Source organism: Hermetia illucens, chromosome 4 (genome assembly GCF_905115235.1).
Source record: "Hermetia illucens chromosome 4, iHerIll2.2.curated.20191125, whole genome shotgun sequence".
Taxonomy (NCBI): domain Eukaryota; kingdom Metazoa; phylum Arthropoda; class Insecta; order Diptera; family Stratiomyidae; genus Hermetia; species Hermetia illucens.
In genome coordinates this window covers 29,483,453-29,555,541 of record NC_051852.1, presented here as the reverse complement: position 1 = coordinate 29,555,541, position 72,089 = coordinate 29,483,453, and the positions used below count along the sequence as shown (strand labels likewise).

At 42.4% G+C, this 72,089-nt stretch overlaps 3 protein-coding genes across 3 annotated transcripts in view; 2 read left to right on the top strand and 1 right to left on the bottom strand.

Annotated features, from left to right (window-relative positions):
* Positions 1-154, top strand: part of LOC119655236 (general odorant-binding protein 28a-like) — a 922-nt gene extending 768 nt beyond the window's left edge. Inside the window, exon 5 of the mRNA XM_038061022.1 lies at positions 1-154. This exon is cut by the window's left edge and continues 28 nt beyond it. Coding sequence (XP_037916950.1) covers positions 1-36 — 36 coding nt within the window. The 3' untranslated portion in view covers positions 37-154.
* A 20,227-nt stretch (positions 155-20,381) lies between these two features.
* LOC119655030 lies at positions 20,382-22,218 on the top strand. Its single transcript, XM_038060707.1, has 2 exons — positions 20,382-21,610; positions 21,752-22,218. The coding sequence occupies exons 1-2, from the start codon at positions 20,503-20,505 to the stop codon at positions 22,063-22,065; spliced, it is 1,422 nt and encodes a 473-aa protein (XP_037916635.1). The 5' UTR covers positions 20,382-20,502; the 3' UTR covers positions 22,066-22,218.
* A 6,693-nt stretch (positions 22,219-28,911) lies between these two features.
* LOC119655233 (myosin-G heavy chain-like) lies at positions 28,912-65,796 on the bottom strand. Its single transcript, XM_038061014.1, has 3 exons — positions 65,424-65,796; positions 42,432-42,616; positions 28,912-31,570 (listed from the first exon to the last, which is right to left on the bottom strand). The coding sequence occupies exons 2-3, from the start codon at positions 42,599-42,601 to the stop codon at positions 29,392-29,394; spliced, it is 2,349 nt and encodes a 782-aa protein (XP_037916942.1). The 5' UTR covers positions 42,602-42,616; positions 65,424-65,796; the 3' UTR covers positions 28,912-29,391.
* Between the last annotated feature and the right edge of the window lie 6,293 nt (positions 65,797-72,089).

Genomic DNA, 72,089 nt, shown 5'->3' with positions numbered 1-72,089 from the left:
TGTGTAAGGGGAGAAATCAAAGCGATTTATGGTTAATTGGAAACTGGCAACGGACATCTGGAATTTTGGAAACGGACTGAAGTGAACCGGCGTACTCTTGAAAATTTTCTCATAGATTTGTTGTCGTATAAATAAACGTCATTGCAAACCGTTCCGAGTTTCTTTTCATTATTTGGCCTTCTAATCTGATATTCTCTACACTAATATATAGTTACTATTTACCCCTTGGTGGGGTATAGCACGTCAACCATACCCAGCTCCCCACGATTTTCTGAGATCCTTGCACTCCTTCTCTACTGTTCTCCGCCAAGTGTCCTTGGGGCAGCACATTCGTCGGCCATCATGAAGAGTTGAACTCCTATGAGGCAGATATAAGCGGTAGCAAGTAAGAAATCACTATAGTTTGGGGGAATATAGAAAGAGTCGATTTTCGAGGTTTTGGAGGAGCTCAATCTCATCGGTCTTCAAAAATCAGCGACAAATACGCCATGCAAAGCTTACGATGAAACAGAGACTACCATCATTAACTTTACTAATTGAGGTACTAAAGCTATTGGTGGGGAGGGGGGTCGAATAAAAAAATGTTGGTTTAGGGAGCAGATGGTACTGAAACAGTGCTATGTATATTCCTAAAGAGTACGACCGTAGAGAAAATATAGGAGGAGAATGCAGGGAAATGAATTCTGAAAAGCAGATGTACCCTGCCCTGCTCATTCTCACCTAAAGGTGCGGCGTTTAATTGCCTCCAGGTACGGTCATCTACCCCGGTCCTGAGTAGTTTGCCTTCCCCCTCCTACTTGCTTCTATGTTTTCAGTGATGAGAAGCCACAGAAACTTCTCTGTTTCAGTTGATGCGAGTTGGAAAGCTAGCGTCTTACCATGTGTGTTCCTGGTATATCACCCCCAACACATGCCGACAGTTTATTTCTTTTCCAACTTGTCAATTTAGGAACTATGGTCTTAAGCTCGTCCATCATGTTTTCCGTCGTGCAGTCTACCAGTGTAAGATCTGATCGAAAACGCATGCCGGTGAACAGGGGCTCATTTTTCCATTCCTCGCATGTCGCCATGACAATGAGGTTTTCGACGATTTTCTGCTCCTCACGAGTAATTATGAACAGTCGACTACTCTTCATCTCATTAGCATTTGGGATTAGTGGGAGGATTCTCCTCTTTTTGGGGTAATCTCCGTTGCTGTCCTTTTCTTTGGAATGGGTAGATGATGGCTTAGTTCTGTTCTGAGCTTTCTTCTGGTTTCAGGCCTTTCTCCAGATATCATGGGTATCATTTAGCATCTGCACCGTGAAGGTCTATTTCCTTCCTTACGTACTTTTTAAGCAGGAACTTTTGTTGGAGAAAACCACTCTCTGTGGGTAAATTTTGATATTTCTTCCACTGCTTGTCTTCACAACGGCACCCTTATTGCGTGTAGTTAACTGGTTCTCTTTATTTAGGAGTTATTGGCCGCCTGGCGTGAGCAGTTGGTTTTCGCCCTACGCGGAAAAACACCGTGAGGAGCATCGCCCTTTTTATATTACATTTCTGGATCTAGAGAAAGTGTTTGACCGTGTGCCACACAAACTCTTCTGGTATGGTCTACGCCAACATGTAGTGCCAGTAGAACTCGTGCGCTGGTTTCAGTTGCGAAAAGTAAAGTACAAAGTGTGGCGTGTGTATCAAAACCGTTTCGTATCTCTGTCGGCGCTCTCTCACCACTCCTCTCTGCTTTTGCTATGGACACCGTCACAGTCCAGCGTCCTCTACACTGCTTTATGCAAATGGTCTTTTCCTAGCGTTTAATAGTAAAAATGATCTTGAGGAACATTTCCAAAAATGGAATGATCGCCTCATTTAGCACGGTCTCACTGCAACATGGGTGAAGTGGCTATCCACAACTTGTGTTCTTTGTGATCGATGTACCAACGAACACCTGAAATTCAAAATTTACTGCAATATCATCCGCCCTGTCGCCCTCTGTCGTTCTGAGGGTTGGCGGACTAGAAGAGACAATAAACGTCGTCTTGGGATAATAGAGGCGAAGATGTTGCATTAGACTAGTGGGTTCATATGCCTTTATGGCAAGCGATCAAAAGGCTAGCCGAAACAACAGTGGACAGATACACTGAATGGGGATTTGAAAGTCTCGCGGTTGCATCCAGATCAGGCTTCTGATAGGACAAAATGGGGCAATTACGACAAAACCGAATCCGCTTGTAAACGGAATTAAAGAAAAGGGCTAAAGAAAAAGAAAATGGAGACCCCATTTCCCTACAAAGGTCTTCTCCTAGGGAAAGGAGGCTGTGCAGCGCCTCTAAACATATTTAACTTAGGATCCAGAATAGCAAGCGAATACTTTACACTGGAGAGGTAGGTGCCTTGCGGGTGAATAATATCAGCTCTGATTTGATTCGCATATTGCAGCCCACAGGTACCTTCTTTCCACATAATTTCACTCATAATGGAGAGAAACATCCCACACAACAACATTACAAAGTCGTCGGCATATTCGTAAATTTCATTCATCAATATCAAGCAGAGCCCCGGAGAGACAGCGCTACCCTGGGGCGCACTTCTACTCACAACTCTGGTAAATTGGCTGTCTTCCAGATTAGAATGGATTATCGTAGTTCTTATCATGGTCTGCTGGGGATCACGTTGTATGGGATTGCTTTTAGGCTTACGCCCTCGTAGGCCTTGCTAATCCTAACGTCTCAAGAAGCGAGAAAGTCGATGGAGAATTGGTCCTTGCATGCTATACTGTCTATTACTATCTTGGACAGCCTAGTCTCAACACTACCCCAGAACTCCGGTGCTTGTTTGCCGTAAGTAAGTAACTCGTGGCGTCCGAGCCCTTGTACACTCTGTTCCGCTTGTGTTGTTATTCGATTTAATCTTGAAGTCGGCGGGCTTCGGCTTCTGCATGTTTTCCAAGCGTTCGCTGTTCTTCAGCAATTGCTCGATCTTTTTCATCCCGTTCGTCAACAGTACCGGCGTTTTATTTTTTGCATTCTTGCTGAGAATATGTATGACCTTCTGATAGTGATTGTTGAGCAAGACTCCAGTGGACTATTGCTTTTTAGTCGGTTTCCGATGATCGACATTCTTGGCAGCCTTTGCTTTTTAATGGGGCCCCCACCGTTGCCGGTTTCGGTTTAGTAGTTCTATGATTGGCACTCGCTACACCCAATTCGACGGTAGTGGATTCCAAGTTGGAAGCCATTAGTCCACCCGCCCCTGGCTCCCGGAGGTCGCTGGGGTTGGTTTCAGCACAGCAATGCATTGTCTGGTACCGATTGTGTTGCCCTCGTCAGCTACTGTCATCTCACTGGATGCCAGCAACTCGTCCTTCGATGGTGCGCCTGGCATCACCTCCTCCTCCTCCTCTTCTTTTTCTATCAACGGATTTTAAGGTTTGTGTAAACACTAAAACTTATTAAAATCGGTTTACTGTCTGTCTGTCTGTCTGTTTGCCTGTCTGCCTGTCCGTCTGTCCGTCACACGCATTTTTCTCGGAGACGGTTATAGCGATTGATACCAAATTTGGTAAAAAGGTAGGAACGTTCAGACATACAGTGAGTTACATCCTTTAACGTTGAATTTAAGGGACGGGGAGGGGGGGTTTCTCATACATGAAAAAGCGGGGTGTAAAATTTTTTTTCATCATATCAAATTAATGGTCTTGGTTAGTACTTTTTGAAGCTGATCTTAGTTTTCACATTTGTTGGAAAGGTGGGGAGTGCGGGGGGTTGAAAGTGATCATTTCTTTAAGGGGGCCATTCTCAGAACCCAACCGAAAAATCTGAAAAAAATCAGGAGGCTGCAACTATATGGTGCCTGGGCTCCGATATACCTTCCATACTGATATCTGTTCAAATAAAGTTAATAATAGTATATTACTATATTTTTTTGATAATTGGCTGGAAACCCCCATTAAGTTCATCCTAGCACCACGGCTATAATGTATAGCATGATCTTACCTAATTTGGTGAAAATCCCACTATTACTAACAAAGTTATAATACGTCAAAGTTATTGCTTCTTTGAAAATTCAGGACTATGAATGTCAATATCACCCGAAAGTGGATACTCTCACATAATATTGTATATGGATATATTATGTGCTATGTACTAAGAAATACACAAAACCTTTCGTACCTGAAGCGTCCAGATTCCGGTTTCCCGACTTGTTTTATTTTTTTGTTAAATTGGAATCCATGTGTTTGTCCTACGAGTAGTCCGGGGAAAATGTCCACCCTGGCCAGCGTAGCCATCAGAGTAAATTTGAAACTTTATTCAGAGTTTGCATATTAAAGACCAAGTTTTGCGTCGGCCACGAAGGCTAATGCTTGCCCCGCCAGATTAGCTTGCTCCTAAAGCATGACCAGCAGGCAAACAGATCCTTGCCAGTTGGATGAACCCCCTCCCCCCGGCACGGCCCTATATACCAAGAATAGCCAAGAGCCCGTCCGAAGACGGTTTTTAGCGGCTACTGCTAGGAGGTCGTGTGAGGATTTGCCGAATTATGCTACCTTAATCTGCAGCATAGTCAGGCCAGGTCGCCCTTTGGAGGTAGGTTTCTTTGCTCTCTCGGCACATATCTAAAGTTGGAAATGCCATCTGTTCCAAAACACCAAGAACCTATTCAAAGCCCTTATAATTTTTTGTGATTGCTGCTTATGAGTTTCTTGGTGTCTCTGGACTAGGGACGAGGGTAAAATCCTGTGTTGCTTCTAGGACCCATTTTACTTCGAAATTCATTGCTTAAATAATATGAATTTAAGATATACGCACATTGTCTTCTTAGTGGAATTCCTGAATGATGTAGTGAATACTTCAGAGTAGTTGTCTGAATAAGAGCCTATTACCTTCTGATGATCTAGTCTTCTCGTCAAGTATCTCACAGATATTTTGTCTTGAGTGCTCTCTAGCGATATCGAGGCACAACTAAGAATTGCACAATACCAAAAATTTAAATCTACTCTTTCATTACAAAGCAACAGATTTCTCGTTTGTAGTCCAACAAATGATCTAAACCAAATTTCAAGTACTTTTTCTTGCGTTTCATCCATTTCTTCAATCTTGAGTTTTCGCACTAACGAATTCTTCTTCCAGACACCTTCATCACTATCGCAGGCCTCCCACATATTTGTATACAAACATATGAGCGTTCTTAATAACAACTGGCGACAAGTGCAATTAACTACAAACCTGACCTTCGTGACTCCATCTTCATGAAATTGCAAATGCTGTTTTGATTGCTATATCGGCGCTGACAAAAAGTACTTGAATGTTTAATAACAATGGAGTCAGGCTCTTTTGACGCCGAAAGGTATCTTAGAAGCGAAAACATCTTAATAGTATTTGGACTTTCACCTGCGTCAAGTAAAAATCTTCAAGCGAACGTCTTCTTTCTTAACATTAAAGAGCGTACAACTGTTTTCGAGACACAAAGAAAATTATGATAAAGATGGGAAATGAGAGGAAAAAATAAGAAAAAAAAAACCGAAATCAAAATAAAAATAAGAATCACATCAATTCATGTGAATGAAATTGCAATAAAAAGTGAAAGTTCACTTGGAAAAGTCAACAACAAATCGCATTTGAATGTACGATCTTTTCCATTGCGCCAAAGATGAGTCTGGTATTGTCTTCGCGGGACTAATTTTTCTTCCTGAGGGGGTATCGGAGAAATGCCATCTTTCCACATCGATTCTTTTAACTTCTGGATAAAAGCGATACAATGACGGGTATCTAATTGAAAGATTATCTCAAAAGAGGCTCCACGACCCATCCCATCCGATGGAAACTCACCTCCATCCACCCAGCATTTTTCTTCATTAGCAAACGTGCCCAACCGCATTCTCCGTACAAATTGAAAACTGATAATAACGGTCTTAATCTATGAACAGAAAAGAAGTTAAAAATCGACAATAGATTAATTTTCATCTATATTATGCACCTCGGCTCATATATATCTAATTTCGTACTGAAGACGTGATTATTGGGTTTTATTGTTACTCCTTTGTGGAGTTGCAGGTTCTCCGATCCACCATCGAATTGTGTTTGTTGAATTTTCTCCAAGTGATTTCCACGAAGATGATCCTCAGCATTAATATAGAAACTCATTGTGATTGTTACGATTTGTACTATTTCATTTTCAGTATCATCGAAAGATACATCGGGCGGTGTAATAAATGCCGAATTGAAAAATATTATAGTAAGATTTTTGTCGAGATAAAAATATCTTAATTCGTATCTTTACGTGGTGTTACCGATAATGCCTAAGATACTAGGAAGCGAAAGTTGGGTTGGGCCGTTCTTCTCAACAAGCAAGCATAATTTCCCTTTTTGATGGACAAATTATGATGCGAAAAGGCATCTCTCTCGACTGTTTCGTCCTCGCATCCTCTTGGCATACTATCACAAAAGTCATGGTAATCTACTTCCCCGTACATTGTGATATGCCCTCAACGGCACCGTGCTCCTCAAAGTTGACTCCAAAGGTCCAAACGGTTTGACACGGTTCTTCAATGCGTCGGGACCAACTCCAAATACTAACTTAGGTAATTTCCTACCTTCGGCTCAATGGCGAGTATATAATGCTAGATCTCAGATAAGAAACCAAGGCCATATATTCCGGCCGATTTTCGCAATGAAGTACTTCACATCGTTCACGATCTAGCAAACCCAGGTATCCGGACAGCGTTTTCAGACAATCGAGACTCGCACGGGTTTAGGTATAGGTTCACGCAGCGGCTTAAGGCGATACTCTAGAAAACATTTCTGCACAAACTTGTGCCGCGGTTCCCTCTCGAGAGTGAATTCCACAGAGAATGTAAATCGAGTCCTCACTTTTCTCAGAGTAAGGCAAACCCCTAGGTTCCATACGACACTGGACAACCGTGTAATACCCGCAGTCCAATGGGATGTTCGAAAGACAGCACAGGGCGCCGAAAGCCGTTATAATGGTTGGTTCAAAGTTCTGCTACTCATTCTATAATACTTGCCCTCTGATCAGGTAATCGCGAGGAATCAAGTTCCGCGGGGCCTTTATATGAGAAGAACCTGAGGCTGTACAACGACCCTACACTCGACACTACAGGTAGGTCTTAGAGCTCAACACTCTCGATGTTGCGCCAGCCCCGCCATCCACGCGAAGGACTCGGTTGGATAATGAAGAACAAGTCGGAAACCGGAGGATCCGCGCTTCAGATATGAAAGGTTTTGCGATTTTTTATGTAAGAATATTTTTCTGCACCGTGGTACCACTTATATATAGCTTGTGTGTACCATACATCTTCAACATACCCGATATTTACTTCGATGTGGTACATTTTATCTCGTAGCGAGTAGTTAGTTGACTCGAAAGGAACAATTTTGACCCACTGTAAATTTATTAATAATGGTAGCATTTCTACCACCAGTTTTCAAATCATGAGTCGAAGTTTCCATCCACAAATTTTTATATGCGTCTTAGGAATAGCACTATCTACAGAAAAAACAAAAATAATGCAAGAACTATAAGCTTATAATGACGATATTATTGCAGAATACCGAAGTAGAACTGACTAAATATTCTTAGTCAAGCAGATACTAGATCACTATCTCGTTGCATGATGGTCCGAGCTTGGATACAACACCATCTGGAACTCCCTCTGATAATCAAAGCAAAGTGAACACCGAAGACATCCCTAACAAAGTCTTCCATAACACCAATAAGGGGGATATGGACGCCGCAATGACCGAAGTTAACAGAGGTCCTGGAGATGAAGTATCGACAAATGATGATCATAACCACCTGAAAAATGTAATTATTGATCATTATTCTGTTAAGGGAAAGTCGCACCGCATCCTAAACGAATTATTGTGCCCCTTTTACTGGTTATAGTGTACCTATTAATCATAGTATCTCAAGCAAGCCTATAACCGTCAGAAACTAGTATGTTCCCTACTTCCAGATCTTTCAACTTTGCATTTGGTATTGAGTGTTCGCCCAGATGCCTCGACCTACTTTGCACAAGTGCCGGACACTGTCCCAGGACTTGTATAGAAGTTTCATCACACTCCGCAGAAAACCTACAAGAAGGTGTCCGTAGATATCCCTAGCTCCCTAGGCGATAGTTTAGTCGACAGTGACCAGTGAGAATTCCCACTATTATCCGGAGGTTCTGTGGGTGAGTTTAAATAATCCTTTGTGCGCATGGATTCGTATCCCGCAATACGCACCCTGGACTGCTCCATCGCTGGTAGGCTCGGCCAGTATAATTCCTTCAGCCGTTCCTCTTCATTTCTTAGTGTCATAGCCATGAAACCGTTTCCGATTCCACAGAAGGGCTCTGGCTCGTGTAAAGGCGTCCCTGCTCCCTTCTTGGCGAGTTCGTCCGCTGCCTCGGTGCCTCCTAATTATTGATACGGCCACAAAAATACTTGCCTCCAGTCACAAAAAACTCGGAACTGATTCGACGATGAATGTAAGCTAGCAATGGAGAACAAGAATGCAGCATACCGAGCAATGGTGCCTACCCAGCAATGCTGCACACGAACTCCGTTGAGTGGTGAAGCGACTTCACAGACAGAAAAAGGAAGTCTGGGAGTATCAAAAGGTCTGTGAACTCGGAAAGTAAATGGAGCACTCGCACCAGGCGCAAAAGTTTTCTCAACGAAAGATGAAGCCTTATAGTCGTACATCTCGATGATAAGGGGGATTTTTTTTGCGGAAGAGGCGGTAGCGTAGGTGAATGCATTTACGCACTGAGTGTTGGACTCCCGCAACTGTACGTCGTCGGACTACCAACGAAACACCTTCCCATCGTCAGAGAGCTAGCCTTGAACCGTTTGTCATATTACTTCGGGGTACTCCCCGAACTCTCCCGGCTTTGGGAGCCTTAAAATCAGGGAATTCCTTTCACCAACAGAAGATAAGAGGCGGAAGGGAACTATTATTTCAAAGAACGCTTTGCTATCCGGCCCGTCCACCGCGCGAGCTCTATTTTCTTTGCAACGAGAAGAAACCGAGCATAATGCTCAACATGGCTCCACCTATCAGCATCTTCTCAAGAGAAAGATTCTCTGCCCCACCACCAAACATGGAAAAAACATGTAATTCACCGGCTTAAAAACCATAAGCCGTTACGACCCGATGAAATTACAACCAACTGGTTAAATATGGAGGTGACCAATTACATTAAGCTGTTCATTAACTTATGCTCAAGGTGTGGGATAGCGAATCACTGCCTGATGGCTGGCAACAAGGCCTTATCTGTCTCATATATGAAAAGGAGGACATCATGTAGTTGAGCAATTATGAAGGTATTACGTTGCTGAGCACCATCTATAAAATTTTCCGTTCTCTTCCATATGCCCAGAACATAATCGGTCCATACCAAAGAAACTTCACTCCAGGCGAATCATTAACATATCAAATTTCCTCTCTGCGACAATCGATGGAAAAACTGTTGGAATATGACCTTAAATTGCACCATCTTTTCATTGACTTAAAGGCCACCGATGATAGCATATCCTGGGTAAAGCTGTTCACGACTATGAGAGAATTCGGTACCCCGACCGAATTGATATGACTGACTAGGCTGAAGCTGACAAATGAGCGAGGTCAGACAGAAGTAACGGAATTACCCTCCAGACCATTCACCGTCAACAGCGGTCTAGGATAGGCATCCTTTTTAACCTGGCCGTAGAACATCTCAAGAACACGTATACCATTAAAGGCAACATGAATGTGGGTCCGAGCTGGTATTTTCAATAGTAGTTGGGAAGAAGGTATTTTCCGAAACACTTCTGGTGTAGCCACTGCATCTCGAGCAGAAACTATTTTCATCAGGTGCTCAAACTGTTTACGAGATGGTACTCAATTTTGAAATCTCTGGTGTCAAAAGTGGTAAAAGAAGAGAAATATGAAAGTTCTCTGAGTACCATACGAGGTAAGTCAGCGAAGAGTGGTCCAGAAGACGCTTAGAGAAAAAAATTCTGATCTGGAGAAAACGTTTCTTCATAACATTTGGAATCTTTGGAGTGGTTTGGTGGCTAGAATTTCAAACGATGAAATTATAGAAGGTTGCTGGCTTTTTCGCTACGAAGGTATATTATTAGTAATATCTCGGAAATCAGTTGTTCCTTTACTCAGTGGCAACAATGAAGAAGGGAGCAACTGATTCTCGAAATTGTAGCGATATGAATTTGCAGGAGTCTTCGATGATATGAACGTATAATTCGCGGGAACTCACTTGCTAAGATTGGTTTGCGCATCGAAGTCGATGGGAAATGACGCGATTAAGACGAGCCAAACTCGCTTCTGCACAGGACAAAGGCTAAAGAAGAAGAAGAAGGCGATCCGAGGAAAACCTAAACACTTCCTCCTCATTAACTCTTAACATATCAAGGGAGTCATTGAGGGACCCGGGAGAGTGGTTTTATGTGATTCTGCGGTAACCACCTCAAATAATTAAACATTAATTTTTAAGGTTTTGTGTCAATTAGAATCTATTCAATGTGTGTCACATCCTATTTACTTGGAAGCGACTAAAGCTCTTATCGCGAAATTTGGTGAGAATGTATGGGCTGTGAATTCGTTTTATATATAACGTTTCGTAGAGGGTTTTAGAGGGGGCTCTCCATACAAGGGGAAAGGGTTCAAATTAGTATTGGTATTATTTCTGATACTGGATGCAATATAGGGGTGTGAGGGCTCATAATGTGTGCCTCGAAAAGTGTAACAGGTCTTGTTCTCAGAACCTATCCAACTGCAAAATCTCAAAAAAAATCACGATACTGCAGCTACACAAAATCTAGGCCACAAATCACATCCCATTCGATATCTGCTCAACCGGAGTTAATAATCGCATATAACCATATTTTAGAAATTTACCATAAACCCCCCTTAAGTTCATTCTAGAAGCACAAAATTATATTATCACAGTACCATTATAAGTAACATTAATAAATTTTGGAGCTCCGCCATAGCCGGTCGGCCCGGTTGTGAAAGGAGGAGGGATGGATATCTTCAGTCTGAATGGCTGTACGCCACCGCAGCGTCTCAGAGGGTAGGTGACAAAAGTGCAGGAACTTTGCAGTCTTGCAGATTACTCACTGAGGAAGCTATCACCACACCTGGCTTTTAGGTATAAAATGCAAACCCAAAAATGAAAAGGAGAAATTTAAGGTCCGGTACGAATAACCGGCGGGAGTCGTCTGACTTGGTGACTGGGTCGGGCTCGCTTAATGGACAGCACGGCGTCGAAACCGCTAGTCGTGGGGCGGTTCGACGTTTAGGCGCCACGGCGACCAGGAGCATTGCTCCGCCTGCTGCAGCTGTTTCGCCACAATCTGTGGCAACCACTTCAGCAGGTTCGCGTAGGCAGCGGATGAAGTGGACTGAGGAAATGAACCTCTTCATCATCAGCTTCTACTAAGAAATAACGGCGGTCGCGGGTATAACATCTTGCCGCCTCTTGTTGCACCAGAGATTCATCGAGCGTTTCCCGCAACTCGCGCACGTCCTTTGCATAGATCAGGTATTCCCAGGCCCTATGCATCTCCAGCAACTACGAGAATTCTATCTCAAATCAATGATGAGATCGCACCTCGACTCTGTGCTGATATATCGCTCCCAGCTTTCGTCAATACCTGTCTACGTCTTATCATCGGAGTACGCTAGCCTGACGCACAGGATTGGTACTCGTAATGGAAGTAGCAGTGGATAGACCACAGATTAAAGAGGGACGACAATTGCATTGCGAGCTATGCTATGCAGTGGAATCGATTCCTCCAAGATGGCCGACGTGTCGGTCGGCACTTCGAACAAAACAGTAGAGGAGGAGTATTATACAGTTGACTGCGAGGGTGTCATACAATTTTTAGATATCATTTTGATAGTACGATTTGTCTTTAGCCTCAAAATGGGCCTCAATTTCGGCGATTACCTCTTCATTGCCACTAAATTTCTTTCCAGTGAGCATTTGCTTCGGGTCTGGGAACAGAAAAAAGTCGTTGGGGGCAGATCTGGAGAATATGGGGATGCGAAGGCAATTTGAAGCTCAATTCATGCAATCTTGTCATCGTTTTCATTGATTTGTGACACGGTGCACTGTCTTGATGAAAGAGCGCTTTCCTTTTCTTCAAATAGGTCCGTTTTTCCACGATCTTATCCTAATTGTCGCTTTTGATGGTTCAAGTCTGCTCAGAATCGTTAGCTCGTTGTGAGCTTACGCGGCACCCACTTTTAACGGAGCTTTCGCATATCCAAACATTTATGCACGATGTGTCCAACATGTTCCTTTGATATATTTCGAGTCTAAGTTATCTCGATCAGCTTCACTTGGCGGTTATCCAAAATTATTTACTGGACTTTTTTGATGTTTTCGTCGGTAACAGCCTCTTTGGGGCTTCCACTGCGTGCATCGTCCTCGGTGCTCATTTTGCAGCGTTTAAATTTAGCAGACCACTTCTCAATGGTTGATTTTCCTGGGGTAAAGTCCGAATAGTATTTATCATGCCAAGCCTTGACTTCATCGGTGTTTTTTTTTTGTCAAAAAACAATTCCTTTTTATCCATTTTCTTCAAACTAACAAAAGTTCATCATCATCATCATCAACGGCGCAACAACCGGTATCCGGTCTAGGCCTGCCTTAATAAGGAACCCCAGACATCCCGGTTTTGCGCCGAGGTCCACTAATTCGATGTCCCTAAAAGCTGTCTGGCGTGCTGCCCTACGCCATTACTCCATCTTAGGCAGGGTCTGCCCCGTATTCTTTTTCTACCGTAGATATTGCTCTTATAGACTTTCCGGGCTGGATCATCCTCATCCATACGGATTAAGTGACCCGCCCACTGTAACCTATTGAGCCGGATTTTATCCACAACCAGACGGTCATGGTATCGCTCATAGATTTCGTCGTTATGTAGGCTACGGTATCGTCCACCCTCATGTAGGGGCCAAAAATTCTTCGGAGGATTCTTCTCTCGAATGCGGCCAAGAGTTCGCAATTTTTCTTGCTAAGAACCCAAGTCTGCGAGGAATACATTAGGACTGGCAAGATCATAGTCTTGAACAGTAAGAGCTTTGACCCTATGGTGAGAAGTTTCGAGCGGAACAGTTTTTGTAAGCTGAAATATGCTCTTTTGGCTACCAACAACCGTGCGCGGATTTCATCATCGTAGCTGTTATCGCTTGTGATTTTCGACCCTAGACAGGAGAAATTATCAACGGTCTCAAAGTTGCATTCTCCTATCCTTATTCTTCCTGTTTGGCCAGTGCGGTTTGATGTTGTTGGTTGATTGGTTTTCGGTGCTGGCGTTGCCACCATGTACTTTGTCTTGCCTTTATTGACGTGCAGCCCAAGCTCTCGCGTCGCCTGCTCGATCAAAATATTCAGATTTCAATGGAAGGCGATAACCCTAGCTAGTACTTAAAGGACAAAAAATGCAAGTCAACAAGAGCCTCACAGAAGGGCGGACAGCTGCATATATAAAAGCAGAACCATCCCCCGAGAAGCAATTAGCTTCTCTTTGGCTACGAAAAATTGAGTCGAACGCTTCTATTCTGTCCAGGTAGTCCGAATGGCTCAAGTGGTTAGAGTACTGGACTGCCGTAGTGGAAGCTCGCGTTTCAAATCTCACTGGTGGCAGACGGATTTCTTATCGTCACTGGTCGACTCAGCTGCGAATGAGTACCAGAATGCTGACCATATTGCTTCCTATAGGGTACTGTAATCCTGTAGTGCAGCGTTACGGCCTTCAATTAAGTGTTCTAACACACTTCCAGGCCCTGATTCAATATGGATTGTTGCGCCAAAAATTATTAGCATTGTGTTTTCATATCCTACCTCTTACGCGGCAATAAAAATACCCTCAAGATGCCTCAAGATTGCGACTGGAAAAATATTTTCCAGCTGGCATGAGTTCAAATTTCTATATTCGGAAGTTGGCGAAGTAAAAATCAAGTCTATTAAATAGGATTTCTAAAATTGTCATTCCCTTTTCAGCCTACAACTTGCTTTGTATCAATCAGGCTAAAATTTTGCGTAGGAATCTTTGGTGATTATCTCATTCATGGGGGTAAATGTTTTCAGATACCTGCGGTATCCACATGAGCGTAGATGAAAGGCCGGAAGTGGTCTATAAATAAAGACTGTGAGCAAGTTGTACTGGGTGCTCGTAGAGTAAAATTTGGTAAAGTAATATCCGGGGGGGTGACACGGAGAGAAGTTGGTCCCCCAATTTACTTAGGCTTTTTTCCCTTCGGTTTTTTTAAAAGTCAGGTCTTCAAGGATGTTTTCATTCAGAGATGATGGGAATCTCAGTCGTTGATTTGAGAAAAAGGATCTTCCTATCAATGAATGGATTCATTATAATTTCGATATTTGATAATGCTGATGCAGTAGAGTGTTTCCGCAGTTGATTTCGTAACCAACTGCGTGAGCTGACATCATCAATTGAAAACAGTCAGAAGTCTTCATGCGATTAATCGACTGCATTGGTTTTCATACCAATAAAGGAATGAGCGTACCATGTTAGTTCAGATTGCAACAAAGTCCTAGCTGAAATGTTAACCCCATTTGAAGTATTTTGATTAACTCCGATTCCCTTGGCAGACGTTCTAAGCCACTACAACCCCATTTCAACAAGGCCAAATCCCCTAAAATATTACAAAATTCACCTAGGTTAGGGATAACAAACTCGTCAAGGCCAAGTGTAGACCGAACATGTCTAGCCCAAGAGAAGCCAACATAAAGTCATAGAGCTTTTTTGAGCGGGTTTCTGTTATACAGGGTCCGGCAGCATAACTTCCTTTTTTCAAAACTCAATAAAAACTATTGTATGCAACGGCAAAGGCACGCTCCTCACGGTTCCAACGCATGATGGCGACTGAACTGTGTCGGGACAAAACTTTACAGTATCTCCTCTTGAATGAGACCACTAGCGCTCTGCTATGACATCAACTAACTGAGTGGCGCGCATTTTATAAAAGGAAGTTATGCTGCCGCACCCTGTATTTCAAAGCACTTATAAGTAAACTATTTAACAAAGGCGATACATATGCCCTTCTACTGAGACTCGATGGCACTTTGTTTAACATGTAAACAAGCTGCACAAGATGCGCTCTGAGTTTCATCAGGTGCGAATAAAAATACATGCGCTGTTGAAGCAATTTCAATTTCGAATTTTCCGATAATGGTAATGGTTGGCTTTGTTAAAGCATCGCAACTCAGCACGTCTATGGTCGAAATCAGAACGTATGAAGAGACCAATCGTATATGCATAAAAATCTACCATCGAGCTTAGCTCATGCAACTAGTCAATGCTCTCTTGACAATTTAAACAAATGCTTTTCTACGTACTTTGATATAACTCTCCCACGGAGTTAATACATGGGCTGCAGACTGACCTAGTTCGGGCAGCATAGAAGGTCAGGTTTGGTAATTAAAACGGCCTTTAAAGATTACAAACAGCTTTTTGAAAGGATAATGGACAGAAGAATTCTTGACATGTATCAGGCCACTTTTGGAGGACTTGCCAGTCCGGGAGCCATACTACCTGTCCGAAATCAGGTATATCAACTCATTCATTCCCAATCATTGGACCATAACCCCAGCGAAAGCTGGGAGAAAAGATCCTCTAAGACCGGGGGTTACTCTTCGCGTTCCCTTTTGACTACCATTCCGCTTCGTTATGACTATCATTCCGCTTCGTTATTCGATCCCAGCCAGGCAACTTTTGTGACCTATCCTTCTCATTCTTTCCTTTATCCCTTAACATACAGACGTAGCTCAGTTTTTCGCAGATGGTAGCAATGCCATAGATCTCGAGAACAGCTCACTTATTAGAGCACGAGAACTATTATATGTTTCTCGCTCCATATTTGGTGGACTAGTTTTTATGTTTTCAGGATTTCCCCTTGCTTATTAACTAGGCTTCCCTGTTAGGGAACAATCGTCGTCTCGCCATAGTAGCGTCTCACGTGGTTAATTGCATCTATCAGCGCAGTTTTCGATGTATTTCTAAAGAACAAAAGTCTCTGAAGATCAGCAAGTGCTTTGGATTCCTTTTAATAATAATCTTTTTTCCGCAACAAGAGAAAGTTTTTTCCATGCTTGTTGGGGTTAATAGAGGTCCAGAATCGAATGAAATTCAAAATAGCGCACTCAGATTTACTGGTAAAGTGAACCTCATTAGCTTATACGCGTTCGATTTTTCAGAAAAAATCTGAAAACCTTGAACTTTACGCAAGGCAAACTATCAGACCAAGAGCACCAGGCCTTGTGTTCTCCTTGCCCTTATTACCAACAGGAAAAATATGGATGTTGTTGACCAGATGGTCATCTCGAAATCAACAATTAAGTACTCGGAGACCAACGCTAGGCTGAGTTTTAAGGGGCATTTGGAATAAACACAGGAGAAGGTGACAAAGAATAGTTCATGTTTGACAAGCATAATGCCTAATACCCTTGAACAAACATGCAGTCTTGCGCTGTTCGTGAAGGCAATGATCTGTACCTGAGGATATGGTTCCTGTATAGACAATAGCGTTGCTTAGTGCTAGTGAAAAGATTGAGTTCGGCATTACGCGGCGCACTTAGGGCAATATTCAGTAATACACTATAGGTTATCATAGATTTTCTAGCGAATGAGGCGTCCTATTTATATAAATGAACAAAAACAAATCCACGTGACGTGATTGCAAATACTACTACACAAATAGTAATATGGCATTGAAAAATAAGGTGGCCCCATTGGCTGACCCTTCTCGTTAAGGAATGGACTGGGCGAAAGAAAGGAGAAGTAAATTATCAGTTGGCAAAGTTCCAAGGATAACATTGGAATAGTGCTGGTTGGAGAACCTCGGGTGTATGAAGAGCAGATTCGCGGTCTGGAATGAGGAACCATTCAGGTAATCTAGAATTTCTCTTGCGTAAAACCAAAAGCTTGCATCATTCTCAAACGAAATTTAAAAGATATATGTCTTTAGGAATTCCTGAATGGAGACCCTGTGGATGTCCAAGTCTCACTGGAAGCCAGGGGAGAAGTCGACAGTAAAAGTAGATAGTCGTGGTATCGGGATACTTCCCAGAGGATGACACATGGATCCCACCGGAGTTAGTCGTTAGATTGGTGAAGCTCTGGGAAAAGAAGGTGCTACCATTTCTCCTCGGCTATGATACTAACGCCCACCATGAGGGGGCAACGACACCAATGGACAAAATCCTTTTTAATTTACCTTTAGGAATAAGCTAGAAATATACAACATAGGGAGCATGCCAACTTTCGCGACCAGCACCAGGCAAGAGAAACTCGATATAATTCTAGGGAACACTCTGATCAACGGGCTGGTCAAGAATTGGAGGGTGTCGGATAAGCCATCTCTATTGGGTCACAAATAAATCAGATTCGACATCTAGGGCAATTCGTACAAATTGGGACTCTTATATAAAGCACATTGGTTACAATATGATTCAACTACAGGTGGGGAGCGACAGTACCAGCGAAATAGAGCTAGAAAAAGTGCTTGTAGTCCGGATTGACGCATATGAATCATCTTGACGCATGAGTCATCAAGGGGCGTACTTTAGTGCAGGAACTTAGCCAGAATTAGAAAGGAAGTGCGAAAACCCCTCAACCAGGCAAAAAAAAGGGGGGACAATAAGAGATGCAAAAATGCATTGATGACGTATAGTAAAGTCATCAAGGAAACAAAACGAAACAGTTTTAGGGAATTCTGTGAAGGGAGCAAACAAATTACACAAGCATCCAGACTATACAAAACTACATCCAAAGACAGGGCAATATCTTCTTTTGTTTGAAGAAGGAAGGTGGAACATTTGCTGAGAATGAGGAGGTCTAATCAAGGAGGAATGCATCAATATTCTGAAAGGGAAAAAAGTAAATTGGAAATTAGTAAAAGAGGTATGCTCGGAAGGTAGAATACGTTGGGCAGTAGGAACCTTTATACTACTGAAGTCTGGATGGTCAACCTAAAATGACCTCTATCAGCTGATGAAACTACCATGGGATACAATAAAAATTAAAGAAATAGCACTGTGTGCCTTTTTGGACATCGAAGGACTGTTCGACAAAACACATCACGCACAGTGATACGAGTTGCCCTGATCTGCATGCGAGTGGAAAACACCTGGGCCTTATGCACGGGCGGATGTAAGAGAGCACAGAAGTATAAGTGGCGACACATACAAACTCTATTGTCGTGAACACTATTCAAGGTTGTCCACAGGGTGGGATACTATCACCGCTAATGTTTAGTATCGTAGCTGGCGATGTCTATGGCGGGTCAAAAAACACTGGAATAGAGGTCCAGGGCTCCGCTGATGATATTGTTTTAATCTTTAGAGCAAATATGAAGATGCCTTATGTGACAGAATCCAAACTGGACTACGAATCACTAGTCCCTAGTGCAGGAAGCCAAGGCTGCGCATTATTCCCTCCAAGGTCGATCTAGTACCATACATTAGCCCAACAACTACTCTGGAAGCCCCACTTTGAGAACATATTCCGGAAAACTACAAGCACTGTGATGTCTTGTAGATCCTTAACAGGGAAAAAATGGGGATGCACCCCGCCAATGTTGCGCTGCATATACACTGTAATAGTAAGGCCCATAATTACATTACCTATGGGTCGGGAATTTGGGCAGATAGAACTGAACTCAATGCAACAGTCAGGGAGTTACACGAACTTCAAAGACTGGCTTGCGTATATATCAGTGACATAATAAGGACATGCCCAACGACATCCCGAGGTCCTTCTGTTGGTTGGCTTAAGGTTGAATACACTAATCTTCATACCGAAGATGTTTATGATTACCTCGCAGACGTTTGCATGCTTGCTGATAGTTTCATTTTTTTTGTAGCTCCTGCTCTTACTCCAGTGAACTTGACTTCACGTTGGTGGGATGCAAGGCTCAGGTTTTGTTGCTTTTCCCTTTCTTTATTCACCGATCATTTTTGCACTTTTTGGTTTGATGTCTGTTGCTTTTCACCCGTTTTTTACGTATTCTTTCTTGGTTTTCGGGGGAATCAGAGGACCACGTTTTAAGCAAATAGTGGTTATTCCTTGTCAGATTTTTTTTCCCGTAAGCTGGCAGTGGTAATAGTGGCAGTGTTCGTACTTATTAAGGTGCGGTTCTATCGATTGGGCATTGTGCCAGCTCCCAGCAGATTTCTCCGCCTTCTGTTTTGGCGCCTTTGTCTAGTCTCGAGTTCGATGAAGTTTTCTGACTTCGAGGGTTATAATTTTAAGGTTCTTTACTCCCAGTTTCTTGCTATTTGTTCGCAGTGGAGTTCGCAGTGAGATGATGGATAGGTAATTATTGTAGCTTATAGTCTTTGGTGAAGGATTCGGCGATATCCGCTTGTAGGCAACTTTCCTTCAAGTCACTCACTTTTTATCAGAGATTGTGCTCATAGTCAGGACCAAGAGATAGTAAGGAGTCCATCCAGATGCAACTCCTCATCAACTTGACTGACCCTTTTTGGGCTATTGTTGTAGTTTTTATTGAATCTGATACGAGGGGGGACTTAGACTGAACTAACGAACCAACGAGGTAATCATACAAACGCTATCTAATTGGCCACTTATGAATCCTGACCCCACCCGATACCACTACTTTCAAAGTTACGGGGACTAAGGCCGTAGACCACCAACAACACCTCTCTTGATAATTAAATAAGATGTGGTGTGTAAATTTCCCTGCTTGACTATAATCAATTCCTAAGTCAATTAGAGCTTCCATCAAAATTGTTGCACTTCTCCCTGAAAACCTGTTCAAGGCTCTCGTGCGTATAAAAACTCGTCGGGAAAGTCTATACTAAATTTGATGTAAAAAAGTTAGAAGTTTTATTGGTTGGTCGTTTACCAAATTTCTTCAATTACTCTACTAATAGTGAAAATGCAACTCCTTAAAACCTCTAATAAGGCACTAAAACGATCATTTACCTTTTCTAACTTCTGATCGGAATCTGCACTTGAGGCTTATATCTAAGTTTTACTGCCAACATTATACCCTCGTAAAACTAAGCAAAAAATACTAAAATCTCACTTTTTATCGCTGAATGTATTTTTTTCATATCTTCTAGAGGAGAACAGATCTCTTGTAGGCACTAGCGCGAATCTTTTTGAAGCTCATGCGCATAAAAGTTAAAGATGATGTCGGTGATCGTGACGATCTTACAGCAGACGGTGATGACTATGATGTACTTGCAGTTTTGCTTTTACACTTACACTTACCTATCATGCTCGCATTATGAGGGGACAGAAAAAACACCCAACCAACATGAAAAAAATACGAAATGTTATCTTAGAAACTATATTAGTAGGTTATGGCTCCTAGTCAAGATCAGTTGACGGTTAGTTTTAACTGTGGATGGTTCGCAATCAACTTGACTCAGTACTCCAGTGATTTTCTCATCCAGCTTCATCAAGCAGAACCTATGGAATAGATAGTTGAGACCAGAAGAGTGATTTGTGCGTGTTTTAAATGTTTTTCTACCGAGACTTCAGAATGCAACTATACTACATAGTGACGGGACTGATAGCGTCTATAGTAGCAACGGGATCAGACACCATTCACTATACCAATTCCCCTAATCATCTGGCACCGGGAGCGAACTACACGGCTTATAGGCTCGAAGTACCTGGTACGAATGGAATCACTGTCATCGAAACACTTGATCCCACTGATGATAATCCTGAGTCGGCGCAAAGTGAACCAGAAACGCAAGGACCTAAGAAAATGGTCTACGCTCCAGATCTTCTAAACAAGTTCATTGAGGAATACAACGACAAACTAAAGAATTCGAAAGACGGAGCAGTCGGGGAGGAGAAGTTTCAAAATGAAGAAGAAGCTTTGGACACCTTAGAAAACAGGAGAGTTAATCGGTTGAACATTCACCCTAACAGGAAACACCAACTTGTGAATGATAACCCATTTGCAGATAAAGCAGGCTGGGTGACCTTAGAGGCGGTTCCTTGGTCGAAGAGCAAAGTTTCCAGATGGAAGCCAAATGTTGATACCAAAACCTCAGCAACAATGGCTTCGGTAAGTCAATATAACGTGAATCCAATTGGTCCCTTGGAGAACAGCCATATTTACTACGGCGGTGGTAATGATGAACCTCAGATCAGTAAATATCCACCTAAGCGTCCTAATTTCTATTCCGATCCTCACAAAAATGATGGATTCTATGATCGGAATGATGTGCAAGCGCCAGCACGTCCAGATAGGCACAGACCCAGACCATTAAGAAAGAAGAATCCAGGATACTACAATACACCCGAACCTGAGCTAGAAGTTTCATCAAATCATGATCGCTGGTACGATTATGGTTTTCGACCTAACTTTGATGGGGATGAGAGGCCGACACCAAACAGATATCATACAAGCGAAACTGGAAATCCACCACGCAAAGGGTTTCTCTCCGGGATAAAGTTGAACAAACATCGCGACGAAATCCCCAACCGGGATGACTATGCTCCGAACACATTCGATCGTTATCCTGACAGTGATCGCGATCAGGATCACAGCTATGTCTATCAAGAGCGTCCTGAATTAACTCACCCAGCAACATATCCATCAAATGGCAACGGTGAGTGGGTTCTTGTGTCTTCCACCAAAGGCTACCAATATCCTTCTCGACGCCAGAGGGGAATATCCTTTCCTGCATCTCCCAACTCCACCAATTATTCTGTACGAACACACAAATCAATCAAATTGACTGTCCTTCCAGCTAAAGAAACTTCTTCAAACGGAGTACCAATGACCACATCACATGGGGGACTCCTGGAAGTTGATTCGTCTCGACAAACGATTGAGAATAGCGTCTTGAAGTCTAATAAGAAAAGGAATAAGCGAAAGAATAGTGGGGAAAATACGATTCAACGGATAGAGATTGAGAACGGTTCGAAACCAGATAGTACAGCAGTTTTGGCAGCTGTAGGTGCGGGAATGGTACCAGCGACGGTAGCTATGATCATGCCAATGTTAGGCCGAAGAAGGCGAGAAATTGTAGTGGATGCGGAGGGAAAATTGCCGAGGTTTTAAACGGGTGATTGCTGAGGACTGTGGCGATGAAACCACCGGTTAAGCTGGTTGCAATGCACTGAAGTTTTGTTTTTGTTATTTATGATGTTTTGTTTGGAATATTTATTAGAGAAAAGTATTATTAGTTTTAGATGAGATGTATTTATATTGTTGATAAACCACTGTTTATTATTAACAAATTTGTTTTTATTTGCGGTTGAAGTCTCGAAGGTGAGCGCATGTCTTAATTCGTCTCATAGAAGATACATTTGGTTGGTTTGCGATTTGTGAGATTTGTGTGACTATCACCGTTTTGATTCATTGATGTGGTCGACTGTTAATTTATAAATGCCATCTGCCCGTAGCCGGCAGCCCAAATTAGTGAGGGAGATCTTTCAGCATGTCTTATAACTATAGCTTCTTCCAGTCGAATCCAGGCTCAAGGCACTTTCCACCCTTCTCTTCGTCTGTAGGGTCCATACTTCATTGGATCTCCTGACTCATCTCTCTCTGAGAGGTTTTTGACTACAAGATTCCGGTCCAGCGTAAGGAGCATTACAATTGTAAAATGCTAAGCAGTAAAGTTTCTAAAGTTGACACTGCGATCGTGATGGATGATCTGAATGCCAAGGTGGGCTCTGACAACACCTTGCTCGCACATGCGAAGTGGAAACATGTCAACGTCATGGCGACTGTAACGATAATGGTGGCAGGTCTGTGGATTTCTGTAGTTTCCACCGCCTCGCCTTTGGTGGCACATTATTCGAGCACTCAGATTGCCATAAGTTGGGTTTCAACTGACTGACATCCTACGAGCAGTCAGATTGACACCTGTGTGATCAGCAGTAGTGGTTAGCCCTGAGCCAATATGTATTGTTGCGCCAACGATTATAGTAGTGTTTAGCAACCATATTTCTGCTATCGGAAACATTCGTTAATGCCAATTGTTCGGAAGTCATCAAGAACGACCCTTATTTAATTTTCAAATTTCATCACTATCCCAAAATATGGTTATTGCTAGCATAAAATGAAGAAGCGCCATTCCTTTATGCTCACCGACGGATCAAAGAGGGTCTGTGGAGTCGGGGCGGCGGTTTTCTTAAATACACCAATGTATAGTCTCCCAGTTTTCGCCAGTGTATTCCAAGTGAAAGTGCTGGCCATACCGGAAGTTTGTCGATGGCATGATCCGAGCCTCAAGCGCAACATAACCATTTTGACCGACAGCCAAGCGGTCATTAAGGCCTTGTACTCAGGAATGACATCCTCCAGATTGGTGAAGCGGTGCAGAAACGCGCTGAACAGTCTGGGTGGCACGCTTAAGGTCACCCTCCTCCGGGTTCCCGGTCATAGGAACATAGAGAGGAATGAGCGGGCTGACGGCTTGATCAGCGGGCTCTGCTCTTGGTGGTTCTTCGACGGGTGCAGTCAGTGTCTTGTTGACGACTGTCAAGAGTGGAGTTTACTTGCACTAATTAGCAGCCGCGAAGTTGAGATGGCGAAGGGTAACCACTTGTACTAAACCAAGGAGGATTTGGCCTGCTTATAACAAAACGCGATAGCAAGATTTCCTGTGACAGAAGCGTGCAAATGCATGCAAGATTACTGTGGTCTGCACGGGGTGCTGCCCCTAGGGGACCATACCACCAGGCTAGGTATACCCAACCATTCTCATTGTTGAAGCCGCGGAGAAAAGGGGGAAAGCCTCAGGCACATCCTGGGTAAACCATTTTTTAAGTCTCTTAGAGAGATTTCTAACTGCAGCTTGGAGGAGCTGCTTTCCTTCGTGATTGCTACGAGTTTATGGCTTCAAGACGGCGCACCACAGCGCTAATTGGGTTCCTTGGAGCGGCCACTGAAACCAACCTAAAGTCTTACATGTTGTTCTTTCGGCTCAGTTATTGGGTTTGGATATTTTTAAATGAAGGTAGTCTTTATTTTAAAGGAGGTAGCCATTAGTGTTATTCTTTTAAGGAAAGCTGCCCTGCGTGCTTAAAGAATTATTGTGTCCCTTTTACTGGTTAAAATGTATCTATTAACCATAATAGATGTCCGGATAGCTGAGTGGTTGGAGCACAAAGCTGTCGTACGGAAGGTCGCGGTTCAAATCTCACTGGTGGCAGTGGGATTTGTATCGTGATTTGACGTCGAATACTCAGCTGTGAAATGAGTACCTGAGTCAAATCAGGGTAATAATCTCGAGCGAGCGCAATGCTGACCACATTCCCTACTCCCCTATTGTAATCCTGTAGTGTATCGTTACGGTCTTGAATGAAATGCTCTAACACATTGCAAGGCCCTGATCCAATATGGATTGTTCTGCCAACGATTATTATTATTAATTATAATATGCCAATCAAACCTATAACCGCCAGGGATTTTAATGTATTCCCTACTTTTAAGTAGTTCGACTTAGTATCTGATATTAGGTATTCTCTTAGGTGTCTTGACCTAGTTTACACAAGTGCAGGACACTATTGTAGAATGTGTGTGGAGGTTTCGTCACACTCCGCACTGAACCTGCAAGTAGTGTCCGTAGATAACCCTAGCTTCCCCAGCTAATAGTGTAGTCGGCAGTGACCAATGGGTACTCTCACCATAATCCAGATGTTCTTACTGGTGAGGTTTAAACGGCCCCTTGGACGCTTGGGTTCGTATCCCCCCATTAGCAACCTGGACTGTTTCATTCCTGGTAAGTTCGGTCAGTATAGTTCCTCCAGCCGTTCCTCTTCATTTTCCAATGTCATAGCCATGAATCAATTTCTGATTCCACAGAAGGGTTCTGGTCCATGTAGAGGCATCCCTGCTCCCTTCCTGACCAATTCGTCCGCTGCTTCGTTGCCTTTTAAACTAATATGAACTGGAACTCAGAATATCTAGATCTTATTGTGCGAGCTGAGCGTGTTTAGTTTCTCAAGGCATTCCCATGCCAGTTTGTAGTTCACCTGGTTGGACCCAAGCCCCTTGATCGCCACTTGGCTGTTAGTTAGAACTGCAATGCTCTGTCCACTATAGTGCCTTAGGAGGTTGACGGAGACATATCTGTCTATGGCGAATATTTTCACCTGAAATACAGTAGTGTGCTTGGTTCAAAGAACGTTTTCCTTGGACCACTGATCCTTGGGCTCGCTATGGTGTGAGGGGTCCGTCAGTGTACTAGGTAATCAGTTGGTAGTTTAACTTTTATGTCACAGCCACGCTCAACCAATTTGCTCTGTTACTCTAATGTATTTCAAACTTCCTGTCGAAATTAAACCTCGTTATTATGTTTTCCATTGGTATCAATAATTCGGGGTATCGCCTAGAAAAGATATAAGTTTTCCCTCGAATCAGGTAGCTCCTCACTTCACTGATACTCCCGGCGATTCTGAAGATCCCCCTCCTTGCCTGGAACTGTATGTGGATTGCCCCACTGATACACATGCAGACCAGATTAGCGTCTTCTTCCTTTTGCTAATCAAGCTGCTGATGATGTAGTTGGAGTTGCCATTCAGTCTGGGGATCTCAAAAATATGCTTCATCTATTTAATCATCACCATTTCCTTCGAGGAAATTGGAGGAGTTAGCATCTGCGCTACCCTAAAGAAAAATGATGCGGAAAAAACGAACATGATTCACCGGATGCTAACTTTTCCCATTTACTCGGAGGGAGTGATGAATAAGATGAAGCATATTTTTGACCACACCATCAGCAGCTTGATTAGCAAACGGAAGAGGACGCTCCAAAGGCAAGCGCTCAACAAACTGACTCTAGATCGATAGGCCAGACGGAGAATACCTTTCGAATTCAATGAAATTTCCCTTTCGTTGAAACGTAAACTGGAGAGACATGGTTTAGACGTTGTGTTTAGCAGCAGGAGCAACCAACTCAAAACCCTTATAGGATCTACCAAAGGTCCAATCGATCGAATGACCAAGCCTGCGCAAATTGCGGGAAGGTATAAGTGTTTTAGGAAGCAGGATTCGCGGAAAAAAGGATGGAACAGTTTTCATACCAAAGATAGCGGAACATATCATCACAAATAAACATAGGGTTTCCAGGGAGAATGTGAAGTTGGTGAACTACATAAATGATACAAGGAAATTAGACGTAACCTGAAGTCTGGGCATTTATAAAACACCGAAGGATGAGCTTATCGGAGATACTCAAAAAAGTCAAAATTAACTCGAACTTAGAGACCTAGGAGAAAATGTCATCAACAGCCGAAGGACCCAGAAGGCGATATTCAAGTGGCCACAATACATTTATCAGTCGAAACAACGCCGTAGGAAAAGAAAAGGACATATTGCCAAGGGGTGTAATGAGGACCCCAATTGTATTTTATGCGAAGGGGAGAGGGAACGGAATAACGGGCATATTGCTGGAAGTGGCCAATATCCGGAATTTGGGAATAGGTTAATTTGCAATGAAAAAATGTAGCGTGTAATATGTCCTGGTAAATTGGCGAGAACTCCGCGTACAGCGACCACCAGGCATTCGAAGTCGAAGTCGAAAATCGTCGTCATGATGGTCTGCAAAAGCGATGGATGAGTAAGCATTCATGGAGGTGTGGTTAGACTAGCCTAACAAGGCAACCACCAGTACGGTTAGAACTCTTCATAGAATGCAATGCATGGCCAAAGCATAAGATGATGCATCGATGCTTATGCGATGGTCATTCATCAGGTGGAATAGTGAACTGCCTTCTATGGATTTGCTACAGGCCTGACGAACTCTGCTTGGAGATGGATGTAAACCCGTGGGGGAGCGAGAGTTGTAATGGACTGATTTCGGGGCTCGTATTCTCCGCAGACCACGTGACCTACCCTCTTGTCGATAATCACTCAGGGGATATTCCCCAACAAGAAGTTGGCGTTGACACCTTGCACCTCTGAATGTCACGGCAATTCTAGCCATCGTCAAAAACGGGCTACCGGAAATCTGCGGTAGAATAAGCAGCAGTAAAGCCCTGGGACTGAATGACATACCGAATGGCGCCCTGGAGCTGAGTTGTTGAGTTCGCGGAGTTGCCTAAAGCGTGCATGACTGAGGGGATATTTCACGCAATTAGTACTGCTGCCTACTGGTAAACCTCCGAAGTAACTATCCCTCAATTATGCAGAGCCAAAGAGACTTTTCAGATCGGCAGTACGGGTTCCGTAGACCCAGATCAATTATTGATGCCAACAAATTGGTTACTAGTTTGGCCGAAAATGCAATCCATGAAAAGTCTCTGACGACGATTGATGTTCCCACCTATCTCGCTACCATTATTGATAGCTACATGCGAGAACGGATGCTTTGTGATGACACTGATAAAGGGCCAAGGTGTGTCAACGACATAGCACGCAAAGAATCTCGACCATGTTGAGTTGTACTCAAGTAAATAAATCAGTGCTGTTAAGGTCTGGTTAGAGAGCGCTGGAGTCATACTTACGGAGGAAAAGATTGAAGCGGTCCTCATCACCAAGCACCATAAGAAAAATTACGCCCCCCGCCCAGAATTGGAAAACATATCCTCACATCTAAGTCTTGATGACGGGCTTGGAAATCATGATATAATCTCCAATTCTAATGTGCAATGCATTGGGAGTGATGTGAGTCCTAGGGGTTTTACGTGAGTACCTGTCATGAAGACTTAATCCCACGGTCTTCTTAAAACACGGATTGATTTTGTGACCACAATCAAAGCCCCGCCGAAGCAAGCTACGACGTTACCAGTCTATACCAAGTGCATGGCTCAGCATTTATACTGATGGATGCAAGACTTACCTAAATGTCTACCGAACTAAGGAGTATGGCACTCGTGTTGGAACGCAACACCACTCCGAGGCCGGAAGGTCTCTGTTCGCTTGAATGTAACCACAACCCCCATGAAGCTCCCACTAGGAGGGTCGCGGCATACTTGTAGGCTGCTTCCAGTTTGGGGAGCAGCTCTGCATGTTTTAGGTAACGCACATAAATTGAATTTGGTCTCTAAGTGTGTGCTCCACCTTCAAGACCGTCTCAGATGATGTGCCGTTCGTCATCTTCGGAATGATGGTGATGATGGGGCCACCCAGAAAAGGGTCATTGGAAATACGGGTTGATTCTTACAATTGGAAACTGTTTGAAGAGAAAGCATAAAGAGATCGATTATAATCTCACCCAGTTTCTCATCGCCATTGAGGAGCACCTCTATGGAGTCAGCACCTCTACTGGTTTAAATTTGACACTTCCAATTGCAATGGAGTCCTGGGGGATTCAGCACACGTATTCTTCTAGTGCCCAAGATTTCCTAGAGCAAACTGTAGGTGCTATCACCAAAAAATTTCGTCCTTAAGATCTTAGCATGCTAGGAGGATTGGGATGCCATCAACTCCGTGATCGCAGCAGTCCACGGTAAACTGTGAAAAGCCAGGAAGACGCGGCTACGAACGCGAGCATAGAGGAAAGGAGACGTAACTAAAGTGAGGTACGCTGTTGGAACTATATTGGTTAAACCAAGAATGGAAAAAGAGGTGGAAGAAGAGGTGTGGAACCATAGTAGGAATACTCAGACTCACTATAAGCATCAAATGGTCACACAAGTTCTTCAGAATGCAGTTCAGATATTATTATCCCCTTTTTCAAGCTTTTTGTAGTATTAAATGCCAGATGGATATGGCCAACTGGGACACTCGCAAAAGCCACCAGTGCTGAGATTACGAGTGCCGGAATTTTGCCTTTCCTTTCTTTCCTCATTCAATCTGGTATTGAATTCAGCAGCCTTTAACACCTGAACCGTTCAATCGCGGCTTGCTGTCTGCTACAAGGATCAGGAGCTTAGGCTTCGATGTTTCTCACGAGGTGGGGGGGAAGTGCCTGTGTAATTTAAGTGATACTTCTTCAAATATAAATTAATAATGTTTGACAAATGCGACGTGAATCCTTTTCTTTTTATAAAAAACGCTTCACAGTTTGTTTATTAGAATCAATTATGGTTTATACAAAGGATACAATAGTAAAAATAATCTCATAACTTACATAGACAGGTAAAATAAATACTAAAGCTAGAAATATATTTTTAAATCGAATCCATAAATCAAAAGTCAGCCGCAGTCCTAAAGAAAATCCATTTTCCTCCAAAAGTAATTTCCAAAATGTCCTTTGGTTCCCCGCGGAAGAAGCCAATGCAATCCAAACACTAAAAATTCATTGAAACTTTCTATTCTAAGATGGGCCAAGTTTTGATGAAGATAAAAGATGCAAAAAATGTGATAAATAATCATAATAAAGTCATGTCAAATATTTTCGTCCTTTCGCGTCCTTCTCGATATAAAATAAATGCACACACTTAGAGGTAGGAGAGGAATATCGAAAGTCTTAGTTAAGTTTGTGAATTCTATCTAAAACAACGAAGTCCTTCGATGCGTTCGAGTGAAGACTTTCGATTCATCAATTCGCTTCTCCACGGCTCTTAGATACTTCCCAAAGGATTCGGTGGTGTTCTGGAGGAAGCTTAGTCCCATTCGGACTTTAAGTTGGAAAATGCCTCGAATCAAGTTGAAAAGGCTCTGCGCGAATGGTTGTGGTTTGTCCGGATTGTATTCCGTCGTCACATCCATATCTTCAATAGCTCCTAGATTTGGGTATATGGTGGTTGTAAAGAAATCCTCATCTTCACCCTGTAGATCCTCAGTTTTCTTCTGGTCATGCTTCTCTGGCTCAGTATTCTTCTTGTTATCACTTACGACTTCAGATGGTTTATCGTCAGGCAGAGCTCCGTCTATTTCGTTTTCATTTTCATTGAATTTATCCAAACGATCGTCCTTGAGCAAAGCTGCGCGACGTCTCCTTCTGCGTGGTCCATGTTCGGGAACTGATTCTAAGATTGGTGAATCATTTGAACTTGGACTTTCGGTTGAATCGGACTGAACTGATCCTACTACAAACTGTGTTCTTCGATGAAGGACATCATTTTCAATGGCCGATGGATCTGTGATTGGTTCAACTTCAGTTGTGGTAGTTCCTGGAGTGACAATCTTGATTTTGACGCTGGGATCATTTGAGATTTGTACATCATTGTTTGCCATGTCGGATGGGTAGTTGGAGAACTTCTTCTGTGTATCAGCACCTTGGATGCTCGTCCTGTAAGAATTAATGTCGTTTGTATTATAACGGAAATAGTTCTGTGGATTTGTTTCATATGGACGAGGTTTGGAATACATGTTTTGCTGTTGTTGGTTATAGTAGTTTTGTTCATTGGTGCGGTAGCGAATGTGTTGTTGTTGTTGTTGTTGTGGTGGTTGCACTTGGTGAACAGGATATTGTTGAGGTTGTCGAGCATACTTGGGTTCATACCGATTTGGTCTGTGTATGGAGTACTGAATACTGTTTCTGTATGGCGAATTTACAGGCATGCCAGCAATAACTTTTCCAAAAACTTCCTCTTCGGACTGTCCATCGGTCCCTGCGTATTCCTCGTTGTTGTTGTAGAAGTACATGTCATCCTTTCTATCTGCAACCTCATAGGAACGTCTGAGGGCACCAAAAGGTGTTCCTAGGAAGTAAGTTGCCAATCCAGCCGTCAAGGCTAGACCAACCAGACCAACTCCTACGGTTGGCATCACTTCACGGGCCAAATAATTGTAGATCTTAGTAGACAATGGCTTTTCCTTAGTATTCACTGGTTTCTTTTCAGCCAGTTCGGTTTTCAAATGAGCTCCTGAATTCTTCTTCTTGTGCTTCTTATTTGAGTTCTTCCTCTTTGGTTTCTTGGTAGTTGATCCTGGTGAGCGATCTTGTGGAATATCGAAGTCAGCATCTTTGGGCTCCAAAATGAGGAATGTTGTAGTTTCAGCAGTTGTTGATGAAACAGGATGTTCAGATGTAGTTGCCACTTCTGTTGCTGGAACTGGGGTTGTTGTTGTTGTGGTGGTGGTAGTAGTAGTGGTAGTTCTTTTAGTGGTTGTATTCGGTTTTTTCTTCTGTTGCGTTCCAGATTGTTTGTTTTCCGCATTAGGTCGAGCTTCATTGGCAGGTTTCTTTCGTCTGACTAAATTGGTCTCAGCACCATGATTTGCTTCGTTTTGTTTTTTTATGTTCTTTGTGGGCGCAGGTTTGGGTTTAGGTTTGCTGACAACTTTCTGAGTAGGCGAGGTGGTTGGCTTCGGTGTAATTTGTTCGATTTTTTCTATCTTTGCAATTTTATCATCTTTTCGGCTCGGTGAAGGTGTTATTGATGATACCATAGCTGAAGCTACGGGTGAAGGCATTGATGGTTTAACCATTGGTTTCTTGGTTGGTTGTGGTGTTGTGGCAGTTCCGCTCAGGAGAATCCATGTTGAGAGACCTTCCCTGGTTGTGGAGGATGGGAAAGCTGCATTCATTTCTTTTTCAAGTTCCTCTTGTGTAAGAGGGACTGCAACTCCTGGATGAAAGTTGTCATTTTCGAAACGTAATAATGGTCGTACTGATGGTTGTGCTGATGGGGATGGTTTTTCAGTGCTTGATGGTGACGCTGTTCGATTTAGGTCTCGTAGGAAGGGGTTTGTGCTTGATATGCTGTGTACTTTAGGAAAGTCCCTGGAAAAGAGGTTAAATATTTGAGTTTTGGTGAAATTTTACAGAAATGGCATACATTTAGTATGTTATACCACCGTTATGAACAAAGCAGTGATATAGAGACAATTATGATATTTTAAAATGAAACAAACGTTGAATTTCATGGAAAAACTTTATTTAAACTTCCAAGCGACTTTGAGAAGAGAATGGTTAATGTTTAGATGTTCTTAACTGCGAGGTACTGAACAACGAACTAGGGTTATATAAATCTGATAGGATGGGGTAGCATTACGGATAAGCAAATGAGTTCGAATTATGTTAGTACCTTATTTTATATTATATAACAAATATATAAATACCGAAGAAATACTAAGAATGGCTTAATTTTTTAGTAAATCTTAAAGATTTCGTTAATCTAACAATGGGGTTATCAATCGAGGAACAGAGAAGGTCTACAAAAGGATGGTAATGAAATCGGCAGTTATCTTACTCTCAAATTATTAACTCAATATCGATGTGGAGTGTTCTTTCACTATTTGAAGTAGAGGAAAATAACTTTATTTACATGATAGGACTCTTTTTAATAATGTCGGAGGAAGTAGGAAGAGGCAGGAGCAAGGAAAGGTGCCAATTTTATTACAGGAAAAGGAGCCCTCGACGAAGCTGGACAATTCTGTGCAAGGTAGAGGATTTGCAACTTAAACAATAGATGCTAAAGGATCTAAAATTCAAACAAATTTAAGTTTCCATCGAAATAAAGGCCTTTGGTTGAAACCGTATCGATAGACATATGTGCATAGGAAGCTCTCCATTTACTACCTAATACAACTAATGAGTGGTTCGGGAACGATTGGTAGATAACGTGATTGCCTATCTGTGGACATAGACCATAGAGTTGTCTTTGGCGTCATCATAGACTGGTTCCATCGAATGCTTTATGGGACCCAGGAAAAATGGCTGGTAGAATTAGACCTCCGGCTGCTAAGTGAATGCTTCAGATAAGGAAAGTTGCCTCACAGTTATGGGAACGAAATATTGCGCTGAATCTTATCCACCCATGTTAATGAAAAGCGCCCAAAAACTTTCCCATACTAAACAACGACCGCAGGATCACTCGATTCCACACGGATCGAATGGAAACCTCATCGGGAGAAGCTGCCCTTGCGATCGAATAGGGTAGATGTATATATAGGTTGACTCAGACGTCTATACGAGGTTTAAAGCGAGCTCAAGAAGACGCTTAGCTTGCACTCCTCCTCCACTGTTCTGTGCTTTATAATTTTAGGGCGGTCTCTTCATTGGTCATGTTGGGATGGTGAATTTCACTGTATGGCACAGCCAACAATAGCCAACAATACACTAAATTTTCCTGAAATGTGGAATAATAATTTTTATTTTTCATAAACCGATATCTCGGGAACCAGTTGTCCTCTCTCGCAATGATCTGATCAAAGACACTCGTTTCTTCTTTTTTTATGATAGGCCCTAACTCATATGGATCGATGACTTCGACTAGGATGCACTTTTAGGGATGCAGAAATAGTGGACTTCAGTGGAAAATCTGGATGCCTGAAGTTCCTCAATAAGGCACTCCTTTAGAGCAGATAGGATGATGATAGTCAACAGTGCTCCTGTTGTCCTTTATTACGGTATGACCAACTTACTTCCTTTTCTGCTTTCTTAGCAACACGTAGCCGGGTATCTAACCCCCACCTCGATGCGCTTCATCAGAAATAGGTTTTGGAGAGAGTGTTGCGAGGGCATGTAGACTACGGGGTCGTCCATCCTCATATAGGGGGCCAAAAATTCTTCGGAGGATTCTTCTTTCAAACACGGCCAAGAGTTTGCGATTTTTCTTGCTAAGAACCCCAAGTCTCCGAGGAAACATGAGGACTGGCAAGATCCGTAGCCTACATAATTCAGTATGGACGAAATCTATGAGCGATATCATGACCATCAGGTTGTGGATAAAATCCGGCTCAATAAGTTACCGTGGGCGGGTTACTTAATCCGTATGGATGAGGATGGTCCAGCCTGGAAAGTCTATAAGGGCAATATTTATGGTAGAAAAAGAAGACGAGGCAGACCCTGCCTGAGATGGAGCGATGGCATAGGTTAGGACGCCAGACAGCTTTTAGGGACATCGAATTGGTGGACCTCGGCGCAAAACCGGGATGTCTGGAGTTCCTTATTAAGGCAGGCTTAGACCGGATACCGGTTGTTGCGCCGTTGATGCTAATAATTACGAGGACATGACGAAGATAGATATTGGTGAATGCTTGGATCTTTCAAGTAAAAGTGGCAGTTATCATATTTTCCATTTGCTGCTTCCATATAGCATCAATTTAATGTTGTCCTCTTCCTAATGCGGTATGAAAAACGCCACCGGTAGGAAGATAAAATAGTCTCGTTGACAGAATATGGCTTCGGAGGATTCAGTTTTTGCTCTTTAGATTATTCAAATATTGTATTGTAATTTGGAGGCATGGTTTTGGTGATCATAACGATAATGGTGGGAGATTAAGCTGCAGTTTCCACCACCTTTTCATTGGTGAGACATTGTTAGATCAAAGAGTCTACCAGGTTTCCACAGATCAACACTGTACGAGTAATCAGATCGACCACTTTGAGATCATCAGTAGATTTAGGAGTTGTCTTCTGGATTGCGTAAGAAAAAAGGCGCTGACATCGGAAAGGGATCGCTTATTGATGGTCGCTTACGTTTGCTTGTGTATTGCGTCTGCCACTTAGAGAGCTGCGACCCCCAAGTTCAACATAATCCGGCTTATATGATTCAGTTGTTACCCGACAATGGACGTCGGCTGCTACCCCGAGTAACCCGCTTGAGAATATCGGTGATCACTGAGCGGCTTTCAAAATTTTCTTTTCTCGAGTGCTACAAACGTCACCCGCGAAACTGCGAAGGGGAAGCACCGAATCTCGCTGACTGTGGAAACAGATCGATGAGCGGAAGGGATTGAAGACTCTATTGATTGCTGTGTGTGTTCGTGAAGAGAACGAACTGCAATCCAAGGAAGTTTAAGGTACTGTGCGCCTAGATAAAAGGGAAGCGGAAGATACTCTATCATGTAAGAACTTGCACTTGGTAACAAACCTTTCACTGCGTCAGCGAAGGATGACAACGATCGATTTCTCTTGCACGGGGACGAGCAGTTAAAGAGCAGAAAGGAGCATTTCACCACAGTTCTCAACCGTATCACGTCCGGTGAGATTCCGCCTCTTGAGGATAAAATGGCTAATTATAGTGGCCCCGGAACATAGGAGCTCAACTTTTTTTCAAAAGTCGGAAGGTTACAGGGAGGAATCTTCTGGTGAAACTCTGGAGCTACTTGTTCAAACACATTTTCCCGCCAGCGAGGAGGACTGTTCGTCGAAGCCTTACATGAAGAGCATACACCGCCAGTCGTGTGAGACTACTAAATCGGTAATTACCGAAGATAAGATGGTCGAAGCTAGAAACAGCTTCTTCGTATAAAATCTACAGGCCCAAATGCCAGAATCCCACTCTTGCATAAGAAACAACAATAAAAGCGTGTGGCGTGGCTTGTCGAGATTTAACGGAGCTACATGGTTTTCATACCGGAAGGGGGCAGGCCTGGCCATGAGTCCACTAAGCACTTTCGGCCAATTACCTTCTCCTCTTTCTCTTTCTCTAGAGCGCATCCTGGACACTCATTTAAGGACGATTATTTAGAAAACACCCTTCTCCAAACTTCAGAATGCCTACCTCAAAGAAACCGCTCTTCACGAGGTACTCAGCATGGTTGACCGGCTGGAACAGTATAAGCAATATACGATAGCTATCTTCTTGGGTACAGAGGGAGCATTCAAAAGGATAGGATCGGAGGGGTATCTTTCGCATTGAATAATATCCATATCCAGTCTGATCTGCGAGGTAGCCACTTGACCAGAACTGTGAACAGAGGTGCACCAAAGGGTGGCACCGTGTCTCCGGTGCTCAACTAGAGCATCAATATGATGACATATTGGACACGGGCGGGGTAAAGGTAGTGATATTGGTGTCAGCGATGTTTCCCTCCGTTATGAGTGAAATCATGGAAGAAGCGTTGAGAAATGTGATGCAGACTCGGCATAAATGCAACCAAAACGGAGCGGCGGATGCTATTCACCGCCAAGGCAAGGGTATTTGAATTACACATGCATACAGCTGTGGTTCGTCCCATCCTAACGTATACTTCTATTGTCCGTTGAGCAAAATGTACAATGGAATAAAGCTTAGTAGGATTTAAGGGACCGCGTGTGGAGGTGCGCGAAGCCGTACGGACATAGTAATATTCTATTCATATGAACTACCTCGGGAACTCTGCGCATTCGCTACGGATTACCAACACGTAAACCGAGCTTCACAAAGAGCTTTATTATGGACTTTTCAACGAGGACAGGGTGGAACACCGGCGAGGTGCAAGGCTATGGCCCAGCATTTTTCACTGGCGGATCAAAGATGGTTTATGGGCGCGCGGGAGTTTACTCGAATAGACGCAACGCCGGATCGTAAGGTCTCCCAGGATTCGTCAGTGTTGGCTAGGATACGATCCGAGCCCCAAGCGTAACATAGCCATTCTGACTGGCACGGCGCTGAGGCTTCGTAGTCAATAACCTCCAGATAGGGACAGCTATTATTCTTCGTGAATACTACTCTGTCCCCCCCCTCCTCCCCTTAGTATTAACGCAACAGTTATGGTCTTAGGAATTTGTGGCGTCAAAACTGGGCATCACAGCGCTGACTGAGCTTCTGGGAGTGGTCACTGATACCTCTACCCTCGAGGGCGAACAATTGACCGCACTATAAGTACCAAACCGAATACAGAACAGTTGAAGAAAATGTAATTTTTGGAAAGTTGGAAAGTTCTAGAGAAAGAGATAAGGACGGAAATTCAAATTCATATTTGAAGCTATCCTAAATGTACCCCTCCCACTCCCCGTCTTTTTAACGAATCTCGAAACTAAGACCGGCTACCGGCGGTTTCGCAAACAAAACCTTTAAAATGGGATATCTTAATATTTGGGATATAATAACTTTTTTCAGTTAGGGAGGCAGAATCGAATTTGTAATCATATTCGATATATCTGAGAATGAACCTAGTCCATCTCATCAGGAAAAAGACGAAAATATTGAAGATGTCTACCGTAAAACTGGCGAGGTCGTACTATCTGAACCTGTTCCCATAGCGAAGCAATATAAAGCAAACCTAAACAAATAAATAGGAAGAGGGTGATGGATTAACTTGAATCTAACTTGGCAATCGCAGGAGCAAAACTGATTTGTACCGTGATGCAATCCGCTGTTCGTTTTTTCTAACGAAGGGCGAAAGAATTCACGCAGCCGAAGGGAGTATCAGGCAACAAAAATCCTTGTGAGATACTTGAGGTTATAAAGGCATCAATGTCACTGGCCCTCATGAAAATTCGTAATCGTAATGAGTGACTTTAACGAGAAAGGAAGTTTGGTTTCGGCCAATTAGAGAAAGGAAAAGAGGCAGATTTGCATATTATGAGGAATGGCTGTTGTAGCTCCTCAGGCTTAAGAGAAGGGTAACTCGCAGGGTGTTCACCAATGAAAATTTGAACCCTATATGCCTTCTCCAGATGTCTTTAAATTCGTAATAGTCATCAGCGGTGCAGGCACAAAAATGTCAGCTATGTACAAAACAATATTGGTATTTGAGTATGAGTATTTGGAATTGCGTTTCGTCTTGTTTTTCCTGCCTAGCCTGTGGTACTTCAACGACCGAAAGGTATGCAAGTTCGCAACAAACAGCTAAACATGCTGGTCTATATTGTGAGGTATACGAGAGAAACACAAGACAAGGCTACCACCAATTTTTAGGACGCCCGAAAGAGAGTAATCGAATTTTTGATGAATTAAGGAAAGTTGATGGTCGCATTGGTGGCTAAGGATGCAAAGGATGACAACTGTGGACAGTAGAAGGAAAGGAGCAAGACGGAAACATTAACGAAAAGCAAGGATGGCAAGTAATGAAAAAAACAGCGAAACAGTGGTCACAAAAAAGGTATGGTTGATACCAGCGAAAAAAATCTCGAGAAACAACTTTTGCAGGTAGGCAAATAAAGGAAGATCGATAGAAGCTTGGAAAAGAATGTACCTCCTCTTCCTTACTATGGGAGTTGTAAATTGATGTCAATAAAAAACAACTTTTTGTAAGGGCATTTGTGTTTCCAGTAATTCAACAACATCACGCCACATTGCAGGCAACAGTTTCAGTACTCGCCGAAGCACTCTTCTTCACCGTCCAACTGAAGTCCCCGCTGAAATGTTAGATATTGCCTTCTGTTTGTTGTTAAGTCTAAAATTGATAGACCAGTAGCTTACCCCAAACTACAATTTTATTTTATTATGTATATATATATTTCGGGAGCAGTTGGAGTTGCTCCCCAAAATATATATATACATAATAAAATAAAATTGTAGTTTGGAGTAAGCTACTGGTCTATCAATCCTCGCTGAAGTTTGAGGTGAAGCGTGTATAGAATTCTCGGAAATGGATCCTTTGCATAGACCAGGTATTCCTAGGCTCTATATACCTCCAGGAACTCCGAGAATTCTATCTCAAATCAATGAGATTACATCTCGGCTGTGTGCTGATAAGTCACTTTTGCAACTGCAATGTGTATTGTGGTATCGTTACGACTGTCAGGTTGATGTCAGTGTCAGAAGATTCGGTTTCGCGTTATTGGTTTGAGTGGCCAAAAAGATCCACCATGAAAAATTCGTCTGGAACGTCAGCGGGACTTACTTAAACAAGACATTGCTAGGCTGATTCAAATCAGTACGGGAGAAAAATAAAGTCCAGAGAGTTTACCGGAACTGTACCATCCCTAGGGTGCATCCACAGTTGGAATGCTGGACACCCTAAAGCAGAAACTTTCTGTCATATGCAGTCGGTTGCGCGGTGTGGCGAAAGTCATTCCAGACGTGTCCAGAATGCAACGTACGCGAGGAACCAGCAGAGCATTTTCAGATCACTCAACGAATCCCAAACAGAGCGTCCAGACCGTAAAGTTTTCGGCTACGGAAGCGAAAGAATATTGCGGTGTACTTTAGGGGTTGCCCACCCAACATGCTGCACATGCTAAGTGGATCACTTCCGACGGCACCCGCCATGCCACTAGGCCTGACATGAATTTTGTGGATGTTGTCGAAGAGGAGGCTCGAAGAGCCATAAACAGGCCGTGGATGGGTCCTGATCCGGGTGCGGAATTTCTGGTATAAAAAATTACCAATATACACAGTCCGTTGGCACATAACATATATCGGCCCTTCTTTCGTCGGAGGAATTTTCACCCTCCCTCACTCACGGAAATTCCCTACCTTGTCCCTAAAAAGGACACGATGGAGGATCTCGCAGATTACTTGCTTACCAACCCTCTACAAATTCATAACGTCCATTATTAGTGGAAGGGTCAATGCACCCCTCGAGACCAACAACATTCTGTCTGAAGAGCAGAAGGCTGCCTAGTCAAATCAAGACTTTATCGACTGGGTAGTTGTAGGACACGCAACTAGAGGCCAAAGAAATCAATTTAATTGCTAAATCGATTACGGCAAGGCTTTCGATAGCGTCCCGCACACCTAACTAATCAATGTCCTATGCCTGTATCGCATAAATCCCATACTAATAAAGTTTTTGGCGACAGTTATGTAAGGGTGTCTTACCACCTTATCAGTGCGCTCATCGGAGGGTGCCAATATCTTAGAACCTATCCATATACGAAGAAACCTTCCAGGTGGGTTCGTTGAGTTCCCTTTGGTTTTGCATGACACTCAATCCCCTTTCATCTCTACTGAATGATGCTAGAAGGCATGGTTTCGCAATAAAGTATGGCCAAGATGAGTGTCGAGTCCAAGCCATCCGCGAAGGCCATCACAAACTGAATAAGTAAAAGGGCTCTGTTTAATGTAATTCAATAAAGTCTGGCAGGGCATAGAAATTACTAGGGACACTAGGGGGTGTACTGCTTTTTCGAATCATTCGATTCCAAATCTAAGTTTGCAAATACCATCAATCGAGCAATATGGGTTATTTCAAGTGCAAAGCATATAATTTGAGGCATAGAATCAGAGAGAAAATACATCGACTTGAAAACAACTATTGAACTCATGGCCCAAACAAAATGAAAATACCACCCAGACAGAACTTGTCTACAGCAAACCTATTTAGGGAAAACTATGAGTGGAAAGAAGACATCATCCCCATTCGTGGACAATGAATCAGAAAAACAACAGAAGACTGACGAAAACAAACGGCGTACTGACACAAGGAGAGTTGGAATTAGGTCAGCCGAGAAAAGTTTCCTCAACTGGAGCCAAATTAGAGGATTACACTGGTAAGAAGAGACATTTTGAGTCGACAAAGAGAGTAGAAAATCAGTAAAATGTAAGGCATAGGAAGAGTTTCCGTAAGGTCATCTGAGAAGGCATTAGAAACGGCATTAACACAGATATTGGGGCTAAAAAAATTGAGCAATTGGATAGTCGTCAGAAGAGAGTTTAAGACTTTCATATAGGCTACGAACTCGTATTCGAATTCGAGGACTAAATTAGGATCTTCCACTAAAGGGGTTCAAAATCCCCGCTGGTCCCATCTTTAGCCTAAACCTGGCTACTTATTCCAGGAAAAATCTTTAATCAATGGCAAGATAACCGAATGAATTTCAAAATGAGTCAAACTACTACTTTACGCTTTACAGAATTCTCTACGAAGCAAAAGTTATTGCCTAGGACAATAATGAAAGCAGACAATCCCCTCTAATTTTTTACATGCTACGATGAATTGTTAGTAACTTAGCTTAGTTCAATAGATACTTCGTTAGCAACTTAAACTATTTTAACCACAAATTTTAACAACATACAATTTTGATAAATAAATACAAACATTAAAATAAATTACAACATTTATACATAAATTACAATCACAATTAAACGTTTAACATTATAATATTACTCTGAATTGACTAAATCATCTTAGATACAAATTAAACTCTTAGTTTAGTTACTTTATGCAATATCATACTTTTACCCCTTTATAAATACATAAATAACTCTGTTAGTAACATTTTTAATAAATTATTTATATTTTCAAGGATTAAATTAATATTTATATATTCTACAATCTTTAATTTCATCAAAATTTACAACAAGGACTACCGATCTTATTTCGACAGTCAGTGATTCATTTGTGCAAGGTTGCAATCAAGGGTGGTGCAGTCACAATAAAAAATCCAATGGCACAGGCAATGAGCACTTGCATGACTAATCACTGATCATCCTCTTGAATCCACAAGGATACTTTCAAGCCAATACTAAACATACAAATAATCCTCAAACTTTTCAATCGACTTCCAAAGGAACTCTTCAATAGAATCCAGTATTGAGTTCTGTTCAGACCTTCCTCTAAAGCGCATAGGAATCCGATGACCGGACCTTCGCCACGGTTCAAAATTGAAGTCCCCTCCACGACGCCACTTGTAAGGAGGCCTTCTATGTTTGTGGACATAAATGGTGGGACGGTGTCCACCAGTTGTTTTTGCGGCAGACAGTAAGGTGGCACCAAAAGGATATAGCACCATGGTTAGAACTGCTCCTCCAGCTATCAAAACAGCCAATGGAGAAAAGAGCATGGTCCAAAAACTGAAGGATATCGGATTGGCGACAGAGAAAAATAAAATAACTTTGAGGAATACCAATGCGAAGGCTTTGAATTTTCCAAGCCATTTTGAGTATTTCTTGAACTTTTTGAGTTTCTTCTTTTTCTTTTTGAACTTGAGGGGTTTTTTCTTGTGGACAGGAGGAGGACTCGTGACTACTGAAACTGGAACTTGAGCCAGTAGCGGTACTGTTTGTGTAACTGTCGGGAAAGAAGCTGGCTTCTTCCTTCGTTTGGTCTTGTTTGGTCGTTTTCGTTTTCGTTTCCTTTTTGTGTGGCCACCATTCGATACTATGATAGTTTCACTCTTCGGAGGTGCTGGAGGATCTTCATCATTATTCACATTCAATTTAACATTATTACAAGGTCCAATTTCAGGTTTCAAATTAAGGCTGACCTTGTCATTGAGAGTGACTTTTACGCCTGGACAATGCTGCTGAAGTTGGGTTGACTGGCCTTCCTGGTCCTGATTGAAATCATTTTTTGTATCCCCGCTGTCGTAAGTTAGTATCGGGCTGACTGCATCAGGTTCTTTCTCATAGAACGGGTCTGGATCAGCCGGGTCGATTTCGCCCGGTTTTCTTCGCCTCTTTTTCACAAGAATCGATGTTGAATTTGAATCGGTAAGAACCGTTGTTGGGATCTTACTAGTTGAAAAGTATCCGCTAGGTGTGCTCGTTTCAAAGTTAGAGTACAGAATACTTGGCACAGTGGAGTAACTAGTAGTTTGAGGAATTATTGAGCTATACAGCTGCGAATAGTATTCGTTGGAAAGAGTCGTACTTGGTATGTCGAGCTTGTCATTATAAGGCCAGTACTGCTCAGTGGGACTACTTTGAGGAATAGTTCCGTATCCATATCCATTGATCAACTTCTCCAGATTAGCCAAAGTTTGCAAACGCTTGGCATCCTTGCTCTCTTTAGTATCTACACTGTCTGCATTTCGTCCTACATCTTCGCTCTCAAATGAATCACTTAGCAAATAAGTTATAGCTTTTCGCAGAAACTCGTTAATAATGTAATTAGTTGATTGTTTATATTCATCGTAAATGTTAATTCTACTCATAGGCGATGGAGTTACAAGCGGCCATGAATTATTAGTTAATATATCTACAGTTCCATTAATTTTCCGACTACTGGTGTTAAGTTTAGCCTTAGTTTCGTCTATTAAATACCTGCCGTCTTTCAGGAGTGGTGTGATTTTGGTGTCGTTTGAATCTAAAACTAACTCAGGCTCTTCGTTGAATTTCTCCAGTAATTCTGTAGGTGGGGTTCGAATTCCAGGATGAGCATTTATATAACGTGCAGTTGTGATGGTAAAGATTAATAGTAGCTTCCAGTCCATTTTGTTTGTGGAGACCTAAAATTATACAAAAAATTAAATTATATTGTAAATCTTTGAATATGTAGTAGCCTCGTCCTGATCAGGCAATTGTGAAAAAATCGAGGAAATAACTTAAAAAGTCGATGATTGCTAAGGAGTTAAGTATCAATCACAAAACTGTTTTGAATCTTTGTCTTCAGACAGGGTCTCCATGTTTTAAGACTAAGTTAGAAGAAGAGAGAAAGGCCCCCAAGTGGTTAAAGCGTTGAGCTGTCGTAGCGGAAGGCCAGGTGCAAATCTCACTGGTGGTAGAGGAATTCCTTATCGTGGATGTATGACACCAGTCAACTCTGCTGCTAATGAGTACCTGAATCAAATCATCATGGACAAGCGCAATGCTGACTACATTGCCTCCTACAGGGTACTGTAGTGTACCGTTGCGGTCTTGAATTAAGTACTCTAACACACTTCAAAGCCTTGATCCAATTAGATTGTTGCGCCAACGATAATTATAATTATAGTCACTTGTGTGGCGGGACCGTGATGGTCCATGATGCATTTATGTATCGCAGGATTTCCGTTAGTTGATCTGATGCTGCTCGTTGCAACTGGAACATATCAGCACCAAAGATTTTATGTATGATACGTCCATAAGCAAGGCATTCACCTAGAAAATGCTTAGTGGGTTCTTTTTCCTTCTTACAGGAGGAATACGTATAATCTTGGATACTCCCTATGCTAAACATATTTCTGAATGCCCACAATCCTTCTGCAAATTTTTCTGCTTCCCGACAGGATAACTTTTGCGGCAAATGTCTACAGGGTTCTGACATGAAAGGTTTGGTATGTCCAGCAGCAGTTCCCAGTTGAGGACAGCCTTAGCCACTGCTGCTGATACCCCAACTGATGGTTCCGACGACGGCGTGGGGGAGATTGAATCCTCTTTTGCTAAGGCATCCAAGATTTCATATCCCACTATACCACAGTGACCACGTACCCAGAGTAGTTCCACCGTATTGAATCTAAATATAGAGTACAACAAATTTCTACATTCCTGGACGATTTTCGAGATGATCAAAAAACTGCTCAACCTGGCAGCCTGCAGCCTGGCTATCGCTACAGATTGCGATACGCCTTCACTTCAATCGCTCGTCAATCACTAAGGTTTCTGTTCTTACTTCGGCTTGAAAAACCGTTGCATATTAGCACAAAAGAAAAGTCCACTTCTTGTTTTTATTCGAGAGGTAGACTCTTGCTTTAGATACCTGATCTGTTTTTGAACAATCGGTGTAAAAGACCTCCGTATATACCGCCATGCACTCCTCTGGGACTTCCCACTTCTATTTACGATTCAGGATAACTTCATATCTTCTACTGAACGGATGCATGGGGACTTCCATTGCTCTGTGCTCTTCACGTCCGCTGTTTTCCCATCGATCTAAGCGGATTAGTCTATGAGCTAGCCTCATTGTAGTGCTTAGAAGAAATATTTCCAAGTGCTATACATTGAGTGATGCCTTTAGGGTTACACCAGATATTGCCCTCATGGCACCGGTAATACACAGACAAACAGTTCTTTGCAGTATGGCTAGCTTATAGTGAAAACCTTTGGTCTCATCTTAACACACCTCGTCGAATATCAGCCTTTTGATAGCAACGATTATATACATATTACCATATGAACCCTGAATCCCTATATCCAGGTAAAAGGTCCGTCTGAGCAGCTCATAAACTGTGAGAGCTCCTTTCATCTCCACCTCTACATGTTGGTACCAAAGATGTTTTTTTTATCTAGAATGACTCCTATTTTAATTTTTTGGAGAGATCAACGGTTGTACCCCACATCTTAAGGAGGCAAAGACCATCCAGTTTCCTCATTCCCATTTACTAAAAGTCCATGCCTGAGGTATCAACTGGCAATCAAATCAACAGCGCGTTGTATATTTTTATACACCATTCCGAAATCGCGATCAATAGCTACCACAGCCATGTCATCAGCATAAGTTTGAGCGTGTATTGGCAAACTATGCAGCTCGCATAGTAGTAAATAGATCAGTACAGTCCACAGAAGCGATAATAGCACATCTCCTTGGGGATAGCCGTTCGTTGCTTCTGCTGTTAGGTAGTGATGGACCCCCATTTCAGTACACGATAATCAATGCATTAGCATAGTACAGATCCACTTAATTAAAGTATCATCGGCACCATGCTCTCTGGCTGCATCACAAAGTTTCTGAAAAGGCGCACAGTTAAAACCCCCTTCAATGCTCACGGACACCCCACTCGCGTACTAACCTTTCAAAGTTCATCCTATATTTTTGACCAACCAAAGAATGGAGAGTAGACTTAAAGGACATTCAGCAAGAATGATGCGAAGCTGATTTGTCTGAAGTTCTTCGGATTTGAATAATCATCTTTCCCAGGGTTCGGTATGAAGGCTGCCTTGACCTTCTGCCAAGAGGTAGGCACGGAGTCCAAAGCAAGACATGCTAGAAAAACATTTCTTAGCAGTCGCTTTAAGTGCTCCATTCGCTCCTTTAGCATTACTAGATAGATACCATCCATGCTGTGAAGTATTCAAAGTACAATGCGATTAAGATTTGCCTTAGTAACACATTATTGCGAAGAAGTTCATTGAATTTTTTTCCAGTCCATTTTCCTGGGATTACGTCTTTGTATTACAGACTATTCCCCTGCAATAGTGAGACTGAATTCTAGGTATCGGTGATCTGCAGTGAGAGAGAGGCACCCGCCAATGTAATGCAGATTTTTGGGTCAATTACATACTTCAATCTATTAGGGGCGTACACTACTGCAGTCATGAGACCAGCTGAAGTGATTAAATCAAATAGCTTCTCTTCTCAGGGATTGTATTTGCTAGTGCTTCAACAAATATGTTGAGAGATCGGATCGCAATTTATCAAAAATTCGAAACCACTTGATACTACATACATTACCACACGTTACCATCGCGAGCTCCAGGGTTACAGGTTGGGCATCCTTCGGTTAGGTGGGAATGAAACATGGAACTCTGAAGAGCGTATCTTCTCATCCTGCGGCATTCCGCTATTGAAGCCAGAAAGCTACTTTTATTTTGTTGGTCAGGGAAGTAGAAGCTGCCCCAAATAGCAATGATCTTCGACGCGGCGTACCACATCGCGAAAGAGTTAGCAGGTGGTCGCAAATTTTTCGACCTTTCAGTTTCGATGGTGAGCAGCTGAAGAAGTGGAAGCAACACTTCAAAACTATTCTTAGCTGCATTTAGTTCAATGGAATTTCACTTCTTGCGGATGGAATGGCTTGTCACCATAATATGCTGATATGGGTTGCTCCTTCAAAAAGAAGGGAAATCATTTCGGTCATCAATCCACTGAAACGGAGTATATCCGCAGGACTCGGCGGTTTCCTTGCAGAGTTATTGATTACTGCTGGAAATCCTGAGAATCTGAGATCTCTTCCAGAGAGTGGAAAAAGGGGATGATCGTTAAGATTACGAAAAAGAATACCCGTCTTAGGTGCAAAATTTGAGGAACAAAGAGGATTGCATCTTGTCACCGATCTTTTTGTTATCGATGACCCATTTTAGCAAACCATGAATGATGTCCCGTAGCTGGGGCGCTATGCTCCATTAAGGGGTGAGTGGCGACCATATATGTATATACATCATCTTCTCTGGAGTCCTGAAGATGCCTAAAAAGAACTGAAGCAAATTCTGGCCAACCGGCAAATATGGCACGTAGGCATGATGGACACTCAATACTACATCTAGGATATATTGAAGAACAAATATAACCCCTTCGTCTTGCCGCCGATATTCTTCCACTGCCAATAGAATACTTTGCTTATCTGCTTACAAGATAGCTACAACTTTTTTCCGATCAGTTCCTTTATCGGATTGAACTGTTCTTCACATGGTTAGTTCTTTCTCTGGTAGGAGTTCCTCTGCAGGTGTCGACATATTTCAGACTTTTACCACAACCTTCTAATACATCTCGTTCTACATTGAGTTAGAAGGGAGAAATGGCGAAGAAAAGATTAATTGAGCTCAGAAAAGCATCGGCATTAGCGATGGTACCAAGTAGCAACAGCAAGCGGAACATAATTAACCTTGAAGCAATAGAGGCGGTACAAGATTTTCTAGCCTAAACGACTGCTCTTGAATGATCCATCAAACAGGATATTATATCAAAATATTGTTACTATTCTAAACCCTTCTGCAGGCAATAAATGATATAGTCCTGTTTCGGCGCTGTAAGGAAATTTATTTTTTTTATTTTTGAATTTCTAACTACAACCGTGATGATGTTCCTACATGGCATCTCCGCCTAAAAACACCTCACACCTACCATACCTACTCAAATAAAGTTAATAGTAGCATATTATTATATTTTGAAAATTCACTGGAAACCCCCTTAACTTCATTCTAATATAAAGCGTCATATTGGAAAGTTTAGTGTAAATTCCACTATTATCAATAAAGTTACAATAGGACTTTCGAGTGTAATTTCTATATCCTACACCATAAAATATCAGTGTCATATTAAAGTCAATAGCGGAGGATACTCTATACATATAAGTGCACTACGAGGTATGTAAAGATGCGCTTAAATTTTTGCATAAAAAATTAAAAAAAAACTTTCAGACCGCGCCGGTTTTCGGTTTGTTTAATGATTGCGATGAAGTTGTCTACCGAAAGGCGTACGTAGGTGGTTCGAGAACGTTAGATCCGCCTAATAATTGCCAAGTAAAGATATTCTATTGGTCGCTCTCAATTTTTTATCATACCTAGACTACGTTTCTCTAGTTTCGCTTCTAAGTGAAAAGATTCTCGATTAAGGATAGTTTCAATTGGTATAGATAGCTTAGTTCTCGTGGCTCTAGTAGTATATAAGCGAAGTGCGAAGTGCGTACCGAGTAGACGGTTTCCTTTTTCTTTTGTGTACTTCAATCCTAAATACGCTCTTGACAACAATCCGCTAAAAAATTAAGATATTTTTCGCGATTTCGAAGTGGATGTCTGGAGGGGGTTCTCGTCCATTACTAAACCTAAGCGATGCGATAGCCAAGTAGCGATCAAGGCACTTAGGTCCAACCAGGTGAACTCAAAACTGGTATGGGAATGCCTTGAGAGACTGAATACACTCGGCTCGTCCAACAAGGTCTGGATACTTTGGGTTCCAGACCATACTGGGTTGGAAGGCAACGAGGCAGCGGACGAACTAGCCAAGAAGGGAGCAGGGACGCCTTTACACGGGCCAGAACCCTCGGAAACGGGATGGGGGGGGGGGGGGGGAATGGGGCAGTCCAGGGTGTTTATTGGGGGATACGAACCCATACACAAAGAGGATTGCTTAAACCTCACCGAAAAGAACCTCCGAATCATAGTGGGAATTCTCACTGGTCATTGTCGGCTGAACCATCACCTAGGGAAGCTAGGGATATCTACGGACACTGCGTGCACGTTGTGAGGAGGATGACGAAACCTCTATACACGTTCTGGGACAGTGTCCGGCACTTGTGCAAAGTAGGTCGAGGCATCTGGGAGAACACTTACTATCAGATGCAAGGCGGAAAGATCTAGAAGTAGGGAACATACTAAAGTTCCTAACAGTTATAGGCCTGCTTGAGATACTATGATCAATTGGTACACTATAACCAGTAAAAGGGGCACAATAGTTCTTCAAGGACGCGGTGCGACTTTCCCTTAACAGAATAATAATAATAATGCGTCTACGGTTCTTTGACCAGTGCTATTATACGATGGATGCCACTCTATTGTTCGTAACTTCTCACCTTGTCGTATTCACCAAAATGGGGTCTATCACCGAAGTTGAAGTTTACAACTGTGCTCCTACTAGACATTCTGCCTAGAGAGTTGGGTATTAAAAATACACTTAAAGTATTCCCTGCTTGTCGTAAGAGGCGACTAAAAGGGATAGAAATTTGTGGGCCAGCAACCTACAATTTTCGTAACTTTACTGCTACCGAAACGTCAACAACGCCTCGGATAGGGAACGACTTCATTACCTACATTTTGGCTATTGAAAATGGATTACGATCGGTTTCTGTAATATGCGCATGGTCCTCGACAGCCGTATCGGGGATCCCCAACTCGAGCGGCAATTTTAACAATATAAGCTGGACTGGATTCTAGTCTAAGTAAGATGGTGGGAATCTGGTGAATACCTCTCTTCCTCTTACTCCACTACAGCCACGCAGTTCAGGAGAGGTTTCCTAGAGACGCCTAAATACCATGGCATCTGATGGTGAAACACGGTCTTAGCGACCATAATGACAACTGTGGAAGGATCGTGGATTTCTACAGGTTCCGCCGCTTCAGTATTCAATATTCAAGCAAAGAGCTCGCCAAAAGCTGAATTCGGTTTCAACTAACAACTGTGGGCCACTTTGCAATCAACAGTACATTCAGGGGTTGTCCTCTGGATGTGCAAAAGAAGAGAGGCGCTGATATTGGCCCCTAAAGGGATCATCTTCTGGTAGTGGCTTAGCTTCATTTGTATGTTTCGCCAGCTACTTATAGTAGGGTTGGAGAGTTGCAACTCCCTAAAAACAACATGGGCCGCCTGTGTAGCCCAGCTGCCGCTCGATGGAGGAGATGTATTTTATTAATCGAATGATATATACTTTGAATAGCGCGCCTAAAAATTGCGATGAGAATTAGGTTACCATTAAAAATGCTCTTTTGTCAGGTGCGAGTCACGTCGGTGGTCACGTTCCGAAGGGATTGACTGCGGAATCGTCGACACGGAAGGAATTGGGAACCCTCTATTAACCTTTGCGAGTGATGACAGGCGTGAGGCTCTCGAACTCCGATGTCGTGCAAAATCTTCGTGCAAAAACGTAATGTGCATTGTGGAGAAAGGAAAATTGCTATTCGGGTCAGGGAGGCGAAAGATGCCGCGAGGAAGGGGAGGGGGCAGCCAACAGGGTTGCATCTTGCCACCGATATTATTTCCTTTTGTTATCGGTGGCGATCTTCATACTGCCTTATCCAGAGGACATGGCGACGTTTTATGGACTGGGACCCTTTCCTTCCTTAAACACCTTGACCTTGGTCAAATGGTTCTAGATTAGGAAAGAGAGACAAGAAGACTTGGGCTGAAGATAAACAACAACAAAATCAAGGTTTTCAGTTTGACGTGTCATCGCACTCTCCCTATCTCTTCCCTATTCCCATAATGGGCGAAATATCGAAGGCGTAGGTTAATTTATATAGCTAGGAAGCGTGGTTTCTGTCGACGGTGGCACTGGGTGATGTGATGTGCATTAATAGCGCTAGATCCGCTCTTGCTACCTTGTCTAAATCTGGGAATACAATTATTTCAACACCAAAAACAAGTTGAAAATGATCTTTCTACTATATGGGAGGGGCACATGGAAATTAACCCTAATTGTCATTCAAAAGGTCAAACTCGTCGTGAACACCGGTCTGCGACGTATAACTGGAGTAAAAAAGTGGCAGTGGATAGGTTACACATTAAGGAGGGACGTCTATTGCATTGAGGGCTACGCCATATAGTGGACCCACTGTCTCAAGATGATTGAAGAGTGGATCGTCCCAAAGGCACTTGGCGCAGAACAGTAAAAGATAAGTGCGGGCGTCTCGAGTTTCTTCCTTCTCATCCTAAAATTCAGTAAGACTAATGAAGAAGGGGCCAATTTAATAGAATTAGCCTAGAAGATACAAAACCAAAGTTGGGCCCTGTGTGTCTCAATACCAATACCGTGTGAAGATGAAGAGGTATCAAGTGAAGATGCATTCAGTTGTAGATCCTTCTTTCTTTGCTTGCAGAATTCAGAGGCGTGAGTCGTTTTGTTCCGGCACGTGGTCGTATGGCTTGTTTTGTTTGGTGCCACAATATCCAACGACCTTTCTATTCTATTTAATCCATTTTTAATCTTTTCTTAAAAGAAAGCATCAGGAACCAATCTTCTTATGATGACTTTGCCAAGCGATGTAAGGTAAGTAGTGCATGCATTTATCTCGAAATTATGCTTGGTCCAAACGTATTTCGGTACGCGCCACGATGGTGTAATATCTACATATGCACCCTTCTCCCGAAATTGTACTATCGATTCCATGGTGTTGAAGCTTCCTTTTTGCTTCCACCAGAAAATTTCGAGTTCAGGGAGCATCACCCCTTTCCCTTTCGCCCAGCTTGGTTTTGTATGTCTAGTGGGGATTATGATATTGCACATGAGTCGAACTATTAGGACGGTATCATGTATGACCGTGTCTCAAGAGTACATTTCTGCAGAAAATCTACTTCAAACTTCCTATGTGATTCTCGTGAGTTCTCATTGCAAAACTTTCCTTTTTAGAAAGAAAGCAGAATATTGATTTAGCACACGAAATACTATTTGCGGCCTGCAGGCAAATACAGCACTGGCTCGATCGATTTCTTCTAGGATGGCAAACGTGTCAAAAGTTCTAAAGATATTACTATTATCTTACATGTCTGCCAATTTTTTTTACTGAAAAGAAGACACGACCGCTTTCTTCTCTCAACTCTTTCACCAAAATTGAGGTGAATTTTGTAAAAAACTTTTAGTTTCCGTTGAAAACGATTTAAAGTTTTAACACATTTTCAACCAGTTGTAAATCCCCATCAAAAATAATGAGGAAATTTTACGCCTATTAGTCTCATTCACTCATTCATGCCACGAGATGTCTGCACGGTGTAGAATTTTCCACTGGCGTTAAACCCGACCTGTTGCAGGTGAAATTTCTAATTTCACGCCAACAACAAAAAATATTCTTTCATTTCAGCATTCGATCCAATAGTCGCTATGGATGACGCATGGCTCGGGCACCTCCAACCAGCTTTCACAACGCTATCGTAAACATGATTTTAATCGGGCCCGTCATGAATATGACACCAAATACCAACGTTAAAATGCCGGAATATGGGTCAAGGCAATTGGAGGTGAATGAACTGAAATCCGTTCATCGGGGCTCCAACCGAATGACCCACAGATATAGATACGAATTACCGTGGCAAAATAAATATTAAAAAAAGATAATTGTATCTTTCTTCTTGGAGTCTATGCACCTGTAAAACGAGAATAGTAGAAAGAGAGAGGGCGCCCTGGAGAGTCTTCAAACGTTCCGCTTCCCTGCTGAGCTCTTTCAGAAGATCTGTTTTTCAAGTGTTTGGTCATTAGGTTCATCTGTCTTTGGCAAACCCAAAAGAACTGTGCGCCAGAGTATCTGCTCCATTCGAGCGTTGCCAATATGGTAGTCATAATGTGGTCAAGAATCTTGAGAAATTATGAGGTCTACATTCCAGCTCGTAACAGTGCAAGATAGTGGTTAGTCACATGTCGCTTCTTCCGTTCTGTTTGTTTACCGTTTTATCTGAATCTTACAACCTTTTGCGTGCGATAATGCGGTACGCTAGAACCCGCTTTAGCCAGTGACTTTGACTATCGATTGCTCTTGTCCCAGGTTACCCACTGGCATTCGTTTGGTTTGCATAACGTTTACCAGTTTCAATAACGTTAAGACATTCTTCACACACCTCTTTTACGTGGATTCCTCTTCCCCGACCGGCGGTCGAGTACTAAGTTTTCATGTACAGTTGAAGATAGTTTTATGTATCTTTTAATGTTCTTACAAAAATGGGTCATCGTCGCATATATTAAGCTACTGTGAACGGCACGATGACGAAACAATGGAGAAGAAATTGAGGTTTATTTAACTTCTGCAATGAACGCGAACACCGTAAACAATGAAAGTAAATTTCAGGAAATTCAGGCTCACTTTTTCCGAAGACTAATCGGGGATTAACATCTTCAGAAGAGTAAAAAAAAAAACCAAGCGCCAAGCAACTCCGTCCTACTTTCTTTTGCTTTGATTTACAAGAAAATTGCTGTAAATGTTGTCTCATTTTGCGGAAAGAAAATTATCTTAAAGTAGAAGCAATTTTAAAAAGATTAACGATGGCCCTACATTCACATGGTTAGTTCTCTCTGGTAGGAGTTCCTCGGCAGGTGTCGACATATTTCAGACTTTTACCACAACCTTCTAATACATCTCGTTCTACATTGAGTTAGAAGGGAGAAATGGCGAAGAAAAGATTAATTGAGCTCACAAAAGCATCGGCATTAGCGATGGTACCAAGCGGAACATAATTAACCTTGAAGCGATAGAGGCGGTGCAAGATTTTCTAGCCTAAACGACGGTGGCAAATCTTGGTGGAAACCTTCAGATACTTCTTTTGAAACACACGCGGCGAATAGTTAATAGTTTAATGACTCAACTAGAAATTACTTTCTTTAATTGAGTGTGCATTTAATTTTTCATTACAAACGAAATTTGTCACATATTCAGGCACTCTTATGAATAAACAAATTTGTCTTAAGAAGTAAATAACTGAAAACGTTGTAGATACTTGTATGGCAACCAGATTGGAAAGTTTGTAAGTGCATCAAGTTTAATATGAAAATTATTCTCTGAAATGAGTTTTAATATGGTTGGGCGGATCTTTTGTTTAGGTTGCTTTTCAGATAGTTTAAAATGTGGGTCATATTTTGCAAATTGAAAGTAATTTTGGTGATAGGATGGGAAAAATAAGTGAATTCTAAAAAAGATTGGTTAACTATCTCACAAAAAATAACGTGAATGTTTTGCTTCTCGATATCTTAGGTTTTTTGCGTAGTAAATCGGCTTAGGAAAAACGATCCTCATTGAGCTTGTATCAAATGGAGATGAGACCTCACTCCCCGGCAACTCCCGGCTTATGGAAGTCACTGCCTATGGAGTATATGCTCTTTAGATATAATTTCCCCTGGCCTAACTGAATGTCACACTCGAGAATCATAGAGCAAAACAGCAACGTATATAGTTTGTTTGCTTAGGGGTATCCTGCCCTCTAAACACAGCTTCAGAACTCTGGCCATAAGGCCATAAGTAAAAGCCGAAAACTCTGCCACGTATGGGATCATCTCATCCATACGGATTAAGTGACCCACCCACCGTAACCAATAGAGCCGGATTTTATCCACAAACTCACGGTCATGGTATTGCTCATAGATTTCGTCGTTATATAGGCTACGGAATCGTCCATCCTCATGTAGGGGGCCAAAAATTCTTCGGAGTATTCTTCTATCGAAAGGGGCCAAGAGTTCGCAATCCAAGTCTCCGAAGAATGCATGAGGACTGGCAAGATCATTGTAAAGTAAGAGCTTTGACCCTATGGTGAGACGTTTCGAGCGGAACAGTTTTTGTAAGCTGAAATAGGCTCTGTTGGCTGCCAACAATAGTCCGCGGATTTCATCGTCATAGCTGTTATCGATTGTGATTTTCGACCCTAGATAGGAGAAATTATCAAAGGTCTCAAAGTTGTAGTCTCTTATCTTTATACTTCCCGTTTGGCCAGTGGGGTTTGATGTTGTTGGTTGGTTTGTTTTCGATGCTGGTCTCACCTTAATTGATGTGCAACCCAAGATCTCACACAAATCGCTGCCTGCTCGATCTGGATGAAGGCAGTTTGTACTTCTCGGGTCGTTCTTCCCATGATGGCGATATCGTCAGCATAGGCCAATAATTAGGTGGACTTAAAGAGGATCGTACCCCTTGCATTTACCTCAGCATTCCGGATCACTTTCTCCAGGGCCAGGCTAAAGAGGACGCATGATAGGGCATCCCCTTGTCGTCGAGCTTTGTTGACGTCAAATGGTCTTGAGAGTGATCCTGCTGCTTTTATCTGATCTCGCACAATGGTCAGGGTCAGCCTAGTCAGTCTTATCGTCGGGATACCGAATTCTCTCATGGCCGTGTACAGTTTTACCTTTATTATGCTATCATAGAAGGCTTTAAATTCGATGAAAAGATGGTGCAACTGATGTCCATATTCCAACAGTTTTTCCATCGCTTGCTGCACAGAGAAAATCTGATCTGCTGCTGATTTGCCTGGAGTGAAGCCTCTTTGGTATGGGCCAATGATGTTCTGGACGTATGGGGCTATCCGACCTAGCAAGATAGCGGAGAATATCTTATAAATTGTACTTAGCAACCTGATAACTCTATAATTGCTGCAGTATGTGGTATCTCCCTTTGTATGTATGAAAAAGATAATGCCTCTTTGTCAGTCATCAGGCATTGATTCGCTGTGGCACACCTTGAGCACGAGTTGATGAACTACTTAGTGTAATTGCTCGCCTTCATATATGACTAATTCGCCGATGTTCTGGTTGTTCAGTAGTCCATCAAAGTACTCAACCCATCGCTCCAATATGCCCATTCTGTCAGAAATCAGATGTCCCTCCTTGTCTCGGCAGGATGAGCATCGAGGTTTGTAAAGCTTCATCCTGCTGACTTGTTAGTAAAACTTGCGCGATTCCTCCCTGTACTTTTCTAGTTCATAGACTTTTTGTTTCTCCCAGGCTTCCTTTTCCGTCTCCGCTTGCCGGAGTTCGTGATAAGTCTCTGCGCGTGCCCACGTTATTTGAGAATGCAATATGCAAACCAGGCACTTCCAACAACGATTTCGTGTGACACAGCTAATTGAGTAATCCGCAGTCCGTTATAATTTGTATTTTGATGTAAGCTATGAGAGCCAACGTATCGCCTGAATACGGGCTCCGTCCCTACTTGGCTGTTGAAATCCCCAAGTATGATTTTGATATCATATCTGGGACAGGCTTCGATGGTTCGTTCTACTGCCTCGTAGAAGGTATCCTTCTCCGACTCTGTAGCCTCCTCTCTATGGGCGTGAACGTTAATGAGGCTTATATTTCTAAATTTGCCTCGCAAGCGCAGAGTGCATAGCCGTTCGCTTATGTCTTGAAAGCCGATAATAGCAGGTTTCATTTGTTGGCTGACTAAGAAACCTACTCCGAGCACATGGTTTACTGGATATATAATATATGGTGTAGTGGCTCTTCTCCAGGAAACCGGTCCCTGTCCAACGCATCTCCTGCAACACTGTTACATCAGTCCTATATTAGGACAGGGTATCGGCTTGCTGCTTTGCAGATCCATCCCTGTACAGGGAGCGCACGTTCCGTGAGAAAATGCGCAAATCGTTATTCCGTTGGGGTTGCCGGGTTCGTCGTTGTGTTATGCGTCTAATCCGAGGACTGCTTCGTAACAAGTTGTTTTCCGTGTAGGGTTGTCAGCCCTATCAAACATTTTGTATGTACTTCGTCTTGCCTTTATTAATATGCAGCCCAGGATCTCGCTTCAATTGCCACCTGCTCAATCTGGATAAAGGTAGACTGTACATCTCGGGTTGTCTTCCCATAATGTCAATATCGTCAGCATAGACCGGTAGTTGAGTGGACTTGAAGAGGATGTTGTCTCTCGCATTAAAGTCAACATCGTGGATCCCTTTTCCCAGGGCCAGAATATATGATAGGGCATCCCCTTGTCTTAGATCGTTGTCGATGTTGGCTGGTCTCAAGAGTGAACCTGGTGCTTTTATCTGGCCTCACAGATTGATTAAGGTCTGCTTAGTCAGTTTTATCAATTTAGTCGGAATACCGAATTCTCTCATGTGTATAGTTTTACCCTAGCTAGATGCAACTGATGGCATATTTCGACAGTTTCTCCATCGTTTACCGCAGACAGAAAATCTAATCTGTAGTGATTTGCCTAAAGTGAACCCTCTTTTTTATGGGCTCAGATATTCTGGGCGTATGGGACTATCCGACCTAGCAAGATAGTGGAGAATATCTTATAGATGATATTCAACAACATGATACTGCAAAGCGGGTTAATTAACGACAATTGCAATGCCATTGATAGCGGTAGATATCCGTATCCCATTAACTCACGTATCCAGGAAATCCCCCCTAAGGGCTATAGTTGCAAAAACCATCGCTTGAGAATTTAGACCAGAAAATTTATAACTAACTCTTCAACTCTTCTAATTTTAAAAAGTGTTATTTCATGAAGTAAGACCAGCACCTACGCAGCTTGCGATTTCCAGCAAGCTTACCGCAAACTTTTCATTATATAAAATACAACCTTCTATTTGCTAAATTTTCTGGGATTTCTGGGGAGATAAAATAATACAAGTAGTGCTTAAATATACAACTTAAACGGCATTTAGTTGAGGGTCTAATTGCTGTGAGCAATGCGTAAATAGATCCTCCTCCGGGAATTAAGACTTCGGCTTTATTTTTTCAATTCAAAAATATCTGCCGTTATTTTCGGGTGACCGTTATCGTTGGCTGTGTTTAATTGTATGTTGTTTGATGACTTCGCTAACCAGCTGTTCCTTATGAATGCACCAGGGATCGTCTACTATGCTTCTAAGTACTTTCTTTTAGAACGTTTACATCACTTTCAACTTTGATTCTTTGGCACACCCCCGAGCTGGATGCCATATATCCATATAGACCTTAGGATCTACTTATAAATGACAACTGTTGTCGTCAAAGAGCTGAAAATTCCTCCTCAATAGCCAGTTCATCTGACACTGAACTGCAATGCACCATTTGCATCTTTTTCAGTGCCTTTTAGTGCGTTCGTTCGCATTCAGTCCGAAAAGGCGCTCAGGCACATACGATTTAATGATCTCTAAGAATTTTCCCAGGAGGTTCGTCTGAAATTTGTACAATACACCTTGATGCCACACCTCATTGAACGTCTGGGCTACATCGAGAAAAAGGGCTCAGCAGGCCTGCCTTTTTTACATTGCATTTTCTATACGGTTCATGATCCTGTGCACCTGAGGGTCTGTGAAATGCTTTTCACGGAAATCAAATTGGTGAGCTGGTATTAGGTTTCGATCTACCATGAGTTGTTTTATTCTCTCAAGGAAAAGCTTTTCAAATAACTTGGCGATAGTAGGGTGCAGCGATATTGGCCGATAAAATTCGTCTCTACTTAGCTCCTTCCCTAGTTTAGGGACGATTATAACTTCAGCCACTTTTTATTATCGAGCAACGTAATCTTAGTTTCAGTTCATTATTTGTAATAACTTGATTAGGTCGTTTTTCTGGCAATTCTTTCAAAAGAAAATATACTTCTTTTTGGGAATCAATTGCGGTTTTGATCATATAGTGTATGATCAATACGTGAACTTGTGATGTCTATCTCGAAGGTGAGGCCAGAGATCCAGTGGAATGAATATTCAGCAGGGCTTCACATATGCTTAAAAAATCAATCTTTATTCGAAGAGGATCGTGGTATTATACCTAGACTGAAGGAACCCTAGTTAGACCCCTTGGTCCTGCGTTCCTTCTCTTCATAAGTAATCTTTTGGAAATTGGATTCTATATTACAGCATATGCCTCTATATTTTCCTCCATTCTTGTACGAACCTTCTAGAGTTTAGACACGTCTCTTGATACAAACAGTCAAGGGATAAATACAAATCTGCAGATGGCAAATGATTTCTAAACAGATTTCCGGGCAGCATCCTATATATGACACCAAAAGAATACCTCCTTGTGATGTGACCGGGAAACGTTTATCCATACGTTATGTAAACCAGGATTCCTACCCATGACGTAGGTCACTGTGTTAGGCGAAAAGGGGTCAGATTCACGATTTACCTTGTTTCGCCCGATCCCTAGCGTGCTAATGAGGAGTGCTGTCTCATATGCTCCATTGGCATTCTGGCAGTATCATTGGTGTAGAGTACAGGAACGCAAATTGCAGAGGGAATTATATAGGTTAATTTCAAACACCGCTATAGACAAGCAAAGAAAAGACCGGCCAGAAAGGCATTGTACGCTCTAGGCTGCATTTATTAAGACGAAAACGAGGGTGATATGCATGATAAGCTGCAGTGCTTTTCTCAGTGCGATATTCATTGATTAGGAGGAGACGTTGAGCATTCTAAAAAAGGAAAGAGAAAATATCATCTTGAAAAATTGAAGCATCACATTGTACTCTAGAAGAGGCAGATAAATTATGATTGTCTGGGGGAGTATCACGCTTGAAGCATTTATGGAGTCGGACGTGGGGTGTCGAGAGCAAAAATACTTTCCGAAGAAGAGTTCTAATGTTCATAGTATTCCCAGCCATATACACGTAAGTACCTTCATAGGACCTTCAGTGGACCACGAGAGCATACAATCTAACCGTGCCCAGAAGGCGAGTGCTCCCTAGTAGTAAATTCAACTACTGATGGGAATGAATCTGGATAGAGGCACTGTGCCGCGTTATCGATGCTTGTAGCAACTTGACCCCTTAACAAATCATCAAAGATAATATTAATAATAATAATCGTTGGCGCAACAATCCATATTAGATCAGGGCCTTGAAGCGTGTTAGAGCACTTCATTCAAGACCGTAACGGTACACTACAGTACGTTGTAGGAGGCAATGTGGTCAGCATTGCGCTCGCCCGAGATTATTACCCTCATTTGACTCAGGTTCTCATTCACAGCTGAGTCGACTGATATCCGACGTCAAATCAGGATACAAATCCGACTGCCACCAGAGAGATTTGAACCGCGACCTTCCGTACGATAGCCTTGCGCTCTAACCACTCAGCTATCCGGACATCAAAGATACGTTGACTGAAATAGGCATTCTTGGGTACTATCAATGCTGGCCTTTTTGTCTATTTAGCTCGAGGCAGAAAGTACAATATCACAGGAGAAGTGCGGGGAGGGTATCATAAGGGTTTGATATGGAATATGATGTTGAACATGACTTTCGTGCTTTCCGTCACAAAGGAGATCACAATGTTTCCTATTATGAATGACGAAATCTCACTTTACTGTGTGACTCTGAACAATGGGTTTCGGATAACATTAGATGCGGCTGCTTCAGTTATAGCAGAGATCATACCAATCTACTTACTTATATAAGAAATGCATTGTACCGTCGAAAGCGGAGAACGACTGATCGGTAGACGCACAAATTCAGGCCCAAAATCGAGCGGAAGCACAGAAAAGCAATTACCGGGGATGCCTGTAGTGTTTTGGAATTGGTAATTCCCTGCATTGACATAAATGTGGCAGCATAAGGTAGGATCCAGAACACTCCTTGTTCAATTGATCAAATTCTAGACTAAGAGAAGGAAACTGAGCAAGGCGGGGAAAGCTACCGCATCCCCAGAGAATTAATTTGGAAAGACTAACAAAGCAGATAAAAAGTGGTTTGCAATTATGCTTGTCATGTTAGTTCAGGAACGAGAGGAAAGTTCTTCCTACTGCAGCTTCTTATCGTTTTTATCTCATGACGCAACGTGTCCGGCCGTTGGGCAGGAAATCTGCAATCCGGACGGTGGAAAGCATGTGCCTGACTAGATTAGAACACAATAAACTCTTGACTCTGTTTTCGTTATGCTGTACATGTTGTCCTTGCCACTATGTTAAGAGGGCTGCAGTTGATTTGAACAACCACAATAAAGAGTCTACAACTGAGCTGTGGTGGTGAGGGGCGCAATGTCCTAGTATTTTGAGTATGAAGGTCCTTGCGGTTAACCTGAGAACCTACCGTATAAGCATAATCTGATACTACCCATATATTTCAAATTGTGGTAGCTTTTTACCGTTTTCTGATGAAGGATTCGGAAATCATGCAGTTAGGAACGATCGAACCTATTTTTCGCGATGGGAAATTAATTTCTGGTTGGCCAGTCCTTCTTATACAGAAAGATCAGATGCCGTACTTCTTAATTATAAAAGAGACTGGCATCAAAGATATTTGTCCCAAGACTTAAACGACATAAGTCTTCAGTGTCGCAGTAGGGAAAGTTACAAGTGGCAGCATCGAGCGTTTCCACTAATGTGGTTCTGGACTGGGGGATCCAATGATATGATCAGACATTCTCAATATTTTTGATGAAACAAACGGAATAGAATGAGTTTAAACTTGAACACAAAATCACCCTCAAAGTAAGGGTTTTATTTGAAGGTTGTTCGATTTCGTTAGAATATCTAACGTGTTGCCAAATAATACCCTCCTTCTCGACAAGTAGCTAATCTCGCCTGCTACCCAGAGATTGATGCGTAGTTTCCACCACTTGTATGAGTATTTTCGCAAAATTCGAAGCGAAGCAATTTAGCATAATTCTGGTGTTCATCATTTCCGGGACCTTTACAACTAAGAAGCTAAGCATACATCGGAATAGTAATGAAAACTCGTTCTCTTGCAATCGATGCAATCTGGTATTGCCTACTTCAAGATTGACAGAAATTGTTTCCTGAATATACTTAGATAATGAGGTTTAAGCCGGTATAGTCACTTTCGCCAAATCAAATCTTTTCAATACTGTAACTTTTGAGTTTTTACAAAACATGATGGCGTGATATCAACGCATTTACATGGGGTCGCCCAAACAATCTAAATATGAATGAACAACATACCGATAATACCAGTAAACGCAATTAGACCCACCTTCTCTGCAGTCTCAGTAGGAAAGGTTTAGGAGATAATCGTTTATGAGATGCGCCAACGTTCAACCCTAATACAAAAATAATAAACCTTTTGTGGAATAATTTCGAGGAAAAAAACAGGAAATGATAGTTTCATAGGGTGATGAGGAAGGAACCCATTACGGGCTAAAGTTGTTGCTTTAGGGAAATGAATACGTAAAGCCGAGACTAGAGCAGTTCTGAGAGACTAAGATGTTTCTATTTGTCTATCCCAAAATGCTCTTTGTTGGCAAGAAGGATTAATTTCAAGAGCTCTATATTTGTGATACCTAATGTATTTGGATCCCACGTTGGGTGCCATTTTAAACATTCTAGAGTAGGAAGTGAATAGACCACACCTGGACTACTCCAATGCACTCTCGGTTCAAATGAAGCGAAATCAAAGTTGAAAAATAAATTATGTCAAAGTTCACATAGTTTTACGATATCACATCTGAATCTACAGGAGCTCTTTCCATGCTGTGCCGAGAACTGAATGGCCATAAAGGTTACTTAGCCAAGAACCATAATTTCTGGGTAGTAGGCGACCCTACCAGCGTTGTCTCAATGATTTCGAAAAAATCGATTTGCTTTAGTCTTCAAACTAATTCCATGACAACCACTCACGATAAAACTAAGCAATGATGCTTAACCTGTTACCTGAAGAGGGATTTTCTTCGACGAAGGTAACAAATTCCTTAGGAGACATCCTTGAATTCACAAAGGCCTGCAGTTGTATAGGTAAGAAACTATATGCCTAGATGCGCCAGGAGTGCAATGAGCCTTTTCTTGACTGCTTCCAACATTAATTCCCCCGCTCTTTCCCCATTTCTCTAGCGTAATCTAATATTTCCCTTTAAAAAACTAAGATTTTCCAGGAGTTTTGAATAAGGAGAAACAGCAGATCTGCAGAAACAATAAAGGTTCATAAAAACTGATCTGTGGGGTAACTACTTAATCTGAGCTGTGAGCAGCGCGAGACCATATTTTCAGTGCTTTGATTGATGGTAAGTGGCAACCATATATGTATATGTATTAACCACGCTTCCGCACCATCGTTGCTAGTTTATTGAAATGTATTCGACTTACTCAGCATACCTTTAGCTTTGCCGAAGTTGGCGAGAGGAGAAAGACACCATCACATAATTCCTTTGCGAATGTCCAACTTTAGCTAAAGTCAGGATGCGGAGACAAAGTAAACAATTCTGTAAAGGGATCTCTGGCTGTGTTGTAGGGGGGAGTCGATATCTTTCGTGAAAGTTACGGGTTGGCTCTTAAAATCTGAACTGATTAGATCACGCCACTTTGTCCTTCCCATAACGCTAGTCTGCCCCTTATACCCACTTATACCTACCTACCGATCTACCGGACATAAACAGTAAAAATGGTAAAGAGCTGGTGTGCTCTTAGATAGAAAAGGAAAAAAAGTGGTATTAAAGTTCCTGGTTATTTTGAAGCAGGCTAAGACATGTCTGGGGATGATTATTTATACCAAGTTGAACTGCAATTTCTGGAAAAATTTAGTAGTGTAAAAGGAGACAATGCCCCAGCATTTGCGAGAACGCGATCGGCGATTTCTAGTAACCAAAATGGTAGGAGCCATATTTCAAAGACGATTATAAACTCACCTAACCTACCTGTTTGGGAAAAGCATTTATTGTACTAAAGAATGCTCTGGTTGATAGCGATAGATAAAATTCGGCGCATACTGGAGAGGAGCGGGGTTAAGGTGATTGGTGATGTTGGCAATTTCGTGATATTGATGTCAGAGGGTTTTGTGTGGAATTATGGAGAACATGTTTTGAAAAGTGTGCGTGTGGACTGCAACATGCGGCCCGCAAACAAAAATGAAACTGATACTATTTACAAAGAAGACAAGGGTACAAGAACCCCACCTGCCGCAGCTAAGTGTGTGTAGTGGGGGAGAACCTACAGCTTCTGAGCACTCAGGCCGTGTTGGTCCATTGGACCCACCTGCCGTGCTAAATGAACAAAGATTATTTATTTCGTCCAACGTCCAATCTAAATATGATCTTGGTTCCTAAGTTAAGTTGGAAATGGGATCTCCAGCCAAGGACGGTTCTTTTGGATATACACAGCCGTGATTCAGCGCATTGTTCCATTGTGTGATGCAATAAAAGTAACAGAACCAAGTTTAATAGGATTCGAAGAGCAGCGTATTCAGGAGCTACTAAGACTCTACAGCCCTTCCCAATGGATGCCCTCGATGTATCTCCGCATTAAATGTGCCCATATTGTGTCGCGCTGTCACACTCCGAGAGTCTGCATGTTGAACAACGAAGCCACAATTACATCCTGGGCGAAATATCGAAGGAACTCTGCGCATTCCCAATAGCTTCAAGAGACATTCCGCTGTGGGCTTTTCAACTAGGGCATAGTTGAAGACCGGCTATATGTTGCGACGTTTAACACAGTATTTGTTTCCCAACGGATCAAAGATGGTCTACTTGTGAGCGTAACACAATCGTTTTGATCGACAGCCAAGTGGCCATCAAATCCTTTTACTCTGCAGTCCTACTCAACGGAGGAGAGGATGTCCTCTAGTTTGGTGGGGCAATGCAGAGATGTGCTAAACAGTCTGGGCTACACGGCCAGAGTCACTCTCCTCTGGGTTACCGTTCATAAAAACATAGAGACCAATGAGTGGATTGTGGGTCACAAGAACATAGATACGAATGAACAGACTGATGGACTCGCTGGGCGAAGTTCTGCCCTTGGTAGCCCTGTGGTGAAACATGCTCGCACTACTTGACAGCCACTGATTGCCGATGGCGAAGATTCATCACCTGCGCTAAGTCAAGGAGGCTCTGGCCTTCCCATAACTGGATTCATTCTCATCAAACTTTGGGCCAAGTGTGTATACAACTATGCTACCAGACTCGCCAGCTAAATATTGAGATCACGACCCAGGGAACGAAAAAGAGAGGCTGATATTTATCCAACTCAGCCATCGTACCGTAATCCAAGCCAAAAAGCAAATTGGCAAATAAAAAGGACAATGAGGCGAAACTACATATATTGTGCCGAAATTGAATATGAACCGCGGTTACTTCTTTAGAATATACGGACTGCTAGCTCCAGAGGTTTCAATACCAACTACGGACCATTCTTCTCGGATGTTGCACTATTGCATTTAAAATATATCATATATAAATTAATGAATGAAGAATGTAGTATTTGGAGATATGCGGAAATGCCCAATTGATCAAAGGGAACTGTAGGTAAGTTATGGGAGCAGAAAACCATGAGATGACTTGCAAAGTTGAAAGACTCTCGAATGATCATCTCAGTGACCAATTACGGACTTCTGTAGGCTTTCATATGATGGGAGGTCAGGAAGTGGCTTGCTACTATTTTCAATGAATTAGAAGAGTCAATCGTTAGAGCAGGAGAATTTGGGACCAACCGATATCCAGACTGAACACGGAATGTAACGGTACCAATACGTAAGAATGACTTGACAATTTCAGATTTATAGTCTAATCAGCTTTCTAGAAAATACTAAATCACTTCCATATGGGTATTATGATCGGGTTTGAATCCTATCAGATATAAAAAGCCCAAAACATACAACACACTTTCGAAAATTTCAACGGAATCACTCATCAATTTCCGATGAAAACATCTTACAACAAAATTGAAACATCATCTGATTTTCTAGAAATTACAATTTCACTGTAAAATTTCACTAATCAACCGTACAAAGTCAACAGCATAGCGGATATAAGATACATGATACATGTTTCATCTACACTCTTTCATTCTTTCTTCAAAAGTATCTTAACTCCCTGGCAGAGTCAGGATTTTGTATCTTTTACTGCATTTTCGCCTTAAACGAGTTTTCAATGGTTTACAAGCACTTTTCTCTGCAAACACCTCAATTTACCTAGTCTAGCTGTAGCACAATAAGAAGATATATTAAATCTTTCATAGATATCAAACATTTCCAGATATAAATATCTATAAGTATGTGCCTTCTGGTATTCTAGACCAACTTGTTGCTAGCTAAAACCAAGGAAAATCGTTTATGGTATCTTTGCTAACTGATCGGAATTGTCCATAGAGATACTGAAGCAACGAAGACAATGCCTGTACACTTTGCAGTTTGGACGAGCTTCCGTTGAATATAATGGAATTAGCAATAGATAGTATCTGTTTTTAATAGGAAAATATGAATGGAGAAAGAAAGCAAAAAAATGGCACATATTGATGTTGTCTACAGTGGCCAACTGGATGCTAGGTTCGATGAACTTGCAGTGAAGATTAATATTCTAGATCGCATGGTGAAAACGTGTAAATATCTAAATAACAGTAAATTTTTGACCTTTATTAGATAAATTTTTAGCGACAGTCTTAATATTTGAGGTAATACGAAATCCGTTGGGTAACTTTTTCGAAAGCATTAGTTAATTCGAATTATGGAAGTTATGCATGGAAAAGTGTAATAGATGCAGATCAAGTTGCTATTAAGTCTTACCAAATATCCACGGCCGATGTTTATCTGTATCTTGGACGTAGATGTAGGGTAATCCTTTATTTCCGTGAAATCCACTAAGAGTATTAAACGATTTGATCACCTCCTCCCCGTATCGAGGTCTATTCCTTCGCAGATTATAGCATTGAAAATTTCCGAACAGTGCAACTAACCATTAGAAATTGATACTATCTTTGAACTTTTTTTAAGAATAATTTCTCCCGTATCTTTATCACTCTGTAGACTATCGTTTGTATCTATTTTCTCTAGAAACTTTGTGCTCTTGCAGATGAATCTGAAGACTGGTTGTTGAGCGACCGACTGAAGTTCTTTTACTGACGATCCACCGTTCATACACTTTCCAATGGCTCGATGGCTCCGAGACCAATACCTCTCCTTCCTCGGTGTCTTCATAACAACATTGTGGTTTGGCCATCACCTTGCTTGGGTTCCTCTACTTCTTCCCGCTCTCGGCTGTGGTAACTACGTGCATAGTTTTCCTCGAGAAGTAGCTTCCCATTTAGACTGTACCTCGATGTTTCTAGTAAGACACAAATTGTTCATCATTGCGAGTGCAACGTTTTGATTTTGTCATGGAAATGAAGTGAAGTGGCGATGAGAGGAGAAGCAAAGGTAAGTCAACTTCTTTGCTCAGCCTCATCTGATTTTCGTGAAGACTGCGTGGTTCTTTCTCCAATGTATTGGAAAAGTGGGCATTCATCATGCTTCGAATAAGCCAGTCGCCAGTGGTGGCGGAACTAATTGCTGACCTCTGGGAGTTTAGATATCTTTGAAAATAGAATAACAGATGGACTTGAGGAAAGCTGATGATGATATAGCGCATTATTTTGTTGAATGGGAGGTAATGGAAGCAAATCATCTCATTTGCCGGTAATGATGATTAATAAAACTTTTTGAGTTTCTAAATTTAGGTCATCAGCGGATCTTAGTGGTTTCCAGACATGTTTTTATGAATAGAAGTAAGTAATCCGGAAAAGCCTTTAAAAGGAAATTATGTATTGTCATTTTCAAACTTAGTACCTCTAAGCCATGCCCCTGCACCAACCATTCTTAGCAGCACTTCTTTCATGATCACCAATGACTTCTTGCTTCTTCCCATACCCATGTCCACGTCCAATGTACCGAAGTAGCATTACTTCTTTTACTTTATTCTTTTTCCCAAGCCTCCTACCTTCAGTCCCAGAACCGTAAGGTTAAAGTAGCACCCAAAGAACTTGCCTCAACGCAACATCCAATCCGTGGGTAAACTTGTTGTTTTGTTGAACTTCTTCATTGCTTTGATAGCGATCGACTGAGTAGAGTGGCTCCAAGTTGCATTTCTCCCTGCTATCTATATTTAACTGAAATTATTCACGGTGGCCGTAATCCAGACCATTGAGCTGTTATGTTGGTGTTACGTAGCAAAGATTGCGTGCGTAACTTTTTGCTTCTTCATCAAATCAGTAACAACAAAGCTATTTCGAATAGAGCGATAAAGATACATCAGTGACACATGATGTATGTTTATGTGACCAGAAAAACTAGGTTCCCAGCTAATTTCCGTTTGTCCACGGTGGAATTCATAACATTATTGCAATTAGCACCTTACATAGATAAGTAGAATAGATGCAGACTGTGGGCATACCACCGCCTAGTTCGTCTAACTCTCTTGAATGTATTTTGAGTTAATTGAGACATGACAAAGCCTATCTGTAACCACTTGAGCCCCGGGAATTCTGAGAATGTATTTTGTTGGTTCGTTAAGTTATTGTCATATCATTGATGGCGAATAATAAGTTTGTACCCATTCCGTCTCATATAGGAAGGTGCATGGAACCGAATCAAATGGGTGCCAATAGAGGCGATGGTATCTGGGGCATACACCTTGGATCTTTATGTTTCTTTTAATTCTTTTTTCACTTTGATGTGTCTTTTTCGACTTGATTTTAATATTGTTTTTGATCCAATAACGGTTAAAACTTGACTTGCATTTCACTTTGTTTATGTTGTGTGGTAAATGGGATTTGCTAAGTTGTGTTGAGCAGTTCAAGAGGTCTTGAGGTCTTGATATCTTGAAATTTTATTATGCTAAGAGGTTGTTTGCTTGTTTTTCATTTTACTATGTTGTAGCCGGTTCTTGCAAGGGGAGCTGGCAGTTGCAACTGGATGGTAGTGGTCTGAACATAGAAGAAACTGCGTTAAACTACTTAGTGTATTAACCATGATTGATCTGGTCGCCATTTACCCTTCGGTGGAGTATAGCGCGTCAACCACACCTACGCACCATCGTTCGCGGTTATATACGATGACCTTCAGCTCTCCCACGACTTTTCGAGACGCCTGCAATCCTCGTCTACTGGTCTACGCCAAGTGCTCTTGGGACGGCTTACTCGTCGGCCATTTTGGGAGAGTGGGTTCCACTACCTAGCGCAGCCAACAATGCATTCTTCCTTAATGGTCACTTATCCACTGCCACATCTGCCTTCTCATCACATGGTATACATATACCAGGCCTGTGCGCCGACCAGGTTCTCCGTTTGTAGTAACATCGGGCCAGCGTTTTCAAAGCTACGATTGACAGTGGGCATCATATACCAAGGCAGGAACAATACTAGAACAAAACAGTCTCAACTTGATTTTGATGTTGAGATAACTGCATTTCGAGGTTTTAGACAGGCAGCGAAAGCGGATCTAGGGCTGTTAATGCGTTAGGAAGTATCCAGCACCGTCGGAAACAACCACGTTTACCAATTATGCAGATGAGGAGAGTACAATGTACGAGTACGTTGACCCGTCAGACTGAGAACCTTGGTTTTGTTGGTATTTATCTTCAATCCAACCCTACCTGCCTATCTTTCCAAATCCAGAGCAACCAGATGTCGTCAATGTAGACAAGATGTTTGAGAAAAGATATCATCGTCCGCTGAGCTCCTCCATATCGTCCGGACACGAAAGTATGAACACCGTCACCAAGAAAAACTGATTACATCGGTGCACCACGTGAAATTTTGCCTTATCAAATGTCTGTCAATAGCTATTAGTTTTCCCTGTGTGCTCCTCCTGTGCAGAACATGTCAGATACATTCCCTGTTCACACTCTCGAAAGCATTCTCGAATTGATCAAGATCTAAACTCGCAAGATTACACTGTTCCAAAATGATTCGTAGGGTGTTGGTGTTGTCAATACAGGAGGGTGAGGAGCGGAAACCAGCCTGCTCTTTGACGAACAAGCTTCTGAGATGTTCTTTGATACGTTCCAGAAGTAGCTATGATCTTTGCGACGACGATAACCCTTTAATTGGCATACCCAAAACGGTTGCCCTTCTTTGGAATCTTAACGATCATCCCCTTCTTCCACTCTCTGGTAAAGCTTTCGGATTCCCAAGATTTCCGTACGAGTGGTGGTAGTAGATCCAGAGTAACTACAGGAGTAGCGATAAATAGCTCTCCGGGGAGATCGTCATCCACAGAATGCGGAATTTCCAGCGATGTGAAGTGTTCCTTTCACCTTTTTAGCTTTACCTCGTCGTGGATGAGGGGCGACGTTTCACGTCCTTTTCAGGACCCTCGAAAGATTTGCGATCACATTCAGTTTTTTTCGTGATGCTGAATACACTTCTAAAGTTATGGCGTTCTGTGCATTTTGCCACGGCGCGACTGAAAAAAGGAGATCTTCAGTAACTGTCGAGCCACAGCTGAATCATATAAGCGGGCGATGTTGAACTTGGGTAGTCGCAGCTCACTAACCCTGTGAGAAGTGGCGGACGCACCACGCAAGCGAACCTAAGCGACCATCAGATGATGATTCCTTTCATGGCCAATGTCAGCGCCCCACTTATTACCCGCATCCAGGGGACAACTCCTAAATCTAATGCTAATGGCAAAGTGGTCAATCTGACTGCTCATACGGTGCGATCAGTTGAAAGCGAACTAACCTTATGGAAGGCTCTGTGCTTGATTATTACGAGGCGGTAGAAGTTGCAGAAATCCACAAGCCGCCTACCATTATCGTTACGGTCGCCCAGACCGTTTTTCCCCACCACATGTCCAAGCAAGGTGTTATTGGATCCCACCTTGGCATTCAGATTACCCATTACAATCACAATTTCACCTTTAGGAAGTTTCTCCTGAACTGCGTTTAGTTGCTCGTAGAAAGCATCCCCCTCCATTACATTGGAAGTCCCCGTTGAAGCATAGCATTGTACAATCGTGATGCTCCTTAGCCTGGACCGGAATCATGCGGTCAGAAATAGGCCCACAGATCAAGAGGGCGCGCCTTGTGGTAGCCATTAGAAACTATTATATTTATAACTATTTATAATCAACAAAGAGGCACAATTTGCCTTTTATTATTAGCATCATTAAACACCAAGGGAGAGAAATGTTCAACAAATGGCCCGAGGTAGGAGTCTTTAGAGTTGCAGACTGACTAACCAACGGTAAGTAATGGATGCCGCATCTGGCTTAAGGGTGTTCTCGGAAAACCCGATTATCATGCTGGCCCAACCTCTCGGAAAAGTAACGACCATATTTATGTCATTTTATTGGCAGCACCATTCAAATCTGTTCCGTAAGCAAGTTATCAGCACTAAACAGTGGCATATCAAGGCAGTTGGTGTGGAGTCGCCATCAGTTGGTGATGATATATGGGCAACCACTGCTGAAAGGTGAAATTACAAGGATTAATGCAACTAAATGGAGAAAATCTTTATGAAATAACCCGAATACTCTACAGCGGCATTTTTATTCTCCCTTAAGAGGTGGGACATAAAAGCCTGGCAGGTTTTTTTTTATTTTGGAGTGGGGTATGTGAATGTGTTTACGCGGAAATTGTTGTCCCACTACCAACTGAACGCCTCCCCGTCATCAGAGAACTATAACCGGCTATCCCTGCTGCTCTCCCGGCTTAGAGAGCCTTCAAGTTATTGAATTCCTTTCACCAACGGAAGGGAAGAGGAAAAAGGCAGTTGTCAGTTCAAAAAAAAACCCCTTGCTATCCTGTCCCTCTACCGAGCGAGTCTTTAGAGTTGCAGACTGACTAACCAACGGTAAGTAATGGATGCCGCATCTGGCTTAAGGGTGTTCTCGGAAAACCCGATTATCATGCTGGCCCAACCTCTCGGAAAAGTAACGACCATATTTATGTCATTTTATTGGCAGCACCATTCAAATCTGTTCCGTAAGCAAGTTATCAGCACTAAACAGTGGCATATCAAGGCAGTTGGTGTGGAGTCGCCATCAGTTGGTGATGATATATGGGCAACCACTGCTGAAAGGTGAAATTACAAGGATTAATGCAACTAAATGGAGAAAATCTTTATGAAATAACCCGAATACTCTACAGCGGCATTTTTATTCTCCCTTAAGAGGTGGGACATAAAAGCCTGGCAGGTTTTTTTTTATTTTGGAGTGGGGTATGTGAATGTGTTTACGCGGAAATTGTTGTCCCACTACCAACTGAACGCCTCCCCGTCATCAGAGAACTATAACCGGCTATCCCTGCTGCTCTCCCGGCTTAGAGAGCCTTCAAGTTATTGAATTCCTTTCACCAACGGAAGGGAAGAGGAAAAAGGCAGTTGTCAGTTCAAAAAAAAACCCCTTGCTATCCTGTCCCTCTACCGAGCGAGTTCAATTTTCTTCGCAACAAGAAAACCTCGAACGTAATGCGCAACACAACTCCATATGCCAATGCTCTTGCGTCTGATTAAAGTTACTGACCTTTCACAAGAGAAAAAGGTGTGTTCGGCGTCATCTGCCACCCCATTGCAGAACACATAACCAGGAGATAATAACTTCACAATCTTGTTAAGGTAAGACTGAAAACCTCCATACCCACTCAGAAGTTGGGTAAGGAAGTAGTCAATCTCTCGGTTCAATTTCGGATCTGTCCAGTCCATTTGCCTCTTTACTGATTTCGCCAAGAGAGTTGCCACTCGATAAGTTTGCGTTGACGTTCGTCGCAGGCAACCACCTCTCTTAAATCGTCGCTCTTTCGGTTAGAGATGGCTTTACGTTCCTTTGCAAGGAGAACAACCAGGATCACTCCCACGATCACCATCACGACCGGTTCTGAAACAGTGGCGATAGGTAGATGCCATTCGTAGTGCTCGAAGTTTCTGCACCTGGGCAAAGCGCTTACAATACACGCCCTTGCCAAGGAAATTGCCACATACCTCCGCGCCGTAGAACAGAACGGACTGCGTTGCTGCTATAGGAAGATGTCTCCTAGAGTTCCCAACATTCGAGACTCAAGCTGCCGCTTTGTGTGTTGCTTTGTTGCTTTGATTTGTTTTAAGAAGCTCAAGTATTTAACCTTTGGCTTTGAGTCTAAAGTTAACTCGCCGATCTATATGGGAGGCGCATTTTTTTCCAACGCAAGGCTGAAACCATGAGCGGTCATCCATCTGCTTACCCTTCGAATCAATATGCCAAGTCTGCTTTGAGTCTGTTCAACAATATATCCGACAACAAGTGCCGATACGTCGTCTGCATAACCGACCAGGCGCGACTCTTCTGGCAGAGTCTAAGCAGACTATCGTCGTCGTGTGCTACTCCCGACATGATCTAAATCCTCTTCTGACAATCAGTAATATTCGCAAGAAATAACTCGACACCTGTAAATAGTTTTTCAGTGTGCCAAGTCTGTCTATCCTTCTTCGAAGGCATTTC

Coding starts and splice junctions, on each gene's coding strand:
- LOC119655233 (XM_038061014.1), bottom strand. CDS start 42,601: ATGGACTGGAAGCTACTATTAATCTTTACCATCACAACTGCACGTTAT. Junction 31,571..42,431: donor CCACTCCTGAAAGACGGCAG/GTATTTAATAGA, acceptor CCTCTTTTCCAG/GGACTTTCCTAAAGTACACA.
- LOC119655030 (XM_038060707.1), top strand. CDS start 20,503: ATGTTTTTCTACCGAGACTTCAGAATGCAACTATACTACATAGTGACG. Junction 21,611..21,751: donor ATATCCATCAAATGGCAACG/GTGAGTGGGTTC, acceptor CTGTCCTTCCAG/CTAAAGAAACTTCTTCAAAC.